At 50.6% G+C, this 70,633-nt stretch overlaps 7 protein-coding genes across 7 annotated transcripts; 6 read left to right on the forward strand and 1 right to left on the reverse strand.

The window, feature by feature from the left end:
* The first annotated feature begins 7,555 nt into the window (after positions 1-7,555).
* Positions 7,556-7,984, forward strand: LOC141264555 (histone H2A type 1-like). The gene has a single exon (XM_073676831.1). It carries the CDS (start codon positions 7,593-7,595, stop codon positions 7,977-7,979), a length of 387 nt encoding a protein of 128 aa, XP_073532932.1. The 5' UTR covers positions 7,556-7,592; the 3' UTR covers positions 7,980-7,984.
* A 2,966-nt stretch (positions 7,985-10,950) lies between these two features.
* On the forward strand, positions 10,951-11,262 carry LOC141264556 (histone H4). The gene has a single exon (XM_073676832.1). The coding sequence runs from the start codon at positions 10,951-10,953 to the stop codon at positions 11,260-11,262; it is 312 nt and encodes a 103-aa protein (XP_073532933.1).
* Positions 11,263-14,273: 3,011 nt separating this feature from the next.
* Positions 14,274-15,059, forward strand: LOC141264557 (histone H1.11R-like). The gene has a single exon (XM_073676833.1). It carries the CDS (start codon positions 14,314-14,316, stop codon positions 14,953-14,955), a length of 642 nt encoding a protein of 213 aa, XP_073532934.1. The 5' UTR covers positions 14,274-14,313; the 3' UTR covers positions 14,956-15,059.
* Positions 15,060-41,891: 26,832 nt separating this feature from the next.
* On the forward strand, positions 41,892-42,376 carry LOC141264558 (histone H3). The gene has a single exon (XM_073676835.1). The coding sequence runs from the start codon at positions 41,915-41,917 to the stop codon at positions 42,323-42,325; it is 411 nt and encodes a 136-aa protein (XP_073532936.1). The 5' UTR covers positions 41,892-41,914; the 3' UTR covers positions 42,326-42,376.
* A 1,539-nt stretch (positions 42,377-43,915) lies between these two features.
* On the forward strand, positions 43,916-44,296 carry LOC141264560 (histone H2B 1.1). The gene has a single exon (XM_073676836.1). It carries the CDS (start codon positions 43,916-43,918, stop codon positions 44,294-44,296), a length of 381 nt encoding a protein of 126 aa, XP_073532937.1.
* A 698-nt stretch (positions 44,297-44,994) lies between these two features.
* LOC141264735 (uncharacterized) lies at positions 44,995-45,658 on the forward strand. Its single transcript, XM_073676996.1, has 2 exons — positions 44,995-45,034; positions 45,087-45,658. The coding sequence occupies exons 1-2, from the start codon at positions 44,995-44,997 to the stop codon at positions 45,656-45,658; spliced, it is 612 nt and encodes a 203-aa protein (XP_073533097.1).
* Positions 45,659-52,501: 6,843 nt separating this feature from the next.
* Positions 52,502-52,831, reverse strand: LOC141264561 (histone H4-like). Its single transcript, XM_073676837.1, has one exon. It carries the CDS (start codon positions 52,814-52,816, stop codon positions 52,502-52,504), a length of 315 nt encoding a protein of 104 aa, XP_073532938.1. The 5' UTR covers positions 52,817-52,831.
* Positions 52,832-70,633: the final 17,802 nt, after the last annotated feature.

The following is a 70,633-nucleotide window of genomic DNA, read 5'->3' on the forward strand; positions in this document are numbered from 1 at the left end:
CAAAGGCAAGAAGTCAAAAGGGAACTTTTAGCTGGGCGTCGCCTCTCAGAGCAAATGGAGGCTAATGTCACTGAGTTCTCGGCTGGACAAGTTAAGCAGATCGAGCAACTTTTACAGCGTTACCAGGGGGTGTTGCATAACATGAAGATGATTTCGGGTGCACTCAAGATATTCCACAGGAAATACGGCTCCCATTCGGGAAAAGTATCGGCAGATCCCACCTCAAATCTACCAGGAGGTAAAAGAACTTTTAGCCCATATGCTGCGGAATGGTGTAATCCACGAAAGTCAGAGTCCTTGGGCAGCTCCTATTGTGCTAGTTCGAAAAAAAAGACGGTACTCTGAGATTTTGAGTAGATTATCAGAAATTGAATGCATGTGTGACGCCCAGCTGCGCTTGGTATCACAGATCCTGGAAGAGTGCATTGATGGATTCCTCCACAAGAGGCCCCCATAACCATTCACACATCTCCACCTTCCACCTCAGACCACCAGAGGGAGCCCGTTAGGGATAGATAAATAGGGAAGGTGGAGCCAGGCAGCAGTTGGTCTAGACTGGAGTCGACAGAGAGCAGAACCTGTTGAGAGAGTTCCTGCAGTAGAGAAGCCTGAGAGAGGTTAGTCTGCAGTGGAGCACAGTCCAGACTCGGTTGTAGCTCAGAGGAGTGAGCTTTAGGTGTGCCGGCGCCATAAGATCGGTGAAGCGCGGCAAGCTGCCGTTAGTGTGAGTAGCCTAGTGAGGGCCCGAGTAGGCCGAAGGCGAGTGGAGAGTTAGTACATAGGGGGCAGAGGAGCTTAACTAGCTCACCCCGAAGAATTTACCGGACACCGGGTCCGAAGCTTACCGGGATCTCCATGACCCAGTAAGATATAACCGGAATCCCTGGACAACTACAAGTCCCAGGATCGCTAAAGTGCTGATACAAAACAGAGTCAGGAGACATATAGGCCCCGCAAGCTGAGGAGCGTGTACTCCAAGGAAAGGCCCTACCACAAGGTCAGCCAGCGCAGGACAGAGACAAAGTTAAGCCTAGCTCCAGGCAGGTCAGAAACTTACTACGCAGAGGCAAGAAACAGGAGGCCCTACACCCGCTCATTGGGGAGGATCCTGATATGCACCCTTCACCCTACAGTGCTCCGGGACGTGCCTGAATTTCCATCAGTAAAAGGTACTGAAGTGACTATCGTGTCTGTCCCTGTTCTTGCTCTGACCCGACTGGATCTCGCCTGTTCTGCATTCCTCCTTCATACGCTGCCCTGAGGCCTAGCTCCACCTGTGGGGGGCTATACCATCGAGCTGCCTTATCATCGGCCTCAGTGGACTGCACAGCGCTGGTGATTCTCACCAGAAGCCCCAGGTGGCGTCACGAACTTTTATAAAATAAACCAAACATCCACGCTTTTAGAGAGAGACCCCAGGGTACGGGCCAGGGAGCCGAACACCGCGACATCCCTAAGGCCAGGCTAAAGGCCCGGGTACCGAGTCATTCCCATTCCCCTGGGCTAGTCACATGTACTGTGCGAGACTCTTAACCATTACCCCGAATATAAGAATCTCTATCCGCATTAAGAAGTGCTAAATTCTTCTCTTCTCTTGACCTGGCCAGTGGCTATTGGCAGGTCCCAGTAGCTGAGAAAGATAATCCGAAAACTACCTTTGTTCTTCCAATGGGTTTGTTGAGTTTAACCGGATGCCGTTCGGGCTGACAAATGCACCAGGAACATTCCAAAGAGTGATGGAGAGATGCTTGGGGGACCTCAACTTCGAAGCTACTTTAATTTATCTGTATGATATAATTATTTATTCAGCCACGTTTGAAGATCATCTCCGCCGACTGGAACAAGTGCTAGAATGACTTCAGAGGCATGGATTGAAAATCAAGCCTTGTAAGTGTCATCTCTTCAAACGGGAAATTGAATATTTGGGGAACACTGTGTCCAGTGCGGGAGTGTATCCCACTGCTGAGAAAGTAGCTGCAGTGCAGAAGTGGCCCACACCAGTCAACTTAAGGGAGTTGGGAGCATTTCTAGGACTCGCTGGATATTACCTCAGATTCATAAAAGATTTTGCTAAGATTGCGGCCCCGCTTAGTGAATTACTGAGGGGAACGGCTGGAGGAGCAAAGCGGCAACCTATTCCGTGGGGACCACGACAAGAAGAGGTGTTTCGAGCATTGAAAATGGCACTAAGGAATGCCCCAATACTGGCCTATGCTGATTTCTCACAGCCTTTTGTATTGTACACTGATGAAAGTCTATATGGACTGGGAGCAATGTTGGCTCAAGTGCAAGGACGCGACCAATCAGCGATCTTGCCGACACATTTAAACACTGCTGTGCTGATTGGTCGCGGACGCTGCCCGCGACCAATCAGCGATTTTGGACACAAATGTCCGGTCCTTAGTAACACCATGCGGCTACTGTCGGGAGATCAGCGGCTAGGGTGTCAAGGGAGGACCGGGGAGCGGCTCATCTCCCGGCTTCTCGCAGCGGAAGTAGCCGCACAGGCAGCGCCGCTCCCCGGTCCTCACTAATACAATTCGCTGACTGGTCGCGCCCTCCTGCCGCGACCAATTAGTGATCTTGAACGCAAAATTTAAACATGCTGTCCGGTCCTTAGTAACACGGCTCGCTGATTGGTCGCGGACTCCGGCCGCGACCAATCAGCGATATTTGCGCTAGATTTAAAACCTGCTTCCATGATTGGTCGTGGATGCCGCCCGCGAGCAATCACAGATTTTAGCCCCAAATTTAAACAGGCTCTCTGGCCAATTACCGCAGGATTTCAAATAAGTACGCCACCTTCGGGAGATAGCAGGGCTGACTCCGCCCATGTGGTCATGTGACTCACCAACTGCTCATAACGTACTGAGCATGTTTTCTCAGTCACACTGTGCGAGGGACTTCAGTCACACTGTGAGAGGGACTTCAGTCACACTGTGAGAGGGACTTCAGTCACACTGTGAGAGGGACTTCAGTCATACTGTGCGAGGGACTTATGTCAGGTTTACTGAACACGTTCTGCCAGTGACAGCGCGCTGAACAGATACTTATTTACGTTTCCTGTTTTATAATGGGTCGAAAGCGAAAATACGCCACGGAGGAAGACAGAAAAGCAGCAGAAGCAGCAAGAAAACGACGTTGAGAGCAACAGACACCACAACACACTGCCGCTAGACAAGCCCAGGATGCGGAAGCTCACAAAAAACGCCGGGAACAGGAGACACCGCAACACACTGCCGCCAGACAAGCCCAGGATGCCGAATCTCACCAAAAACGCCGGGAACAGGAGACACCGCAACGCACTGCCGCCAGACAAGCCCAGGATGCGGAATCTCACAAAAAACGCCGGGAACAGGAGATGATCCGGTCCGTGCCCAGGGAGTCAGACTAAGTGGCGCTGTATTAGCGGTAGATGTTGGACGACTACGCCACCCGTTGAGTACAGCTAAGGAGCTGCTGCTGCAGGGCAGACCGCTGAGGCCGGTGGTAGGATTGTGCAGCGTGATAGTATAACCCCCAACGGGAGGGGTATGGCCTCAGGGCAGCCGACGTGGATGATGGGGGTAGCAGGAACCACTCGGAGACGGTACGGTGTAGTTCAGGGTCTTTACTGGTGACAAAGATAGACCCTCCCGGAGTACTGGCTAGCGATTGGGGCCTGGTCAGTCCTTGAGCAGATGGGATCTCCCCTGGCCAGGCGGAGTTGTAGGCCTCCCAAACTAACGATACTCTTCCGGCTACCTTGCTAGAGGCGGGTATAAGTAGCCCACGTCCCTGAGTGTACCGTGTGGTGCTCACCCGTATGGCCGGTGACTCGGGGCCTTCTAGTAGCTTCCGCTCCACGACGGCGGTGCTGGTCCCACGCGTGTGACCGTGCCTTCGGGTTTCTGGGCCAGAGGACCTGCAATCCCCTGCCGGTCGGTTTCTGCTGCTGGATAGGAGTTAGTCCCCACAGCCTCGGACTCCGGGTCCGGTGATAACTTCTCAGTCAGGGCGAGCTCTGCAGCTGCCAGCCCCTGACTCCTTGTAGCACTGCTCCCACAGAGCTCCTGATGTTCTTTTCCTATATCTGCTTCTCTGTCTCTACTTCTTCTCTACTCCCTAACCCTGCCTCAGCCCTAAGTTTATATAGGGGAAGTTCTTCCCCTCCCAGGACTGGGCAGGAGGTGTGGCATGCATAGGATCCCTGACCAAGAGACCTCCCACCTGCTCTCAGACATAACATTGCTGTTACTGTGGAAACCAGACCCCTGGGGTGCCACAGAGACACGTCAACACACTGCCGCCAGACAAGCCCAGGATGCCGAATCTCACCAAAAACGCCGGGAACAGGAGACACCGCAACACACTGCCGCCAGACAAGCCCAGGATGCGGAATCTCAACAAAAATGCCGGGAACAGGAGACACCGCAACACACTGCCGCCAGACAAGCCCAGGATGCGGAATCTCACCAAAAACGCCGGGAACAGGAGACACCGCAACACACTGCCGCCAGACAAGCCCAGGATGCGGAAGCTCAGCAAAAACGCAGGAACAGGAGACACCGCAACACACTGCCGCCAGACAAGCTCACGATGCGGAATCTCACCAAAAACGCCAGGAACAGGAGACACCGCAACACACTGCCGCCAGACATGCCCAGGATGCGGAATCTGAACAAAAACTCTGGGAATAGGAGACACCGCAACACACTGCCGCCAGACAAGCCTGGGATGCGGAAGCTCACCAAAAACGCCGGGAATAAGACACAGCAACACACTGCCGCCAGACAAGCCCAGGATGCGGAATCTCACCAAAAACGCCGGAAAAAGGAGACACCGCAACACACTGCCGCCAGACAAGCCCACAATGTGGAATCTCACCAAAACGCCGGGAACAGGAGACACCGCAACACACTGCCGCCAGACAAGCCTGGGATGCGGAAGCTCACCAAAAACGCCGGGAACAAGAGACACAGCAACACACTGCCGCCAGACAAGCCCAGGATGCGGAATCTCACCAAAAACGCCGGAAAAAGGAGACACCGCAACACACTGCCGCCAGACAAGCCCACGATGCGGAATCTCACCAAAATGCCGGGAACAAGAGACACAGCAACACACTGCCGCCAGACAAGCCCAGGATGTGGAATCTCACCAAAAACGCCGGAAAAAGGAGACACCGCAACACACTGCCGCCAGACAAGCCCAGGATATGGAATCTCAACAAAAACGCCGGGAACAGGAGACACCGCAACACACTGCCGCCAGACAAGCCCAGGATGCGGAATCTCACCAAAAACGCCAGAAAAAGGAGACACCGCAACACACATACTATATCCGTATAATTATAGGGCATCTAGTAGTGAGTGAATTATATTGTGAAAAATGCAATAAGCAGAGGAATAACGTTACATCCATCACGTGATCAGTAATAGAAGCCGCACCTGTGTGACCAGAGCAGCGCGATGCGTTTTGTGCACTGCCGGGGTCTGGGGGAGAGAATGCGCCGGAGGAAATGTCTACATAAGGAGGAGCGCGGGCACTGAGGGCTTCCATGGAGGAGGAGACTTGTGGTCGGGGATTGGTCGGTTCCTGTGGGCGGAGCTTTACTCCGATGTTTCCTTCTCATTCACTGATCAGTTGGTGGTTGTGAATTTCCCGCTCAGTCGCTGCTCGCGCTCCGGAGGATCATTACCGGTCACTGCTGAGAGCGGAGATCACTGACGTCATTACGGAATTGTCCACACGATCAAATGTTGAAAAGCCGCACACCGTCCCCACGAGAGCTGGCCCCGCTAATTTCAGGGGAGAGAACACAGGGGAAGAAAGGTGTCAGGGGACAGCATGAACGGGATCAGGGATACAGGGGAGCTCTGTATGTGGGGACAGATTCTAGCTCTGCCGTCCTCTCCCGGAGCGCTGGGTCCTAGTGCCGCTGTCTCCATTGTTCTGCTGTAATGTGCGGAGATGAGCTGGTAACTCTTTCAGTGACATTTCCAGCAGTTTCTCTTTGTGATCGGATCTCTTCATTTTTCGCTGATTTACCGATGAAGTTACATTAACCATTTGCTCCCCAGATCGGTGGAGGCGTCTGATCGATGATGAACTCCCAGACTGATCTATTTCCAGTTATAAATCTCACATTGTCACAATGGTCGGATCCGGTGTCTCCGGTGGTTCTGCTTAGTGCTGATTGGCTGATCTCTGAATTTGAATCTCCCGCACATTGGCTGACAGTTTCTCTGCTCTTTGTCTCAGTCTGTGTAACACCCGGTCTCCGGTCGGGCGGCTCTCAGGAGATCTGCTCGTGTTTATTGATCGGCGGCCGATCTTCTCCCGCACAGGAGTCGGATCCCCGGGTTAATGGCGCAGTGTCCGCTCCTGTGATACCGGCTGCGGGGAGGGAGCGGGATGTGATCCGCTTTATCCTCCATCACACCGAGCACAGGAGATCGCTGCCGGCTGTAGCTCCGACCGAACATTACACTGATGCCGGGATCCTCCGGAATAATCTGTGTCCACGTGTGGATCATAGAGAAGGAGGACTCCAGCGAGTAGATGATGAGGGTAGTAGTGAGGAGCAGGGAGCAGCCGGCTACCAATAGGGGAACCTGTAAGTGATCGGTGCCGGCGCCTCCTCACTGTCTGCAGGCGGATTCCTGGGAGATAAGATTCCGTCCAGCACAGTTCTCCGCTTATAACGACGTCTTGTTGCTCCGCTGCTTCCATCCTTGTAATTTGGTGACATTTATTGTTTACGGTTGTTAGAAGACACGAATCCAACAGAACCAACCATTGCCTGACGATGCTGTGGCTGGTTTCTTATTCGTCCGATCCTACAGCATCTTCACTATGACCATATGCAGACCGATATTACAGGCTGTCACACACGGGATCTCAGACATCTGAACGATGTAAACCCGATCTGCAGAGGATCTGAGTCTGGAATCAGCCGCCGCCCGCACTCCTCTCTCCTCACTGCTCCTACAGTCAGCGATCCCACCAGATGTTCTGACCTCACAGCTCCCGCCTGACATTGGTCCACCGACCACCTACAATCCCCACACCCTCCGATCTGTGCAGCACCTGCGAGATAAAGCTGCTGCGGAGCTCGTCCTTTCTGCTCCCACCACTAAAGCCATTGTACGGGTATGGGGCCACCGCTGCTGGGAGCACAGAGCGAGGATTCCGGCCTCATCTTCTTCTCCGAGTCACATATCCTTTCTCTCCTTAATGGATTCCAGCATTGGGATTTATCGCAGCAGATCGGGGAGCGATGTATGTAACAATAATGGGCAGCTCCATCCCCGAGAAGAGGAAACCTGTCTGATCTACAAAGTGACATACAAAAATCCATAACTACATCAATCTGTTTAAGAACAAACGTTTTCTATTGGGTGACAAACCCATGTGACCATTGAAACTGTACTAAGCTCCGCCCCCTGCAGCTCATTGGTGTTTCCCCAAGTCTCTTCTCCATTGGCAGCTTCAGATTCATCCAATGACAGGAGAGGAGGGCGGGGCAAGCGACTTATAAAAAGCAGCGGAGCACGTTCTTGTGATCGCACTATTTTCTGCCTTTGGGTTTATTTGCATTGATCGTCACCATGTCTGGACGCGGCAAACAAGGAGGCAAAGCTCGGGCTAAGGCCAAGACCCGCTCATCCCGGGCAGGACTGCAGTTCCCGGTGGGCCGTGTGCACAGACTACTCCGCAAGGGCCACTATGCCCAGAGGGTGGGCGCCGGCGCTCCGGTCTATCTGGCCGCTGTGCTGGAGTATCTGACCGCTGAGATTCTGGAATTGGCCGGTAATGCCGCCCGGGACAACAAGAAGACCCGCATCATCCCCCGGCACCTGCAGCTGGCGGTGCGCAATGACGAGGAGCTGAACAGGCTGCTGGGTGGGGTGACCATCGCCCAGGGGGGCGTCCTGCCCAACATCCAGGCCGTGCTGCTGCCCAAGAAGAGCGAGAGCAGCAAGAAGAGCAAGTGAGCGCTGCAGCCGATCTCCTCAATCCACACAACCAAAGGCTCTTCTAAGAGCCACCCACACCGTCCCCACAAGAGCCGGCGCCGCTGATCTCAGGGGAGAGGATATGGGGGAAGGAAAAGGTGAGGACCTTATGAAAGGGGGAGGAATAGGGGGCGTTATTGGTGGAAGTGAGAAACAATATGGGGGGGAAGTGTATGAAGGCAACACAGGGGAAGAAGTGAGGGGAAAGCATTGGGGAGTGTAAAAGGACACTAATGTGTGAGAACTGTAGAAAGTCATACCCAAAAAATTATAGACCTCACTTTAGAGAGAATGTGAATAAAACTTGACTTATTTTTAGCAAGGATTAAAATAACCCAGGTGATATTGCTGTGCAGCATTTCTTGTGGATTCCTCTATGGGATCTCACTCTCCTAAAGCGAATATATCTCCTACCTAGATTGCTGTCTGCAGTCCACTAGCTAGGATAGCTTTTCTAACGACAATTATAGATGTCAGTTGCAAGAACATCACAGCTGATCAAGAGTTCACTCCAAGCCTCCCCGACATGTTTTGTCCAAGGCTGGCTTCATCAGAGGACTGAGGTGATGAGTGAGGAGTCGCTAATAGCAGGGGTTATACCCACTGCACCAAGCACTAATAGCAGGGGTTATACCCACTGCGCCAAGCACTGATAGCAGGGATTATACCCACTGCGCCAAGCACTAATAGCAGGGGTTATACCCACTGCGCCAAGCACTAATAGCAGGGGTTATACCCACTGTGCCAAGCACTAATAGCAGGGGTTATACCCACTGCGCCAAGCACTAATAGCAGGGGTTATACCCACTGCGCCAAGCACTAATAGCAGGGGTTATACCCACTGCGCCAAGCACTAATAGCAGGGGTTATACCCACTGCGCCAAGCACTAATAGCAGGGGTTATACCCACTGTGCCAAGCACTAATAGCAAGGATTATACCCACTGTGCCAAGCACTAATAGCAAGGATTATACCCACTGTGCCAAGCACTAATAGCAGGGATTATACCCACTGTGCCAAGCACTAATAGCAGGGATTATACCCACTGTGCCAAGCACTAATAGCAGGTGTTATACCCACTGTGCCAAGCACTAATAGCAGGGGTTATACCCACTGTGCCAAGCACTAATAGCAGGGATTATACCCACTGCGCCAAGCACTAATAGCAGGGGTTATACCCACTGTGCCAAGCACTAATAGCAGGGGTTATACCCACTGTGCCAAGCACTAATAGGGGTTATACCCACTGGGGCGAGCACTAATAGCAGGGGTTATACCCACTGTGCCAAGCACTAATAGCAGGGGTTATACCCACTGTGCCAAGCACTAATAGGGGTTATACCCACTGGGGCGAGCACTAATAGCAGGGATTATACCCACTGTGCCAAGCACTAATAGCAGGGATTATACCCACTGCGCCAAGCACTATTAGGGATTATACCCACTGTACCAAGCACTAATAGCAGGGGTTATACCCACTGTACCAAGCACTAATAGCAGGGATTATACCCACTGTGCCAAGCACTAATAACAGGGGTTATACCCACTGCGCCAAGCACTAATGGGGATTATACCCACTGTGCCAAGCACTAATAGCAGGGATTATACCCACTGTACCAAGCACTAATAGGGATTATACCCACTGTACCAAGCACTAATAGCAGGGGTTATACCCACTGTACCAAGCACTAATAGCAGGGATTATACACACTGTGCCAAGCACTAATAACAGGGGTTATACCCACTGTGCCAAGCACTAATGGGGATCATACCCACTGTGCCAAGCACTAATAGCAGGAATTATACCCACTGTGCCAAGCACTAATAGCAGGAATTATACCCACTGTGCCAAGCACTAATAGCAGGGATTATATCCACTGCGCCAAGCACTAATAGCAGGGATTATACCCACTGTACCAAGCAGTAATGGGGATTATACCCACTGTACCAAGCACTAATAGCAGGGGTTATACCCACTGTACCAAGCACTAATAGCAGGGATTATACCCACTGTGCCAAGCACTAATGGGGATTATACCCACTGTGCCAAGCACTAATAGCAGGAATTATACCCACTGTGCCAAGCACTAATAGGAATTATACCCACTGTGCCAAGCACTAATAGCAGGGATTATACCCACTGCGCCAAGCACTAATAGCAGGGATCATACCCACTGTACCAAGCAGTAATGGGGATTATACCCATTGTACCAAGCACTAATAGCAGGGGTTATACCCACTGTGCCAAGCACTAATAGCAGGGTTTATACCCACTGTGCCAAGCACTAATAGCAGGGATTATACCTACTGCGCCAAGCACTAATAGCAGGGATCATACCCACTGTACCAAGCAGTAATGGGGATTATACCCATTGTACCAAGCACTAATAGCAGGGATTATACCCACTGTGCCAAGCACTAATAGCAGGGATTATACCCACTGTGCCAAGCACTAATAGCAGGGATTATACCCACTGCGCCAAGCACTAATAGCAGAAATTATACCCACTGCGCCAAGCACTAATAGCAGGGATTATATCCACTTTCTCACTGATTTCCCTCTGATGTCACACACCCTTTGCTCTCCAGGCCGGTGGAGGCGTCTGATCGATGATGATCTCCCAGAGATTGATCTATTTCCAGCCTGGATCTCCCGCTGTCATTATTGGAGCAGGTAGGATCTCCAGTCTCCGAGCAGCAGCAGCGGCGCCGAGATGAGGAGAGAAGCGGGAAAATTACAGCATAATGAGCGGGAAATTCAAAATCACCAACTGTTCTGTGTGCAGCCAATCAGAGAGAAGGGGAGGGACTGAAAAAAATGCAAATTTTGTATCAAATTACTCCTCGGAAATGCGTCTTCTCTGCGGTTCTCGCTCCGGTCCGCTTCCCCTCTATATAAAGGAAGGGCTCGGCGCTGATCAGTCATTGTGTTCTGCTGATTACAGAGAAGATGTCTGGTCGCGGTAAAGGAGGGAAAGGTCTCGGGAAGGGCGGCGCCAAGCGGCACAGGAAGGTACTGCGTGATAACATCCAGGGCATCACCAAGCCTGCCATCCGCCGTCTCGCTCGCAGGGGAGGCGTCAAGCGCATCTCCGGCCTCATCTATGAGGAGACTCGCGGCGTCCTGAAAGTCTTCCTGGAGAACGTGATCCGTGACGCCGTCACCTACACCGAGCACGCCAAGAGGAAGACCGTCACCGCCATGGACGTGGTGTACGCGCTCAAGCGCCAGGGCCGCACTCTCTACGGCTTCGGAGGTTAATTGTGTTCTCCGCTCCATTCTCACCCCCCAAAGGCTCTTATCAGAGCCCCCCACATGTACAGTGGAGAAGCTGTGATTCCTGCTGCGGGGCCGGGGGTTGTGTCCTGTGCTCTGATGATTGCGGGAATGAGGGGAAATATCTGCAGGACAGAGAAACAGAAGCCCCCACCCTGAGCTCCCGGGATCCGTCACATCAGTGACCGGGGAGAGAAGGGGCGAGTGCTCGGTGATGAGCAGATCGGGGGATGTGTAAGTGATCGGTGACCGATGTCGCAGCTGTGAGAGCTGAGGATCCGACAGGATCACTGGCTGCAGAATGAGGCATGAAGTGCAGTGAGGGTCTGCGCTGTGATCAGGGGAGAATTCTGGATCTGGAGACATAAGACCCTGTACAGATTGGGGTCTGATCTCCCCTGTGTGGAGTGAGATCGGCCACTGATCACTATACACGAGCAGATCGCCCGAGATCCGCAGCACTGACTATGTGTGTTACATGGATGAGGACAAAGCGAGGAGGAGTGAGCGAGAAGTTCAAATTGTGGGCACAGCCAATCATCATTGAGCATCAGGTCACGGCTCCGCCTACATAATACGCCAGTGTTAACCATTTAGTGTCTGATAGTTCTTTGTCATTCTCCATAATCAGTGATTTCCTTATTCCTCAGTGACCGGAGCCTGACGTTTGCTCTGGGGAGAAATACACACCCGATCGTCCTACCGGGCGGAACATCCCCTGCAGTCACCGAGCACAGGACAGATGAGCACCCGGCTGTGCGGACCAGAGAGGGGACTGATGACGCGGACAGGGGCGTGTATGTTACCGGTTACACGTTCATCTCCTTCTCTCTGATTGGTCGGTCACAGAGCAATTAGTGATTTAGAATTTCCCGCTCATTGTAACATTTCTGTTTTGTTTTTTCCTAAAAGATAAAATATTGTTCAGGATAAGAAGCAGCAGCCGCTCATCCGCAAGACTCATCGCCTGTAGTAACTGCTCCTCTATACAGCAACTGGTCCAGGAGGAGCGAGGACCCTGCCCACCATCTACAAGGGATGGGTGAGGATACATTAGGTGAGGGTAGAGCAGCGGTATGGTGGAGCGAGGGTTACTGCAGGTTGTAGGCTTGTCGGAAGACACAAGGGAGGGATCGGTGCAGACACAATATGGGGAGCAGGAGAAATGTGAAGACTCAATATGGGAAGCAATGGGTGAGATTGGGGGATGTGTGAGGAGACAGTATGGGGTGAGAAAAGTGTGAGTGGTCACAGAATAGAGACTGAGTGGTGTGTGTGGAGGGGGGGGGGATTGTAAGGGCACAGTTCGGAAGGGACAGTAGACCAAGGAAGGGGGAGTGTAAAGAGACTGAGGAGCTGCTGGGAGCGGAGCCGCTTGTGTCCCCCATACACTGCACACACTGGATATATATAACAGGAGAGGAGCTGCAGGGAGAGGAGCCGCCTGTGTCCCCCATACACTGCACACACTTGATATATATATAACAGGAGAGGAGCTGCAGGGAGCGGAGCTGCCTGTGTCCCCCATACACTGCACACACTTGATATATATATAACAGGAGAGGAGCTGCAGGGAGCGGAGCCTGTGCCCCCCATACACTGCACACACTGGATATATATATAACAGGAGAGGAGCTGCAGGGAGAGGAGCCGCCTGTGTCCCCCATACACTGCACACACTGGATATATATATAACAGGAGAGGAGCTGCAGGGAGAGGAGCCGCCTGTGCCCCCCATACACTGCACACACTTGATATATATATAACAGGAGAGGAGCTGCAGGGAGCGGAGCCTGTGTCCCCCATACACTGCACACACTGGATATATATATAACAGGAGAGGAGCTGCAGGGAGCGGAGCTGCCTGTGTCCCCCATACACTGCACACACTTGATATATATATAAGAGGAGAGGAGCTGCAGGGAGCGGAGCCTGTGCCCCCCATACACTGCACACACTTGATATATATATATAAGAGGAGAGGAGCTGCAGGGAGAGGAGCCGCCTGTGCCCCCCATACACTGCACACACTTGATATATATATAAGAGGAGAGGAGCTGCAGGGAGAGGAGCCGCCTGTGTCCCCCATACACTGCACACACTTGATATATATATAAGAGGAGAGGAGCTGCAGGGAGAGGAGCCGCCTGTGCCCCCCATACACTGCACACACTTGATATATATATAACAGGAGAGGAGCTGCAGGGAGCGGAGCCTGTGCCCCCCATACACTGCACACACTTGATATATATATAAGAGGAGAGGAGCTGCAGGGAGAGGAGCCGCCTGTGCCCCCCATACACTGCACACACTTGATATATATATAACAGGAGAGGAGCTGCAGGGAGCGGAGCCGCCTGTGCCCCCCATACACTGCACACACTTGATATATATATAACAGGAGAGGAGCTGCAGGGAGCGGAGCCTGTGCCCCCCATACACTGCACACACTTGATATATATATAAGAGGAGAGGAGCTGCAGGGAGCGGAGCCGCCGTCTGTGTCTCCTTCCGGCCTCTCAGCAGATCCAGGTCGTCCTCACATCGTACAATCCGCTTCCTGCACGATACAGATCGGGGTACAGATCCCGGTGATGGTGACCGGTGCCGGGAATAGAAGGGACGAGCTCCCGCAGCGGTTTTATCTCCACAGATACACAGTGAGGTGCAGCCCGGGAGGACTATGGGGAGATCCCGGATCCTCCTCCGGCTCCTTCCTGCCTCCTGCTCCGCCAGTGACGGCTGTAGACATGTAGGGGAGATGTCAGGGAGAAGGAGGACACGGAGGAAGCGCGCTCTGCTGTCCGGTCCTGGCCGGTAATGGGCTCTTATCCCGGGCAGGGAAGCACAAGGGAGAGCGGAGCTTCACTCGGCTCAGACAGGAGGGGCGGGGCCTGTGTCCAGTGTCAGCCAATAGAAGCTCAGGAGGAGGCAGCCAATCAGTGCGCAGTGTGACTGTACATATAAGAGGCGCCTCCAGCTCCGTCCTCAGTGTTTTCCTTCCAGGAGATTCTTGTGTCTGTTCCTCATCACACGATGGCAGAGACCGCGCCAGCCGCCGCTCCTCCTCCCGCCGAACCGGCCGCCAAAGCCAAGAAGCAGCCGAAGAAATCCGCCGCAGGGGGCGCCAAGAAGAGCAAGAAATCCTCCGGTCCCAGCGTGTCCGAGCTGATCGTCAAAGCCGTGTCCGCCTCTAAGGAGCGCAGTGGGGTGTCTCTGGCCGCCCTGAAGAAGGCTCTGGCTGCCGGCGGGTACGATGTGGAGAAGAATAACAGCCGCCTGAAGCTGGCCGTCAGGTCTCTGGTCACCAAGGGTGCCCTGCTCCAGGTGAAGGGCAGCGGCGCCTCCGGCTCCTTCAAGCTGAACAAGAAGCAGGAGACTAAGGACAAACCGGCCAAGAAGAAGCCGGCGGCTGCGGCCAAGCCCAGGAAACCCGCAGCCAAGAAAGTGGCCAAATCCCCAAAGAAGCCCAAGAAGGCTCCGACCGCAGCTAAGAAAAGCACAAAAAAGGCCAAGAAGCCCGCAGCAGCCGCAACCAAGAGCCCCAAGAAGCCGAAGGCCGCTCCGAAGCCCAAGAAGGTGACTAAGAGCCCGGCTAAGAAGGCGGCCAAACCCAAAGCTGCCAAGAGTCCAGCTAAGAAGGGGACTAAAGCCAAGAAGCCCGCGGCCAAGAAATAAGCCAAAGCCGTCCTGTTATTACACCACAAAGGCTCTTATCAGAGCCACCACCTTGTCCCTGCAGAGCTGTATGATCAGTGCCATCACCTTGTCCCTGCAGAGCTGTATGATCAGTGCCACCACCTTGTCCCTGCAGAGCTGTATGATCAGTGCCACCACCTTGTCCCTACACAGCTGTATGATCAGTGCCACCACCTTGTCCCTACAGAGCTGTATGATCAGTGCCACCACCTTGTCCCTACAGAGCTGTATGATCAGTGCCACCACCTTGTCCCCGGCAGAGATTATAGTGTGTCCCGGTCTCTCCAGTGCAGATGACAGATGAGCAGTTATTGGAGGGAAGGGGCCGATGTCCTACAGAAATCAATCACCGCTTGTAACCCGCGTCTGTAATAGTGAAAGGGGAGAGTGAGGTTATTACTTCGATGTTAGAATTGAAACCCCAATGAATTTGTTCGAGGAGCTCCGTGTGCCGGGTATATAGACAGTGACATCGGCGGCTCCTGCTGTAGAAGCCGCATGTAGACATGGTGTGATCGTGTCTGTATCTTCAGCTAGAAAAAAAAAGTGTGAACAGAGACGTCGCCTCTCAGAGCAAATGGAGGCTAATCTCACTGAGTTCTCTGCTGGACAAGTTAAGCAGATCGAGCAACTTTTACAGCGTTACCAGGGGGTGTTTGCACAACTTGAAGAGGATTTCGGATGCACTCCAGATATTCCACAGGAAATACGGCTCCAATTCGGGAAAAGTATCAGCAGATTCCACATCAAATCTACCAGGAGTAGTGTTGAGCGATACCTTCCGATATCAGGAAATATTGGATCGGATTGGATCGGACCGATACTTTTTGGGTATCGGATATCGCCGATTCCGATACCGGAACCCAATGCAAGTCAATGGGACACAAGTATCGGAATAAAAATAAACCCATTCTTTCCTTGTAGGTTAATTCTACATGAAGGAAAACAACTAACAATATTGTAGAATGTATTGGGGGAGGTGGGGGAGACAATAAAGGCATAGAGGTTTAGCTCAATCAAATGGAATAGCAGGAATTAATATATTTTTTAAGACGTTCTGAGTTACGGAAATATTGACTATGTTAAGTTTTTTTATATTTTGTCAGATATTTATGTTTCACTACTTCCATGCTCTTCACCTTTTTTACTTCTCCCACACTTTCTCCTTCATCATCCTCAGCATCAGCATCTTTTTCATCAACTTCTTTTTCACCTTCTTCATCTTCTTCACCTTCTTCGTATTATTCTTTTTTTTTACATTCTTCATATTCTTCTTATTCAACTATTATTCTTCTTCATATTCTACATCTTTATCTTCATATATTTCTTCTTCATCATATTCTTATTTGTGACAGACATTCCTGTAGTTATCTATAAAACTTTGAACATTACACCTTTCTGCCCGTCACAAAAGATTTACAACAGGATTTGTCCGCGTTCAGTTTGGCCTGCAGCAGCAGGTCTTTTCCAGGGGCACCACGAGGAGGAACGGACTCACCCCCATACACTGCTTAGTCATCATCTGCTTATAATTTAGATAATATCTTTTGCTCTGATTTTTAGTCTTCAGCTTAGTGGTGTTCTGCTTTTTGCTCTGCAGCTTCTTGTTCTTCTGCTTCTTGGTCTTCTGCCTCTTGTTCTTCTGTATCTTGGTGGTTGTCTTCTTGTTCTTTGTCCTCTTGGTCATCTTCTTCAGGGTCATCTTCTTGGTCTTCTTCGGGGTGGTCTTCAGGGTCCTCGTCTTCAGTGTCGTCGTCTTCGGGGTCCTCGTCTTCTTCGGGGTCGTCTTCAGGGTCCTCGTCTTCGGGGTCCTCGTCTTCTTCGGGGTGGTCTTCAGGGTCGTCATCTTCGGAGTCCTCGTCTTCTTCGGGGTGGTCTTCGGTGTCCTCGTCTTCTTCGGGGTGGTCTTCAGGGTCGTCGTCTTCGGGGTCCTTGTCTTCTTCGGGGTGGTCTTCAGGGTCCTCGTCAGGGAGATCCAGAGTGATTACCAAGAACCATTTCAAAAAGCTTGAACTTGGAAATGTAGCAGAAGGTACAAGAAGGCTGAGGAACTGCCGGGAACCAGCTGACGGTACTGGAACCGGGATGGGTAGCAGAAGGTAGAAGAGCCAATGGAACTACCGAGGACCAGCTGACGGTACTGGAACCTGGTTACTAAGCAGGAGGTACCTGTGCCAGAAAGCACTACCAAGGACCAGCAGACGTTGCTGGAACTTGGATACCGAGAAGGAGGCACCTAAGCCAAAGGCACTGCCGAGAACCAGCTGACGGTACTGGAACTCGGATGGGTAGCAGAAGGTACAAGAGCAAATGGAAATACAGAGGACCAGCTGACGGTACTGGAACCTGGTTACTAAGCAGGAGGTACCTGTGCCAGAAAGCACTACCAAGGACCAGCAGACGTTGGTGGAACTTGGATACCGAGAAGGAGGCACCTAAGCCAAAGGCACTTCCGAGAACCAGCTGACGGTACTGGAAACCGGATGGGTAGCAGAAGGTACAAAAGCAAATGGATCTACCGAGGACCATCTGACGGTACTGGAACCCGGATGGGTAGCAGAAGGTACAAGAGCCAATGGAACTACCGAGGACCAGCTGACGGTACTGGAACTCGGTTACTAAGCAGGAGGAACCTGTGCCAGAAACCACTACCAAGGACCAGCAGACGTTGGTGGAACTTGGATACCGAGAAGGAGGCACCTAAGCCAAAGGCACTTCCGAGAACCAGCTGACGGTACTGGAACTCGGATGGGTAGCAGAAGGTACCCATGAAAAAAAAAGTTGCAAGGCTGCGAGCCGACCGCAGTTACCAAAACCCACAGTCCTACAGGGGGTGCTTGTCTTATTGGCACTATGGAACCAGCCTTCATTGCCAGATCCCGCAGCCCATATAGGAGTCACCTAAACTGCAGGCACCATAGAGTCGGCTAACCCGACCGCAACACGACAGGACAACGCATTGGAGGCAAAGTGACGTTGACACTACCCGGAAACAGCTGGCGTGCTGGAAACAGGCTGGGCAGGAGGGAGTACTCGTGCCAAAGACACTGCTGGGTAACAGCTGTCGGTGCTGGAACCCAGGGTAAATACTAAAAACAGAGTGGAGCCAGAGGCCTAATTGGAGCAAGTTTAAAATCTGTAGTAGTGTGAATGTGGACAGAGCAGGAGAAATTGCCATACACACAGCAGGGGAACAGCTGATGTTACTGAACTCCAATAACACCGCAGCAAGTGTTGACTGTGCAGACGGCATTTCTGAGCGCCAACTGGCGTTGTTGGAGCTCAGGGATAATACTGAAAACAGAGGGTGGGTGGAATTACACTGTGTCTCTGTACAACAGTGCCAGAAGTTCTTCCATGGCGATCCTGTGAGGAAGCCGAACCAGCTGTGTGTGAGCTGGAGGAAGAGGCTACAACACGAGCTGAAGAGGTGGCGCTGTAGGTTGGCCTAGGTCTTCAGTGTATTTTTGTAACTCCACCACGTGCTTGGTCCGCACATGTGTAGCATCGGCGTCTCTGCCCCTTGCTAGGCAGAGACGCTTTCCCTCTCACCTCCCCGCTTCTGGCGCGGCGTCCTCCAGCGCTTCTCTCCCCGCTGCTTCCGGCACGCGCTCCTTCCCCGGCAGTGTGCTTAGGGCGCGCGCGCTCTCCCCCTCTCTTAAAGGGACCGCACGCGCCGTCCTAAGGAGTCCCCGGCCAATTGCCGTTGGACCTCCCATATTTAAGGCACCTCCTCCAAAATGGAGGTGCCCGAGCAATGCTGTTTGCACTGTGTCTCACCTGTGCTTCAGCCCTCAGGTTCCGCTGCTAGCCTGACTTCTCGTCCTGCTTGCCAGCCTGTTACTTGCCTTGTCCGCCAGACCGCTCACCTGGGAGCGTCTACTAGTTACCTGCTTGTTACGTGCCTGTCACCTGCCTCGTCTGTCAGACCGCTCACCTGGGAGCGTCCTCCAGTTATCTGCCTGTTACCTGCCTGTCACCTGCCTCGTCTGTCTGACCGCTCACCTGGGAGCGTCCTCCAGTTATCTGCCTGTTACCTGCCTGTCACCTGCCTTGTCTGTCTGACCGCTCACCTGGGAGCGTCCACCAGTTACCCGCCTGTTACCTGCTGTCTCCATCAGCTCGCTCACCTGGGAGCGCCCGCCAGTTACCTGTCAGGTATCCGCCTCGCCTGTCTACCCAGAGACTGTCCCCGTCACTTGCTGTGACCACCTGCCTGTCTACCCAGAGACTGTCCCCATCACTTGCTGTGACCACCTGCCTGTCTACCCAGAGACTGTCCCGTCACTTGCTGTGACCACCTGCCTGTTTACCCAGAAACTGTCCCCGTCACTTGTTGTGGCTGCCTGCTTGCCTTCCCTGGGAGTCACCTGCTTCCTTACAAGGACTTCCCCCTTGTATTGCAGCTCAGAGGTTCCACCTCCCGGACCCGTAACAACATGTTTCCACATATTTGTGGTATTGAGGTTGCTGACACTTTTCCCTCTTTTCACTTTTTGATTACACAGCTTGCATTTGACAAAGCACATGTCATCTGCAACTGTGTCAAAAAAGGACCAGGCACTGCAAGTCTTGGGAGCGCCCGCTTTGGATTTTGGAAGAGCCATGCTCCTAATGGGTGCCGAAGTGGAGGCTACAGGCAACCAAATCAGCCCCCTCCCTCTCCCTCCTTTTTGGGCTGTTCGGGGAATCTCTTCCTCAGAGTTGCTCCCACCACCTTCCTGTCCCTCACGCCATGATGGGTCAAGGACCTCATCATCTACACCACCCTCTTCAAACAACTGCTTCTCCTGGGTAGTCTCGACAGCACAGTACGCAACAGAAAGTGGCACCTGAGTCTCATCATCAGATGCGTACTGAGGTGTGCTGCTGACCATAGGCACTGGCCCACCTGCCTCTTCAGATTCAGAGAGACAAAACGGTTGCGCATCACTGCATACTACCTCTTCTTCAAATTCTCGAATTCTGCTTGGCTGGTCCCCTCTTTCCAAGCCAAGAGATTCAGAGAACAGAAGTAGAGATGGCTCCTGTCCAGGGCTCTCTGACTGCCTGGGCAATTTGGCAGGTGGTGAAGAGACAGATGGGTGCTCTTCAGTGCTCAGGACCTGAGAGGATCTGGAACTAATTGAAGTCGATGCGTTAGCTGCCATCCATCCGACAACGGCTTCAATTTGGTCCTCCCGCAGCAGTGGGGTACGGCTAGCTCCTACAAAGCTGGGCATTAAGGACTGTTCCCTGGTAAAACTGGGGGATGCTGAGTCACTGGTGCCCGCAGCAGGCACAGAATCCCCACGTCCTCTCCCTGCAGGCACAGAATCCTCACGTCCTCTCCCTGCAGAAACTCCACGCCCACGACCACATGCCTTACTCCCTGCCTTCTTCATCTTGGTAGACTGATAAAGATAGGCAGAAAAGCACTAAGGGCTTAGTGTGCTTATTCCTGAACAGCTGCTAACAGGTATAAGAAACACTAATTTTATAAAGTGTGGACTAGACTTTAATATGAGCTAATGTGGCCTACACAACTGTAAAGTGGAGTGTTTGGTGAACTTTATTTAGATTTTTTTGTCACAAAAAGACACTGGATGTGCCCAAAGATGTAATACCGATAGTATCACAAACTTTTTGTAGCTATTACAATGTAGGAAGGTAACCTACAATGCAATAGATGAGGCTGCAAAAAATAGGCTAATACTAATCTGGCTGGGGCTGCAGGGCCCAATGCTGCAGAAAAGCTCCTCTATCTACTCCTATATAGTGTGTTTGGAACCAATGTAGCTGAATACGGATGGAACCACCACACTAATAGGAGGAATCAGGAAAAATGATCAATTAGCAAAAAAGGAAAATGTATGAGGCAGTGACGCACGCTGAGTGCACTACAACCAGACGTGGCTGAAGCACACACTACAGGGTGAGCTGCACTCACACACACAGACCTTGCAGACAGCGGTGAACAGCACAGAGAACTGTGTACTAGCACTGCAAGGCACAGCGATTTATAAAGTAGCTTGGGTAAAGCACAATAGAGCAAATAGGTAGCTAAAACTGTCCCTCAGAACAGCAGCGTCCTATCCCTAACTGAATTCACAGCAGAGGGAGCTCAAAATGGCGGCGGCGGCTTTTATAGTGCATCATGACATCATTTCAGCAGCCAATCACAGCCATGCCATTAGTTAAGATGCCTACATGCCTAACAGGATGTGCCCACACTTCTTAGGATCCTCATTGGCTGAATAAAATGAAACTGGCTCATTGAATTATGGGAACTTCCGATTCTGGTATACGATATTCTAAAAGTATTGTAATTAAGTATCGGAATTCCGATACCGCGAATATCGGCCGATACCTGATATTTCAGTATCGGAATGCTCAACACTAACCAGAAGGTAAAAGAACTTTTAGCCCATATGCTGCGGAATGGTGTAATCCACGAAAGTCAGAGTCCTTGGGCAGCTCCTATTGTGCTAGTTCGAAAAAAAGACGGTACTCTGAGATTTTGAGTAGATTATCAGAAATTGAATGCATGTACTGTGCGAGACTCTTAACCATTACCCTGAATAGAAGAATCTCTATCCGAGTTAGGAAGTGCTAAATTCTTCTCTTGACTTGGCCAGTGGCTATTGGCAGGTCCCAGTAGCTGAGAAAGATCATCCGAAAACTGCCTTTGTTCTTCCTATGGGTTTGTTTGAGTTTAACCGGATGCCGTTCGGGCTGACAAATGCACCAGGAACACTCCAAAGAGTGATGGAGAGATGCTTGGGGGACCTCAACTTTTTCTTCTATCCTTCCAGTAGACGGACATGGCGTCAAGAGATGGAACAGGATCCTTGATGTGAACAACTGGCTGAGACGATGGTGCAGACAACACGGATTTGGATTCCTGGACCACGGTGTGAATTACCTCTATGACGGACTCCTTGCCAGAGACGGACTACACCTCAACAAATCCGGGAAACACACATTCGCCAGGAGACTCGCAACACTCATCAGGAGGGCGTTAAACTAGAAGAAGAGGGGATGGGAAGAAAAACGCCGGACACGAACATGCAACCAGAGAACATACTAATGAAAGATATGAAGTGCGACAAAGAAGGTCCAAGACAAGATACTTGGAAGGGAGGTAAGAAAATTTCTAATACAATCCACAGGGAGAAGATTGGAACAATACAAAATCGTGTAAACTGCGTGCTAGCAAATGCCAGAAGCCTGACAAACAAGATGGATGAACTGGAAGCAGAAATATCTACAGGTAACTATGACATAGTGGGACTAACCGAGACATGGTTGGATGAAAGCTATGACTGGGCAGTTAACTTACAGGGTTACAGTCTGTTTAGAAGGGATCGAAGAAGTCGGAAAGGGGGTGGAGTCTGTCTATATGTAAAGACGTGTCTAAAGCCTACAATACGGGAGGATGTATGGGAGGGAAATGAGGAGGTCGAGTCCTTATGGGTGGAGATACATGGGGCAAAAAACAAGAATAAAATTATCATAGGAGTCTGTTATAAACCACCAAATATAGCAGAAGCCACGGAAAGTCTATTAACCCCTTAAGCCCCGCGGGTGGTTTGCACGTTAATGACCGGGCCAATTTTTACAATTCTGACCGCTGTCACTTTATGAGGTAATTACTCTGGAACGCTTCAACGGACCCCCCTGATTCTGAGACTGTTTTTTCGTGACATATTGTACTTCATGATTGTGGAAAAATTTCTTCGATATCACTTGAGTTTATTTGTGAAAAAAACGGAAATTTGGCGAAAATTTGGAAAATTTTGCGATTTTCAAAATTTGAATTTTTAAGCCCTGAAATCAGAGCGATATGTCACACAAAAGAGTTAATAAATAACATTTCCCACATGTCTACTTTACATCAGCACAATTTTGGAACCAAAATTTTTTTTTGTTAGGGAGCTATAAGGGTTAAAAGTTGACCAGCGATTTCTCATTTTTCCAACAAAATTTATAAAACCATTTTTTTAGGGACCACATCACATTTGAAGTCACTTTGAGAGGTCTTTATGACAGAAAATACCCAAAAGTGACACCATTCTAAAAACTGCACCCCTCAAGGTGCTCAAAACCACATTCAAGAACTTTATTAACCCTTCAGGTGCTTCACAGGAATTTTTTGAATGTGGAAGAAAAAAATAAACATTTAACTTTTTTCACAAAAATGTTATTTAGACCCAATTTTTTTTATTTTCACAGGGGTAACAAGAAAAAATGGACCCCAAAATTTGTTGTGCAATTTCCCCTGGGCACGCAGATACCCAATATTTGGGGAACAAACACTGTTTGGGCGCACGGCAGGGCTCGGAAGGGAAGGAGCGCCATTTGACTTTTTGATTGTAAAATTTGCTTGAATAATTAGCGGACACCATGTTCTGTTTGGAGAGCCCCTGTGTGCCCAAACTTTGGAGCTCCCCCACAAGTGACCCCATTATGGAAACTAGACCCCCCAAGGCACCTTTCTAGATGCACAGTGAGCACTTGGAACCCCCAGGTGCTTCACAAATTGATTCGTAAAAATGAAAAAAAAAACACTTTTTCATTTTTACGAATCAATTTGTGAAGCACCTAGGGGTTCCAAGTGCTCACTATGCATCTAGATAGGTGCCTTGGGGGGTCTAGTTTCCAAAATGGGGTCACTTGTGCGGGAGCTCCAATGTTTGGGCACACAGGGACTCTCTAAATGCAACATGGTATCCGCTAACAAATTGAATGGAAAATCGGCTCAAATTGTTAGCGGACACCACATTGCGTTTGGAGAGCCCCTCTGTGCCCAAACTTTGGAGCTCCCCCACAAGTGACCCCATTTTGGAAACTAGACCCCCCAAGGCACCTTTCTAGATGCATAGTGAGCACTTGGAACTCCCAGGTGCTTCACAAATTGATTCGTAAAAATGAAAAAGTGAAAAAAAAAACACTTTTTCATTTTTACGAATCAATTTGTGAAGCACCTAGGGGTTCCAAGTGCTCACTATGCATCTAGATAGGTGCCTTGGGGGGTCTAGTTTCCAAAATGGGGTCACTTGTGGGGGAGCTCCAATGTTTGGGCACACAGGGACTGTCTAAATGCAACATGGTATCCGCTAACAAATTGAATGGAAAATCGGCTCAAATTGTTAGCGGACACCACATTGCGTTTGGAGAGCCCCTCTGTGCCCAAACTTTGGAGCTCCCCCACAAGTGACCCCATTTTGGAAACTAGACCCCCCAAGGCACCTTTCTAGATGCATAGTGAGCACTTGGAACCCCCAGGTGCTTCACAAATTGATTCGTAATAATGAAAAAGTGAAAAAAAAAACACTTTTTCATTTTTATGAATCAATTTGTGAAGCACCTGGGGTTCCAAGTGCTCACTATGCATCTAGATAGGTGCCTTGGGGGGTCTAGTTTCCAAAATGGGGTCACTTGTGGGGGAGCTCCAATGTTTGGGCACACAGGGACTCTCCAAATGCAACATGATATCCGCTAACAATTTGAGCCGACAATTTGTTAGCGGATATCATGTTGCATTTGGAGAGTCCCTGTGTGCCCAAACATTGGAGCTCCCCCACAAGTGACCCCATTTTGGAAACTAGACCCCCCAAGGCACCTTTCTAGATGCATAGTGAGCACTTGGAACCCCAGGTGCTTCACAAATTGATTCATAAAAATGAAAAAGTGGTTTTATTTTCACTTTTTCATTTTTACGAATCAATTTGTGAAGCACCTGGGGGTTCCAAGTGCTTACTATGCATCTAGATAGGTGCCTTGGGGGGTCTAGTTTCCAAAATGGGGTCACTTGTGGGGGAGCTCCAAAGTTTGGGCACAGAGGGGCTCTCCAAATGCAATGTGGTGTCCGCTAACAATTTGAGCCGATTTTCCATTCAATTTGTTAGCGGATACCATGTTGCATTTAGAGAGTCCCTGTGTGCCCAAACATTGGAGCTCCCCCACAAGTGACCCCATTTTGGAAACTAGACCCCCCAAGGCACCTTTCTAGATGCATAGTGAGCACTTGGAACCCCAGGTGCTTCACAAATTGATTCATAAAAATGAAAAAGTGTTTTTTTTTTTCACTTTTTCATTTTTACGAATCAATTTGTGAAGCACCTGGGGGTTCCAAGTGCTTACTATGCATCTAGATAGGTGCCTTGGGGGGTCTAGTTTCCAAAATGGGGTCACTTGTGGGGGAGCTCCAATGTTTGGGCACACAGGGGCTCTCCAAACGCAACATGGCGTCCGCTAACAATTTGAGCCGATTTTCCATTCAATTTGTTAGCGGACACCATGTCGCGTTTGGAGAGCCCGTGATGTGCCTAAACAGTGGAGCTCCCCCACAAGTGTCCCCATTTTGGAAACTATACCCCTCAAGGATTTTATTAAGGTGTATAGTGAACATTTTGAACCCAGAGGTACGGCACAGAATTTGTTTACATTAGGTCATCATATTGAATAAGTTGTCATTATTCTTGAGCGCAAGTGCTCGCTACTTGAGTTTGCATCGGGTACTCAGGTATGCACCATGTACAGCGTGTGCTTGAGTGACATGCTCGAGTCCCTGCTCCGCATGTTTCACGGTTATTAGGCACCCAAAAAAAAACATGCGGGGATCGCTCGTGCATGGCAGGCAATCCCCGTAAAGTTTTTTGGCCGCGAAGCATATGGGGCAGAGACTCGAGCATGTCACTCAAATACCCACGATACTCAATGCATACCAGAGCACCCGATGCAAACTCAAGTAGCGAGCACTTGCTCTCAACACTAGTCACCATATCGTCATCTTTTTTTCTTACTTTTGAAAAAAATCCCAACCCCAGCCCTAGCCCTAGCACAACCCTAGCCCTAGCACAACCCTAGCCCTAGCACAACCCTAGCCCCAGCACAACCCTAGCCCCAGCACAACCCTAGCCCCAAACCCAGCCCTAACCCTAGCCCAATCCTAACCCAAGAGTTTATTTTTGACGCCGTTCCTTGTGCGGTATAAGTGATTAGACGACTTTATTCTTCGGGTCGGTGTGATTACAGCAATGCCAGAATCATATGGGGTTTTTATGACTGACAGCTGTCACACACTAAAAGACGCATTTTTTGTAAAATCTAGTTTTTGCATCGCCATATTTTGAGAGCTATAATTTTTCCAGATTTTGGCAGACAGTCATGTGACGGCTCGTTTTTTGCGGGATGACTTGACGTTGTTATTGGTGCCATTTTCAGGCACGTGACATTTTTTGATCGCTTTCTATTCCGATTTTTGGGAGGCAGAATAAACAAAAACCAACAATTCAGGAATTGTTTTTTTTTTTTTTTTTTTATTCTGTTCCGCGTGTGGTAAAATTGATGAGGTAGCTTTATTCTTCGGGTCAGTACGTTTACAGCGGTACCACATTTGTATAATTTTTCTATGTTTTGGCGCTTATACACAATAAAAGCTATTTTATAGAAAAAAATATTTTTTAGCATCGCTTTATTCTGAGAGCTGAAACTTTTTTATTTTTCGGCTGATGGAGCTGTATGGCGGCTTGTTTTTTGTGGGACGAGATGACGTTTTCAGCGGTATCATTTTTATTTATATGCGTCTTTTTGATCGCGTGTTATTCCACTTTTTGTTTGGCGGTATGGTGATAAAGCATTGTTTTTTGCTGCGTTTTTTTTTTTTTACCGTGTTCACTGAAGGGGTTAACTAGTGGGACAGTTTTATAGGTCAGGCTGTTCCGGACGCGGCGATACCAAATATGTGTACTTTTATTGTTTTTTTTTAATTTTTTTTATAATAATATTTATTGATGGGTACATTATATTTTTATTTTTGGTGTATTATTTTTTTTATTTTTTTATAATATTTTTGCACATTTTTTTTTTTCCACTTTCAGACAGTTTGTACACCTTATTACTTTGTCCCACTCTGGGACTTTCACTTTTTTTTTTCTGATCGCCTGCATGGCATAGGAATGGAGCACCATCCCTATGCCATGCAGGCTGTCAGAAGTGCACAGTGTTAAGATTGCTTGGAGATGCACTGCGCATGTCCAAGCAATCTTCCTGCTCTCTGGTGACCCGGATGTTGTCATGACGACATCGGGTCGTCATGGCAACACCCGGGAAGCAGCTGCAGTCTGCGCTGGAAGCCGGAAGAGGAGGTGAGTATCGCCGATCACCTCCCCTTGCCCCCGCAATGCCGCGATCGATTTCGATCGACTTCGATCGCAGCATAGCGGGGGTTAATGTGCTGGGAGCGGTGCAGGACCGCTCCCTGCACATAGTACTGGGTGTCAGCTGTGACAATCAGCTGACACCCGGCGGCGATCGCGCCCGCACAGCCTGTGTGCGCGCGCGATCGCCATGACGTACTAATACGGGTCTGGCTCTTAAGTCCCAGGGCACAGACGCGTATTAGTACGTCAAATGTTATTAAGGGGTTAATGAGACAAATAGACGAAGTAGCAAAAAATTACGAGGTGATTATTATGGGGGACTTCAACTACCCCGATATAGACTGGGAAACCGAAAGCTGTAGATCTCAGAAAGGAAACAGGTTTCTGTCAATTATCAAAGACAATTATTTGTCACAACTTGTGCAGGAACCAACTAGAGGGACGGCCCTTTTACACTTAATATTAACTAACAGGCCAGACAGAATAACTGAGGTGCAGGTCGGGGGGCACCTGGGAAATAGTGACCCCAACATTATACAATTCCACATGTGCTTCAGTAGGTGCCCAGCAAGGGAGTCACAAAAACACTGAACTTCAGCTAAGAGATGCCCTTCACCTTATAGACTGGGATAGTATCTTCAGTAATAGGAGCACGGATAAAAAATGGGAAATTTTCAAAACAGTCCTACATAGTCACTGTAGAAGGTACATACCTTATGGGAATAAAAGGGCTAGGAATAGGAGGAAGCCAATGTGGCTAAATAAGGAAGTCAAGAGGGCAATGAAAAACAAAAAAAGGGCTTTCGGTAAACTTAAACAAGAAGGCAGCGAGGAAGCACTAATATCTTATAGGGAAAAAAAACAAAATCTGTAAGAAACAAATAAGAATAGCAAAAGAGGAGACAGAGAGACTAATTGCCAAGGAAAGTAAAACCAATCCCAAACTGTTCTTTAACTCTATAAACAGTAAAAGGATTAAAACTGATGGCGTTGGCCCATTGAAAAATAACCTGGGTAAAATCCTAGAGGGCGATGAGGGTAAAGCAAACCTACTCAATAGCTTCTTCTCCACTGTTTTCACAAAAGAAAACAATTTATCGGAGGAAATGCAGAGTGATAAAGTAAACCCTCCGCTAAATATCACCCACCTAACCCAGGAGGAAGTTCAGAAACGCCTAAATAATATCAAAATAGACAAGTCACCAGGCCCAGATGACATACACCCCCAGGTACTAAAAGAATTAAGTAATGTGATAGACAGACCGCTGTATCTTATATTCAAGCACTCTTTATGGACAGGGACTGTCCCACTAGACTGGCGCCAAGCAAATGTGGTACCAATATTCAAAAAGGGGTCTAAAAGTGACCCTGGGAACTATAGAGCAGTCAGCTTAACGTCTATTGTGGGTAAATTGTTTGAAGGATTTCTTAGAGATGCTATTGTAGAATATCTTAATGATAATAACTGTCTAACTCCATATCAACATGGATTCATGAGGGATCGCTCCTGCCAAACAAACCTGATGGCCTTCTACGAGGAGGTGAGCTCACAGCTGGACCGGGGAGAGTCAGTGGATGTTGTAGACCTTGACTTCTCCAAAGCGTTTGATACCGTGCCACACAAAAGGTTGGTATATAAAATGAGAATGCTTGGTCTGGGGGATAATGTGTGCAAGTGGGTAAATAGCTGGCTGAGTGATAGAAAGCAGAGGGTGGTTATCAATGGAGTAAGCTCAGGGGGTGTCAGGGTTACTAGCGGGGGGCCTCAAGGGTCTGTCTTGGGCCCTATATTATTTAATATATTTATTAATGATCTAGTGGAAGGGTTGCATAGTAAAATAGCAATATTTGCAGATGATACTAAACTTTGTAAAGTAGTTAATACAGATGAGGATAGGGCACAGCTACAGAAGGATTTAGATAAATTGGGGAGTTGGGCCAAAAAATGGCAAATGCGGTTCAATGCCGATAAATGTAAGGTCATGCACATGGGAAAGAAAAACAGCAGTCACCCATACATATTAAATGGGAAACCGTTGGGGAAATCTGACATGGAGAAGGACCTGGGCGTCTTGGTTAATAGCAAATTAAATTGGAGTGCCCAGTGTCAGGCAGCAGCTGCGAAGGCAAATAGAGTCATGGTATGCATCAGAAGAGGAATAGGGGCATATGATGAGAACATTGTTCTTCCTCTGTATAAAGCGCTGGTAAGGCCGCACTTAGAATATTGTGCACAGTTCTGGGCTCCGGTGCTCAGGAAAGACATATTGGAGCTAGAGAGGGTACAAAGGAGGGCGACTAAGGTAATAAAGGGAATGGAGGGACTAGAATACCCAGAGAGGTTGTCAAATTTAGGCCTATTTACATTGGAAAAGAGAAGGCTTAAGGGAGACCTCATAAACATGTATAATTACATCAGGGGGCAGTACAGAGATCTCTCCCATGACCTGTTTATACCAAGGATGGTGACAAAGACGAGGGGGCACACTATGCGTCTGGAGGAAAGGAGGTTCCTGCACCAGCATAGAAGGGGATTCTTTACGGTCAGAGCCGTGAGACTCTGGAACTCTCTGGGAGAGGAAGTGGTGATGTCCAACTCACTTAATGATTTCAAGAGAGGCCTGGACACCTCTCTTGAGAACAATAAAATTACATCTTATGCTTAGTTAATTAATCCAGATTGGTGTCGGGAAGTGAATTTTTCCTCAATAATGTAAATTGGCCTATACCGCATGTTTTTTTTTTTGCCTTCCCCTGGATCAACGCTGCGGAATAGCTGCAGTGCACGAGAAATAGGCTGAACTGGATGGACGTTTGTCTTTTTTCGGCCTTATAAACTATGTAACTATGTAACTTCGAAGCTACTTTAATCTATCTGTATGATATAATTATTTATTCAGCCACGTTTGAAGATCATCTCCGCCGACTGGAACAAGTACTATAACGACTTCAGAGGCATGAATTGAAAATCAAGCCTTGTAAGTGTCATCTCTTCAAACGAGAAATTGAATATTTGGGGAACACTGTATCCAGTGCGGGAGTGTATCCCACTGCTGAGAAAGTAGCTGCAGTGCAGAAGTGGCCCACACCGGTCAACTTAAGGGAGTTGAGAGCATTTCTAGGACTCGCTAGATATTACCGCAGATTCATAAAAGATTTTGCTAAGATTGCGGCCCCGCTTAGTGAATTACTAAGGGGAATGGCTGGAGGAGCAAAGCGGCAACCTATTCCGTGGGGACCACGACAAGAAGAGGCGTTTCGAGCATTGAAAATGGCACTAAGGAATGCCCCAATACTGGCCTATGCTGATTTCTCACAGCCTTTTGTATTGTACACTGATGAAAGTCTATATGGACTGGGAGCAATGTTGGCTCAAGTGCAAGAAGGAAAAGAGCTAGTGATCGCGTATGCCAATTGGTCACTTCGGGACGCTGAGAAGAATCCAGATAACTACAGTTCGTTCAAACTGGAGCTCCTGGCACTGGTATGGGCCTTGACTGAGAAATTTGCGGAGTTCTTGTCAGGTTCAGAAATATAAGTGCGGACGGACAATAATCCTTTGGCTCATTTGGAAAACGCAAAGTTGGGCGCATTGGAACAGCGGTGGGTTGCAAGGATGTCTAAATATCAGTACAAAATCGCTTATCGGTCTAAGGCCCTAAACACAAAGGCAGATGCTCTGTCTTGGGTCACTCAGATGGGGCCGAAGAGAGATATAGATGAACAGCTGGAAGGTGACGAGACTCTGGATTTTCGTCAATTCGCTGCAGCTATAATCGATGCTCAGAACTCCAAAGAAAAGGCAAGGCCCACTCAAATCCTGGGTCGGTGAAGAGAAAAGTGGATGCAGAGTTGGCAAAGCTTAGGGAATGGGTCGCTATAGGTCAGAGACCCGACCAGGAGGCTAGAGCTGCTTCACTCCCAACTACCGTACAAATATTAGGTCAGTGGGAAAGACTCTTTTTGAAGGATGGCTTGCTATGCCGGAAAATCCAGCTGCCTCAAGAGTTTGACGTGACCTGGCAGGTATTAGTCCCAGGAACACTAGTAACACAATTAGCCCAGGAGGCTCATGGAAGAGGTGCCCATTTCGGCGTGGAGAAGACCTTCCGGTGATTATGTGACGCCCAGCTGTGCTTGGTATCACAGATCCTAGAAGGGTGTATTGACGGATTCCTCCACAAGAGGCCCCCATAACCATTCACACATCTCCACCTTCCACCTCAGACCACCAGAGGGAGCCCGTTAGGCATAGATAAATAGGGAAGATGAAGCCAGACAGCAGTTAGTCTGGTCTAGACAGGAGTCGAAAGAGAGCAAACCTGTTGAGAGAGTTCCTGCAGTAAAGAAGCCTGAGAGAGGTCAGTCCGCAGTGGAGCACAGTCCAGACTCAGTTGTAGCTCAGAATGGTGAGCTTTAGGTGTGCCGGCGCCATAAGATCGGTGATGCGCGGCGAGCTGCCGTTAGTGTGAGTAGCCTAGTGAGGGCCCGAGTAGGCCGAAGGCAAGAGGAGAGTTAGTACATAGGGGGCAGAGGAGCTTAACTAGCTCACCCCGAAACAGTTACCGTACACCGGGTCCGAAGTTTTCCGGGATCTCTATGACCCAGTAAGATATAACCGGAATCCCTGGGGAACTTCAAGTCCCAAGATCGCTAAAGTGCTGATACGTAACAGAGCCAGGAGACACATAGGCCCCGCAAGCTGAGGATTGTGTACTCCAAGAAAAGGCCCTACCACAAGGTCAGCCAGCGCAGGACAGAGACAAAGTTAGGCCTAGCTCCAGGCAGGTCAGAAACTTACTACGCAGAAGCAAGAAACAGGAGGCCCAAAGTCCGCTCATTGGGGAGGATCCTGACATGCACCCTTCACCCTACAGTGCTCTGGGACGTGCTTGAATTTCCATCAGTAAAAGGTACTGAAGTGACTATCGCGTCTGTCCCTGTTCTTGCTCTGACCCGGCTCGCTCTCGCCTGTCCTGCATTCCCCGTTATTCACTGCCTTGAGGCCTAGCTCCACCTGTAGAGAGCTATACCATGAAGCTGCCTTATCATCGGCCTCAGTGGACTGAGCAGCGCTGGTGATCCTCACCAGAAGCCACAGGTGGAGTCACAAACTCTTTTATAAACTTAACAAATTATCCACCCTTTTTAAGGAGAGACTCCAGGGTACGGGCCCGGGAGCCGACCACCGCGACATCCCTGAAGGCCAGGTTAAAGACCCGGGTACCGAGTCATCCCCCATTCCCCTGGACGAGTCATCTCCAACTGGCGTCACGAACAGGATCACGTGGCCGCTGCAACGACGCCGTGTTTTGCCCGTTGCCACCAGGTACTGTGCGCCTTTATTCTGAACTGTGTATGTAAAGTTGTGGTGAAGGTTGCCGCCATTGTTGGGCCGTTGAGCGAGAAGAAGGGCGTAACCGCGGGAAAATTAGGGGCGTACCTGCAAAAGAGCGCGAAGCTTTGGACACGCCCCCCGCCTCAACGTCAAATCGGGAAGCGCCAGGTCCTGTTAGGAGCGTCGCGAAACGCGCTGACGTATGACGCAAGCGACGCAAGGTCCTGAAGACAACCGTCACCTTCGGAGCTGCGGCCTACCGGAAGAAAAACCAGAAGGTAGGCCACGGTTAACTAGGGGGGCGCTAAGATGTCTGACGAGCAGCAGAACGCCGACCTGCCGGTCAACGTCCCTGAAGTTCAACCCGCGCTCGATGATGAGCAGGCCGAAGCCGCCGCCCCACCAGCAGCGCCTGTAACACCTGTAATTCCTATGACTTTACTGTACATTCCTGGAGTAAAGTGGCTCCCCCAGTACAACGGCAAACCAGATACCCTGTCCGGATTCAAACGGAAGATATGTGGTATCTTGGACATGTACTCCATGACAGGCAGGAGCAGCCGCCCCGTCAGCAGGACCCATATCGCCTATCATACCCATGGCCCTGAATGTCCACAAGGTGGGGGAGGAGAGCAAACCCCCGCCATCTACGGCTGATGACCCGGCTGGGCCAGCCTATCATGGACAGGTGCTTCCCCGGAAGGAGTACCATTATTGAACTGCTGAAAATGTTTTAAATGTTTTTGTTATGCAACGTTTAAGAAATGTGCCTCCCATAAAGGGAAGATTGTTCATGTTTCCTATTGTTATTGTTTTATAAAAATGTACTTCAGCCCGGGAGTGCTGAGTTTAACTAGGGGGGAATGTGACGCCCAGCTGCGCTTGGTATCACAGATCCTAGAAGGGTGTATTGACGGATTCCTCCACAAGAGGCCCCCATAACCATTCACACATCTCCACCTTCCACCTCAGACCACCAGAGGGAGCCCGTTAGGGATAGATAAATAGGGAAGGTGGAGCCAGACAGCAGTTAGTTTGGTCTAGACTGGAGTCGACAGAGAGCAAACCTGTTGAGAGAGTTCCTGCAGTAAAGAAGCCTGAGAGAGGTCAGTCTGCAGTGGAGCACAGTCCAGACTCAGTTGTAGCTCAGAGTGGTGAGCTTTAGGTGTGCCGGCGCCATAAGATAGGTGAAGCGTGGCGAGCTGCCGTTAGTGTAAGTAGCCTAGTGAGGGCCCGAGTAGGCCGAAGGCAAGAGGAGAGTTAGTACATAGGGGGCAGAGGAGCTTAACTAGCTCACCCCGAAGCAGTTACCGGACACCGGGTCCGAAGCTTACCGGGATCTCTATGACCCAGTAAGATATAACCGGAATCCCTGGGGAACTACAAGTCCCAGGATCACTAAAGAGCTGATACGTAACAGAGCCAGGAGACACTTAGGCCCCGCAAGCTGAGGAGCGTGTACTCCAAGAAAAGGCCCTACCACAAGGTCAGCCAGCGCAGGACAGAGACAAAGTTAGGCCTAGCTCCAGGCAGGTCAGAAACTTACTACGCAGAAGCAAGAAACAGGAGGCCCAAAGCCCGCTCATTGGGGAGGATCCTGACATGCACCCTTCACCCTACAGTGCTCTGGGACGTGCCTGAATTTCCATCAGTAAAAGGTACTGAAGTGACTATCGCGTCTGTCCCTGTTCTTGCTCTGACCCGGCTCGGTCTCGCCTGTCCTGCATTCCCTGTTATTCACTGCCCTGAGGCCTAGCTCCACCTGTGGGGAGTTATACCATCAAGCTGCCTTATCATCAGCCTCAGTGGACTGAGCAGCGCTGGTGATCCTCACCAGAAGCCACAGGTGGCGTCACAAACTCTTTTATAAACTTAACAAATTATCCACCCTTTTTAAGGAGAGACTCCAGGGTACGGGCCCGGGAGCCGACCACCGCGACATCCCTGAAGGCCAGGCTAAAGGCCCGGGTACCGAGTCATCCCCCATTCCCCTGGACGAGTCATCTCCAACTGGCATCACGAACAGGATCACGTGCCCGCTGCAACGACGCCGTGTTTTGCCCGTTGCCACAGGGTACTGTGCGCCTTTATTCTGAACTGTGTATGTAAAGTTGTGGTGAAGGTTGCCGCCATTGTTGGGCCGTTGAGCGAGAAGAAGGGCGTAACCGCGGGAAAATTAGAGGCGTACCTGCAAAAGAGCGCGAAGCTTCGGACACGCCCCCCGCCTCAACGTCAAATCGAGAAGCGCCAGATCCTGTAAGGAGCGTCGCGAAACGCGCTGACCTAGGACGCAAGCTATGCAAGGTCCTGAAGACAACCGTCACCTTCGGAGCTGCGGCCTACCGGAAGAAAAACCATTTAGGTTGGTTGTGTACCTTTCCACCTGGAAAGTGTTCGGCAGCAGCCCACCTGGCTGCATCACGGACCCCGGGGTCTGTTGCATTCCATTTAAATAAAGTTGTCTGCAATCGCCCCCCTAACAGTATCTGAGCGCCAGGGTCTTGCCGAACATGGCCGACAATAAACAACTGCAGCGGTACATACAGCAACTGGAGGCCAGACTTAAATCTCTGGAACAAACTGCTCCGGTCGCTGATATTACTGCAGTAGCTACTCAGGCGGCTACTCTAGCAGCCAATATTATTAACTCAGCTGTGGTGAATTCTACAACCACTGCAAGTGCCCCATTACCCCATTTTGCTCTCCTGGAAAAATTTTCTGGAGATAGTAAACTTTGCAGGGGTTTTATTAACGTATGCTCCATTCATTTGGAGATAATGGAGGCACGGTTCCCCTCCGAAAGAGCCAAAGTGGGTTATATCATTTCATTACTCTCACACAGGGTTCTGGAGTGGGCTACTCTTCTATGGGAGCGGAACGACCCGATTGTAGTAAATGCGGGTCGATTCCTTAAGACTCTAAAAAGTGTTTTTCTGGGTCCTCAGGTCACGCATGATACGGCTCTTAAGCTTCTTGCGTTGGTCCAGGGTTCAGCCACCGCCAGCCACTATGCCGTCCAGTTCAGAACCCTAGCGGCTGAACTGGATTGGTCTGAGCGGTCGCTTATCCTGGTATTCTGGAGGGGTCTGGCTGGGCATATTAAAGATGCTTTATCTACTAGAGAAATCCCAACCTCTCTGGAGGAGTTAATATCTCTTGCTGACCGTATTGACTTGCGTCATGCGGAACACAAGTTAGAGCTGGAGGTTGCCAGACCTCAGTATCTGTTTGCACCATCCGCCTTTAGACCCATTTTCAAACCCAAGACACTCGACCCGGAGCCTAAGGCTACGGATGTACCCCGGTCTAAGTCTAGTTCCTCTCGTTCCCGTTCTGCACATATCTCGGAGCTCCCCGTAAATAAGGGTTCCAAGCAGTCGGTAAAACGAGTAGGTCTTACCACCGTTGGAGGAGGGGTATTAAATTCCGGGACTTCTTCCTCCAAATTATTACATAATGTGACTTTGTCCTTTGATAAAGCTGCAGTCACTGCCAAGGCGTGGGTGGATTCTGGTGCTGATGGCAATTTTTTATCATCTACGCTTGCCCAGAGGCATGCCATCCCTATTGAGTTACTCTCAAGACCAATGAACATTAGTATTGTCAATGGTTCACTCCTGGATGTAGAAATCACCCACCAGTCGATTCCTCTCACCATGTCATTTCCCCAGGGCCACCGGGAGGTTATTTCATTTCTTATTATTCCCGGTGGATTAGACGAGGTGTTATTGGGGCTCCCCTGGTTACGTTGTCATACTCCACACATTGACTGGAATACGGGGAGAATATCTTCCTGGAGTGAGAATTGTGCATCTCAGTGTTTAGTCAAAGTCACCCGGAGGGTAGTCTCTGATCCTCCTATCATTGCGACATCCGGTACAGATTCCTTGTCTGTTTCCAGGACCCGGGCCTTGTCAGATAATGTCGCAAAGAACTCTCAGGAAGAGAGGGTGGCTGCAGTGTCCTCCAACCCGGTTTGGTCAGGGAGGACGTTTGTTTCCCCTAATCTACAGAGTAAGGTGCTCTCCTGGGCTCATGCTCCTAAGACCAGAGCTTACCTGGGGGTCAAACGTACCACTAAGTCCCTTCTACGGTCCTATTGGTGGCCCCAGTGGTGCCAGGAAGTCAAGGACTTTGTTCTCGCGTGTCCCGTCTGTGCGAGAGATAAATCTTTTCGCCAGAGACCGGCGGGTCCTTTCTCCCTGTCACCCATGAAGGATCCCACACATAGAGAACCAGTTGTCACTTCTTGCCATCCTGCTTCCCGTCCTAAAAGAGGGTACCCTGTACACCGGAGGGGTCACTGTTTCATGAATCCTCTCTGTGACCCGTTGGACCACATCACCAATGGCGCGTCGATGAGCAGGGCTTAGTCTTTAAAAGGCCCGCCCACAAACAAGGCGACGCGCTCAGATCATTTTTGCAAGTGTTGCTGTTGTGTGGACAAGTGTATTCCACGTGCTCCCTAGCTGCTCTCTCCGTGACCTGCCGATGCCAGAGTTCGCTCGGCTGATTATCACAGGTCACTCAGGCAGGCTTAGATTTGCTTAGGTAGGTAGCTACGTCTTGCAGCCTGGCTCAGCCAAAGGGGTCGCCTAACACCTCGAGCAGCCTGCAGACGCCCTGTCCACGGCTATCGCCTGTTAGCCACGTGGAGTAGTACCCTTCAGTCCGGTGGCACGCCGGCTGGAGGCTCGTGTACCCGTCGCGTAGTCACACACGCATCCTAGCGCCAATCCCTACAGCGTAGCGCCTGTATCGAAGACAGGGCTACTGCTTTTCCCCCGGTCGCACGTCTCCCTGCGGTTCTTGGCACTGAAACCCGCTCCGTGTGCATCAACACGGAGTGGTTCTTCAGTTAAGTAGGAGCTATCCAGGTCACTCTTCTCCCACGCAGTTAACGGAGATAGAGCGAACCGCTATACCCGTTCCTGTGTGCTGTAACACGGAAGGGTTTAACATTTAGGTTGGTTGTGTACCTTTCCACCCGGAAAGTGTTCGGCAGCAGCCCACATGGCCGCATCGCGGACCCCGGGGTCGGTTGCGTTCCATTTAAATAAAGTTGTCTGCAACCGCCCCCCTAACACTGATGATCGGATTATCTGACGATTGGAGCTTCATACAAAGGCTACGGGCATTGTTTGGTAATGACCGATCACTTCACCAAGTTTTCAGTGGTGATACCTACTAGGGATCAGACGGCAGAAACCGCAGCCAAGGCCATTTGTCAAGATTTCATTTGGATCTATGGGTGTCCGAAGCGGATACAGTCTGACAAAGGGGCCTGCTTCCAAGTGCGAGTCATGGATGAGTTATATCACATTTATGGGATCAACAGATCTCAAACAATGCCCTATTACCCCCAGGGAAATGGGGCATGTGAGCGATTCAACCGAACCTTGTTGCAGATGTTACGGACATTGGAAGAGGACAAGAAAATTAAATGGCCCGAGTTCGTGTCCGAGTTGGTGTGGGTGTATAATAATCGAGTTCATGCGACTACTGGTTACACACCCTATATGCTGCTGTTTGGAAGGAATGGACGAGAGATTACTGAGCTGGAGCTAGACTCAGAAGATTCAGGTCCGTACAACAGTCCGAGTACCTGGATTCGAGAACACAGACGGCGGCTTCATACAGTGAGAAAACTGGTTGAGCAGAAATTTCAGGAAATAGAGGATACAGGGCGGCCCCCGATTTCAGTGAGCCCACTCCAACCAGGAGATCGTGTGTTAGTAAGGGCCAAACCGGTTGGGAGTATGCTAGACCATCATTGGGAAGCGGCACCATATCGAGTGGTGAAGCAGATCCATCCAAAGTATTCAGTCTACGAGGTTAGGCCTGAAGTGGGTGATGCCACGACATCTAGGGTGTTGCACCGTAATATGCTACGACCCTGTTCGTCCGAAGCAGAGGACTGTAACAGAATTGAGCCTGCGGAAAAACTAACTGAAGTGCCACACATGGTGACCCTGGAAGACGAAGAAGGATGGGCTACAATGCAAATGAGCCCTTCAGTTCCGAGTGAGATACAAAATGGATCAGGAGGCGATTTACAATCTTCACTGCTTGATTTATCAGATACCCCGGAATCACCTTTGCAGGAGGAACCCCGCAGAACCGAACGGGCTAATGCCGCTATCCCTCCTAACCGATATGCTCAACAGGAGTTTATCTGGTCTCAGATTCAACAGAAAACTGTGCTCACCTCTTGTCTGAACTTACGCTGCCTTGAAGGAGGCATCGATCTCGCAAAGAATCCACTCGCCCGGGGACTGGCGATCACAAAGGAGGGAGGAATGTAATAGAAGGAAAAAAGTCTTTCAGAGAATCAGTGCGAGATGTATGTAATAAGGAGAAAGAGCGCCATCTGGTGAGCATTTCAAGTTTGCACGCTGGACCTGGTCAGGTGACCTCCAGCAGAGGATTTCAAAATGTAACGGAGGAGCGCGCAGTGCCTGAGGTGATTTCGGCGCCAGACACAGAGAGAGACGTGACGCAGGCCGGACGCGCTGAAGGAACCAGCGAGAGAGACCGGGGTGAGAGACCCGTAAGGCAAGACGGGTGGCTGCCGGTGAACGAGCGCGGGATTCAGCGAAGCGGTTCCTTGGGTGTCACTGCTAAGGAAGAGGACTGAGACTTGGATACGACATTAACCCGTTAAGGACCGAAGCATTTTCCATTTTTGCGTTTTCATTTTTTGCTCCCCTTGTTCCCAGAGTCATAGCGTTTTTATTTTTTGGTCAATATGGCCGTGTGAGGGCTTATTTTTTGCGGGACGAGTTGTACTTTTCAACGCCATTACTAGTTTTACCATATCGTGTACGGAAAAAAAATTCCAAGCGCCGTGAAATTGCAAAAAAAGTGCAATACCACAGATGTTTTTTTTTAGTTTTTTTACCACGTTCACTGAATGCTAAAACTGACCGGCCATCATTATTCTCCAGGTCATTACGAGTTCATAGACACCAAACATGTACAGGTTCCTTTTTATTTAAGTGGTGAAAAAAAATTCCAAAGTTTGGTAAAAAAAAAAAATGGTGCCATTTTCCGAAACCCGTAGCGTCTCCATTTTTTGGGATCTGGGGCTGGTGAGGGCTTACTTTTTGCACACCAAGCTGAAGTTTTTATTGATGCTATTTTGGGGTAGATCCGATGTTTTGATCACCCGTTATTGCATTTTATTGCAATGTTGCAGCGACCAAAAAACGTAATTCTGGCGTTTAGAATTTTTTTCTCGCTACGCTGTTTACCGATCGGATTAATTCTTTTTTTATATTGATAGATCGGGCGATTCTGAACGCGGCAATACCAAGTATGTGTTTTTTTTATTATTATTTTATTTTGAATGGGGCGAAAGGGGGGTGATTTAAACTTTTATATTTTTTAAAACATTTTTTTTCACTTTTTGCTTGCTTCTATAGTCTCCATAGGAGACTAGAAGCAGCACTCACTTGATCGGCTCTGCTGTATACAGGGGACGAGCAGATCCCCCGCATGGAGAAGAAATGGTCCTGTGCTATGAGCGCCGACCACTAGGTTGCGCTCATATTGACCAGCTCATGACAACCACTGGTGTCTGCTGCAGACCCAGGGTTGTCATGACCACCCATCGGCGACCCGCGATCATGTGACGGGGTTGCCGATGGGCGGGGCTTAGTACCCGCTTCCCGGAAGCGCGAGTTAAATGCCGCTGTCGGAGATTGACAGCGGCATTTAAGATGTTAACAGCCGCGGGTGGATCGCGATGGAGGGAGCAGGAAGGAGAGAGCAGGAAGGAGAGAGCAGGAAGGAGAGAGCAGGAAGGAGGGAGCAGGAAGGAGAGAGCAGGAAGGAGAGAGCAGGAAGGAGAGGAAGGAGGGAGCAGGAAGGAGGGAGCAGGAAGGAGAGAGCAGGAAGGAGAGAGCAGGGAGGAGAGAGCAGGGAGGAGAGAGCAGGGAGGAGAGAGCAGGAAGGAGAGAGCAGGAAGGAGAGAGCAGGAAGGAGAGAGGAGGAAGGAGAGAGGAGGAAGGAGGGAGCAGGAAGGAGGGAGCAGGAAGGAGGGAGCGGGAAGGAGAGAGCGGGAAGGAGAGAGCGGGAAGGAGGGAGCGGGAAGGAGAGAGCAGGAAGGAGGGAGCAGGAAGGAGAGAGGAGGAAGGAGGGAGCAGGAAGGAGGGAGCAGGAAGGAGAGAGGAGGAAGGAGGGAGCAGGAAGGAGAGAGCGGGATGGAGGGAGCAGGAAGGAGAGAGCAGGAAGGAGAGAGGAGGAAGGAGAGAGCAGGAAGGAGGGAGCACGAAGGAGAGAGCAGGAAGGAGGGAGCACGAAGGAGAGAGCAGGAAGGAGGGAGCAGGAAGGAGAGAGGAGGAAGGAGGGAGCAGGAAGGATAGAGGAGGAAGGAGAGAGCGGGAAGGAGGGAGCGGGAAGGAGAGAGCGGGAAGGAGAGAGCGGGATGGAGGGAGCAGGAAGGAGAGAGGAGGAAGGAGAGAGCAGGAAGGAGAGAGGAGGAAGGAGAGAGCAGGAAGGAGAGAGCACGAAGGATACAGCAGGAAGGAGGGAGCAGGAAGGAGAGAGCAGGAAGGAGAGAGGAGGAAGGAGAGAGGAGGAAGGAGGGAGCAGGAAGGAGAGAGCGGGAAGGAGGGAGCGGGAAGGAAAGAGCAGGGAGGAAGGAGAGAGCAGGGAGGAGGGAGCAGGGAGGAGAGGGCAGGAAGTAGAGGGCAGGATGGAGGGGGCAGGAAGGAGAGAGCAGGAAGGAGAGATCAGGACGGTCTCCAGTGTCTGCTCACCCTCCATCCCCCACTGCAGCAGCCAGTAATCTGCAGGAGAAGCGACAACCTGAGCAGCAGCAGAGGCTGACGGACCCGAGCTGAGATCGCAGGATGGAGCGGACGTCAATATATATTTACACTGGTCCTTTGTATCTCAGCTGCCGGTGATCGCTCTGAGAACAATGCGCCGATCTCTACATCACACACTTCCATGGTAGTTTCCGGGCTCATTGAACGTTCCCCAGGTGACGATTGTCCTGGTCAGAACAGATGTCCACGCTGCAGACGATCGCAGTTAGCAGAGCAGGTTGTTCTATACACATTCCTGCTGCTCTGTACAGGGGAGAGGGGGCGGCGCAGAGTTCCGGGGTCTGCTGCAGTCTGCACTGATATCAGGGGACGTCATGTCGCAGAGCTCTGCGGGGGGAGGGGTCGCTCCATGTGGGATCTATAGAAACCAGTGCAGCCCGGAGTGTAGAGCGATGATGGGGAGATCTGTACAGCGCCGTGTACGAGACATGGAGACTCAGGGAGCGGAAGTGTGTCATGTGGCCAGGTAGTCGGTCACTATTGGCGGCTCAATACTGTACGCAGAAGCCAATGGATGTAGGGGGTGTGGCTTACAGGAGCCAATGAGGATGCGCACACGAGCATAAATACCCTGCTCCCGCCGCTCCGCTCATCACTTCTGTATCCGTCTATACAGCGCTATGGCCAGAACCAAGCAGACCGCCCGTAAATCCACCGGAGGGAAAGCTCCCCGCAAGCAGCTGGCCACTAAAGCCGCAAGGAAGAGCGCTCCTGCCACTGGCGGAGTGAAGAAGCCGCATCGCTACCGGCCAGGAACAGTCGCTCTCCGGGAGATCCGCCGCTACCAGAAGTCCACCGAGCTGCTGATCCGTAAGCTTCCCTTCCAGCGCCTGGTGAGGGAGATCGCCCAGGACTTCAAGACCGATCTGCGCTTCCAGAGCTCGGCGGTGATGGCGCTGCAGGAGGCCAGCGAGGCTTATCTGGTGGGGCTGTTCGAGGACACCAACCTGTGCGCCATCCACGCCAAGAGGGTCACCATCATGCCCAAAGACATCCAGCTGGCCCGCAGGATCCGCGGGGAGAGAGCTTAGATCTGCCCGGGCCCCGAGGACAACACAAAGGCTCTTTTCAGAGCCACCAAATCCTCCAAGACGAGCTGAGAACTCTCATGATTAACCGCCATTCTGCTCCTCTGTCCGTATCCTCCGCGCAGTTACTATCTGTATAATTATAGGGGATCTAGTAGTGAGTGAACTATATTGTGAAAAATGCAATAAGCAGAGGAATAACGTTACATCCATCACGTGATCAGTAATAGAAGCCGCACCTGTGTGACCAGAGCAGCGCGATGCGTTTTGTGCACTGCCGGGGTCTGGGGGAGAGAAGGCGCCGGAGGAAATGTCTACATAAGGAGGAGCGCGGGCACTGAGGGCTTCCATGGAGGAGGAGACTTGTGGTCGGGGATTGGTCGGTTCCTGTGGGCGGAGCTTTACTCCGATGTTTCCTTCTCATTCACTGATCAGTTGGTGGTTGTGAATTTCCCGCTCAGTCGCTGCTCGCGCTCCGGAGGATCATTACCGGTCACTGCTGAGAGCGGAGATCACTGACGTCATTACGGATCGGTCACCACGTCCCTCACCCGCGCTGGGTCCTAGTGCCGCCTGAGCCCATGGTTTGCCGGTTGTGGACGGATGGGCTGTTAACTCTTTCACTGCTCCGCTGCTTTCAGTTGTGCTCTCATCCGCTCTGATCGACCTTTCTGCACTGGATAAATAATATTTCCTCCCCAGACCGGTGACGGCTGCTGCCGATCATTATACCCGGTTCTTATGGTAAGGATTTAGTTTCGGATCCGAATCTCACTTTGTTTTCTTGATGTCATTGATGAAGATAGATCCTTCTCGTGCTCTACAGATCACATGACCGATGTAATTATCTTTGAGTTGTGTCTCATCTGCTCCGGGGATGGATCCGCCCGGGGCCCCGTTACTTGCTGCTCCCCGCTCTGTAGTGACCGGTAATGGCCGCCCGTCCGGGCACCACGTGTAGCATGGACGAGGAGTGACTGCGGGGATGTGATCAGTGATGATGATGATGATCGGCCGCTGCCACTTTCCTGAAGATTTAATGTTTTCGTTTTCTAATATTTTACTTTGGCAGCTGGAGACAGCGACAGAAATTGTACAATGAGCGGGAAATTCACAATCACCCGCTGATCTGAGCTCAGCGAATCAGAGGGGAGGAGCTAATAATGCAAATTCATTAAAAACCATATCAACCGGGAAGCGCGTCTTCTATTTGGAAGGATACGTTATTACATGGAGGTATACAGCAGTAAGTGGGGAATACTGCATTACATGGGGGTAAAGTGTTGTGGAATATGTTGGCTCTATATAAATACAAATTATTATTACACTGAAGTATATGGAGCTATACAGCATATACACCGGGTTTGCAGCACTCTATGGAGATATACGGCCAATGGGAACAAGACTTGTGGAGCCACCAATGAGCTGCAGTGGGCGGTGCTTATTTCATTTTTGGTCACATGACTTTGTCAGCCATTAGAATAGCGATCTGACAGCGGGGCTCATTTGCATGGCTGGGCTATAAATACCGCCGCTCTGGAGGAGCAGGATCATTGTTCTTCTGACTTGTGACCAGACCTGTTGCCTCTCATCATGCCTGATCCCGCCAAGTCTGCTCCAGCGCCCAAGAAGGGCTCCAAGAAAGCCGTGACCAAGACTCAGAAGAAGGACGGCAAAAAGCGGAGGAAGAGCAGGAAGGAGAGCTACGCCATCTACGTGTACAAGGTGCTGAAGCAGGTCCATCCCGACACCGGCATCTCCTCCAAGGCCATGGGCATCATGAACTCCTTCGTCAATGACATCTTCGAGCGCATCGCAGGGGAAGCCTCCCGCCTGGCTCACTACAACAAGCGCTCCACCATCACCTCCCGGGAAATCCAGACCGCCGTGCGCCTGCTGCTGCCCGGAGAGCTGGCCAAGCACGCCGTGTCCGAGGGCACCAAGGCCGTCACCAAGTACACCAGCGCCAAGTGATCTGCTCCTCAGTGCTCTGCACCCGCAACCAAAGGCTCTTCTAAGAGCCACCACCCCGTCACTTCAAGAGCTGCTCCTCACCTGCCTCCTGTAGCTCCATGTCCCGTCACTGCAAGAGCTGCTCCTCACCTCCCTCCTGTAGCTCCATGTCCCGTCACTGCAAGAGCTGCTCCTCACCTGCCTCCTGTAGCTCCATGTCCCGTCACTGCAAGAGCTGCTCCTCACCTCCCTCCTGTAGCTCCATGTCCCGTCACTGCAAGAGCTGCTCCTCACCTGCCTCCTGTAGCTCCATGTCCCGTCACTACAAGAGCCGCTCCTCACCTTCCTCCTGTAGCTCCATGTCCCGTCACTACAAGAGCTGCTCCTCACCTGCCTCCTGCAGCTCCATGTTCAGTGACAAGAGCTGCTCCTCACCTGCCTCCTGTAGCTCCATGTCCAGTCACTACAAGAGCTGCTCCATGTCCCGTCACTACAAGAGCTACTCCTCACCAGCCTCCTGTAGCTCCATGTCCCGTCACTACAAGAGCTGCTCCTCACCAGCCTCCTGTAGCTCCATGTCCCGTCACTACAAGAGCTGCTCCTCACCTGCCTCCTGTAGCTCCATGTCCTGTCACTACAAGAGCCTCTCCTCACCTGCCTCCTGTAGCTCCATGTCCCGTCGCTACAAGAGCTGCTCCTCACCTGCCTCCTGTAGCTCCATGTCCCGTCACTACAAGAGCCGCTCCTCCCCTGCCTCCTGTAGCTCCATGTCCCGTCACTACAAGAGCTGCTCCTCACCTGCCTCCTGTAGCTCCATGTCCCGTCACTACAAGAGCTGCTCCTCACCTGCCTCCTGGCGGGTACGATGTGGAGAAGAATAACAGCCGCCTGAAGTTGGCCGTCAGGTCTCTGGTCACCAAGGGCGCCCTGCTGCAGGTGAAGGGCAGCGGCGCCTCCGGCTCCTTCAAGCTGAACAAGAAGCAGGAGACTAAGGACAAACCGGCCAAGAAGAAGCCGGCGGCTGCGGCCAAACCCAAGAAACCCGCAGCCAAGAAAGCGGCCAAATCCCCAAAGAAGCTCAAGAAGGCTCCGACCGCAGCTAAGAAAAGCCCGAAAAAAGCCAAGAAGCCCGCAGCAGCCGCGGCCAAGAAAGCGGCCAAATCCCCAAAGAAGCTCAAGAAGGCTCCGACCGCGGCCAAGAAAAGCCCGAAAAAGGTCAAGAAGCCCGCAGCAGCCGCAGCCAAGAGCCCCAAGAAGCCGAAGGCCGCTCCGAAGCCCAAGAAGATGACGAAGAGCACGGCTAAGAAGGCGGCCAAACCCAAAGCTGCCAAGAGTCCAGCTAAGAAGGCGACTAAAGCCAAGAAGCCCGCGGCTAAGAAATAAGCCAAAGCCGTCCTGTTATTACACCACAAAGGCTCTTATCAGAGCCACTACCTTGTCCCTGCAGAGCTGTATGATCAGTGCCACCACCTTGTTCCTGCAGAGCTGTATGATCAGTGTCATCACCTTCTCCCTGCAGAGCTGTATGATCATTGTCACCGCCTTCTCCCTGCAGAGCTGTATGATCAGTGCCACCACCTTCTCCCCGCAGAGCTGTATGATCAGTGCCACCACCTTGTCCCTGCAGAGCTGTATGATCAGTGTCACCGCCTTCTCCCTGCAGAGCTGTATGATCAGTGCCACCACCTTGTCCCTGCAGAGCTGTATGATCAGTGCCATCACCTTGTCCCTGCAGAGCTGTATGACCAGTGTCACCACCTTGTCCCCTCAGAGCTGTATGATCAGTGCCACCACCTTGTCTCCGCAGAGCTGTATGATCAGTGCCACCACCTTGTCTCCGCAGAGCTGTATGATCAGTGTCACCACCTTGTCTCCGCAGAGCTGTATGATCAGTGCCACCACCTTGTCCCTGCTGTACAGCGCTGTATCTGCTGTGCAATCTCATATAATCGCCTTCCAGATAACAATGGAATCATTCACATTTGGAGAAATAACTAAACCGAATCAATTTCTAAAACAGAAATGAGACCGAAGAATCAGATCTGAGGAGCAAAGGCTGAAATAAAAGTCACTGAGCTTCTATCAGAAATGAGCAGTACAGTATTAAAAGATCTGATCTGTGAAGAAGCCAGAAGCAGCCGAAGCTTTCTCACAACCTGCTATTTACCCTGTGAGAGACCCGGGCTGTGAACAAGACACAGGAGCAGCCACAGCTCTGATGTAGATGGGGTGGTGGCGGGAGCAGAAGCACTGAGGAGCAGATCACTTGGCGCTGCTCATCCTCCACACAACCAAAGGCTCTTAAACTAATAATTATCTAAATTTATTAGTAATGTAAAAAAAGTGGCATTAAAACAAAATAGTAAAAAGTTAACAGCGAAGACTCAGGTGATTGTGGCATATAGTCCACACAAATTAGGAGGGGGGCAAATAAAGTGTGAACACAAATCTATATATATATATATATATATATATATATATATATATATATATATATACTAGATGGTGGCCCGATTATAACGCATCGGGTATTCTAGAATATGTATGCAGCCGACCGGGCGCGACCAATCAGCGAACCGTGTTAGTGAGGACCGGGGAGCGGCGCTGCCTGTGCGGGTATTTCCGCTGCGAGCAGCCGGTCATCTCCCGGCTACATCGCCGCTGGCCTCCATGCGGCAGATGAGCCGCTAACGGCCGCCATCTTGTTCTGAAATCCTGCGTCGCTGATTGGCCGCGGCTGGACCAATCAGTGACGCGGGATTTCCTGGACAGACAGACGGGATAAGCCGATTATATAGTAGATATATACAGTACAGACCAAAAGTTTGGACACACCTTCTCATTTAAAGATTTTTCTGTATTTTCATGACTTTGAAAATTGTACATTCGCACTGAAGGCATCAAAACTATGAATTACCACATGTGGAATTATATACTTAACAAAAAAGTGTGAAACAACTGAAAATATGTCTTATATTCTAGGTTCTTCACAGTAGCCACCTTTTGCTTTGATGACTGCTTTGTACACTCTTGGCATTCTCTTGATGAGCTTCAAGAGGTAGTCACCGGAAATGGTCTTCCAACAATCTTGAAGGAGTTTCCAGAGATGCTTAGCACTTGTTGGCCCTTTTGCCTTCACTCTGCGGTCCAGCTCATCCCAAACCATCTCGATTGGGTTCAGGTCTGGTGACTGTGGAGGCCAGGTCACCTGGCGTAGCACCCCATTACTCTCCTTCTTGGTCAAATAGCCCTTACACAGCCTGGAGGTGTGTTTGGGGTTATTGTCCTGTTGAAAAATAAATGATGGTCCAACTAAACGCAAACCGGATGGAATAGCATGCCGCTGCAAGATGCTGTGGTAGCCATGCTGGTTCAGTATGCCTTCAATTTTGAATAAATCCCCAACAGTGTAACCAGCAAAGCACCCCCACACCATCACACCTCCTCCTCCATGCTTCACGGTGGGAACCAGGCATGTAGAGTCCATCCGTTCACCTTTTCTGCGTCGCACAAAGACACGGTGGTTGGAACCAAAGATCTCAAATTTGGACTCATCAGACCAAAGCACAGATTTCCACTGGTCTAATGTCCATTCCTTGTGTTCTTTAGCCCAAACAAGTCTCTTCTGCTTGTTGCCTGTCCTTAGCAGTGGTTTCCTAGCAGCTATTTTACCATGAAGGCCTGCTGCACAAAGTCTCCTCTTAACAGTTGTTGTAGAGATGTGTCTGCTGCTAGAACTCTGTGTGGCATTGACCTGGTCTCTAATCTGAGCTGCTGTTAACCTGTGATTTCTGAGGCTGGTGACTCGGATAAACTTATCCTCAGAAGCAGAGGTGACTCTTGGTCTTCCTTTACTGGGGCGGTCCTCATGTGAGCCAGTTTCTTTGTAGCGCTTGATGGTTTTTGCAACTGCACTTGGGGACACATTCAAAGTTTGCCCAATTTTTCGGACTGACCGACCTTCATTTCTTAAAGTAATGATGGCCACTCTTTTTTCTTTACTTAACTGCTTTTTTCTTGCCATAATACAAATTCTAACAGTCTATTCAGTAGGACTATCAGCTGTGTATCCACCAGACTTCTGCACAACACAACTGATGGTCCCAACCCCATTTATAAAGCAAGAAATCCCACTTATTAAACCTGACAGGGCACACCTGTGAAGTGAAAACCATTTCCGGTGACTACCTCTTGAAGCTCATCAATGCCAAGAGTGTGCAAAGCAGTCATCAAAGCAAAAGGTGGCTACTTTGAAGAACCTAGAATATAAGACATATTTTCAGTTGTTTCACACTTTTTTGTTAAGTATATAATTCCACATGTGTTAATTCATAGTTTTGATGCCTTCAGTGTGAATGTACAATTTTCAAAGTCATGAAAATACAGAAAAATCTTTAAATGAGAAGGTGTGTCCAAACTTTTGGTCTGTACTGTATATAATCATCTTTAGTGTACATGGCAAAAGCACTGAGGTGTCCACGGGGGCTAAGCGCCAGAACTGGAACATCTAATGGATCACCATTTCTGGGGCAGCTCGTATTTTTAGGCTGGAAGGGGGCCAATATCCAGGGATCTTTTCAGCCTATTTATACCAGCTCACAGTGGTCTGCTTTACCTTTGTAGGTTAACAAAAATGAGGGGGGCCGCATATAATTTTTTTAGGTTCGCTCCCACTTTTTATAACCAGCAAAGGTTAAGCAGACAGTTGGGGGACTATATTATCAGTCTGGGAAGGTCCATGGTTATCTTCCCATTCCCATCCTAAAAATACCAGCCCCCAGCTGTCTGCTTGACCCAATCCCATCCCACCTCATGCCTAACCTTACTATAGTCTTCATCTCAACCCTAATCCACCTCTTCAACCTGTCACTAACAACTGGTGTCTTCCCCTCATGCTTCAAACGTGCCTCAATCACACTTATCCTCAAAAAGCCCTCCCTTGACCCATCATCTCTGACTAGCTATTGCCCCATATCACTTCTCCCATATGCTTCAAAACTACTGGAACAACTGGACCTGTCAACTGTCTACAACACAGTAGACCATGCCCGCTTAATAGAGACTTGGCCCTATCTTGGATCTTCTCATACCTAACAGACAGGACATTCAGTGTCTTCCAATCACATACCATAGGGCCCCTTCTCTTCTCCATCTACACCTTTGACCTGAGACACTCTTAGAGTCTCGCGGTTTTCAGTATCACCTCTATGCTGATGACACACAGATCTACCTCTCTGGACCTGATATCTCCTCCCTACTAACCAAAATCCCACAATGTCTGTCTGCTATTTTATCCTTCTTCTCTGTGAGATTTCTAAAACTTAACATGGATAAAACTGAATTCATCACCTTTCCACCATCTCACTCAACCACCCCAACAGACCTATCCATCAACGACAATGGCTGCTCACTCTCCCCAGACCCATGAGATCGCTGCCTCGGGGTGACCCTGGACTCTGATCTCAAGTTCAAACCACATATCCAAGCCCTTTCCACTTCCTGCCGACTCCAACTCAAAAATATCTCCCGGATCCGCACATTCCTCAACCACGAATCTGCAAAAACACTAGTGCACGCCCTCATCATCTCCCGCCTTGACTACTGCAACCTCCTGCTCTGTGGCCTCCCATCCAACACTCTTGCACCCCTCCAATCTATCCTAAACTCTGCTGCTCGACTAATCAACCTGTCCCCCCGCTATTCCCCGGCCCCTCCTCTCTGTCAATCTCTTCACTGACTCCCCATTGCCCAAAGTCTCCAGCTCAAAATCTTAACCACAGCATACAAAGCCATCCACAACCTGTCTCCTCCATACATCTGTGACTTAGTCTCCCGATACTTACCTGCACGCAACCTCCGACCCTCACAAGATCTCCTTCTCTACTCCCCTCTAATCTCCTCCCACAATTACATACAAGATCTCTCCCGTGCATCCCCCCTCTACCCCAACATATCAGACCCTCACCTACCGTGGAAACCTATAAAAGGAACCTGAAGACCCTCCTCTTCCGACAAGCCTACAACCTGCAGTAACCACCGCTCCACCATACCGCTGCACGACCAGCTCTACCCTCACCTACTGTATCCTCACCCATCCCTTGTATATTGTGAGCCCTCGCGGGCAGGGTCCTCGCTCCACCATACCGCTGCACGACCAGCTCTACCCTCACCTACTGTATCCTCACCCATCCCTTGTAGACTGTGAGTCCTCGCGGGCAGGGTCCTCGCTCCACCATACCGCTGCACGACCAGCTCTACCCTCACCTACTGTATCCTCACCCATCCCCTGTAGACTGTGAGTCCTCGCGGGCAGGGTCCTCGCTCCACCATACCGCTGCACGACCAGCTCTACCCTCACCTACTGTATCCTCACCCATCCCCTGTAGACTGTGAGTCCTCGCGGGCAGGGTCCTCGCTCCACCATACCGCTGCACGACCAGCTCAGCCCTCACCTACTGTATCCTCACCCATCCCTTGTAGACTGTGAGTCCTCGCGGGCAGGGTCCTCGCTCCACCATACCGCTGCACAACCAGCTCTACCCTCACCTACTGTATCCTCACCCATCCCTTGTAGACTGTGAGTCCTCGCGGGCAGGGTCCTCGCTCCACCATACCGCTGCATGACCAGCTCTACCCTCACCTACTGTATCCTCACCCATCCCCTGTAGACTGTGAGTCCTCGCGGGCAGGGTCCTCGCTCCACTACACCGCTGCACGACCAGCTCTACCCTCACCTACTGTATCCTCACCCATCCCTTGTAGACTGTGAGTCCTCACGGGCAGGGTCCTCGCTCCACTACACCGCTGCACGACCAGCTCTACCCTCACCTACTGTATCCTCACCCATCCCTTGTAGACTGTGAGTCCTCACGGGCAGGGTCCTCTCTCCACCATACCGCTGCACGACCAGCTCTACCCTCACCTACTGTATCCTCACCCATCCCTTGTAGACTGTGAGTCCTCACGGGCAGGGTCCTCGCTCCACCATACCGCTGCACGACCAGCTGTACCCTCACCTACTGTATCCTCACCCATCCCCTGTAGACTGTGAGCCCTCGCGGGCAGGGTCCTCGCTCCTCCTGGACCAGTCGCTGACTCGTTTTTGTTCAAGATTATTGTAAATGTTTCTGCTATTTATACCCCCTTTTTTCACATGTAAAGCGCCATGGAATAAATGGCGCTATAATAATAAAATAGTGATGTGTATCCCGACACCCCCATATAGTGCTGTATAGTGGAGAAGTTACTACAGGCGAGGAGTCTTGTTGATGAGCGGCTGCTGCTTCTTATCCTGAAGGATTTTTTCTGTTCAACATACTTTTAAAAAAACAGAAATGTTACAATGAGCGGGAAATTCTAAATCACTAACTGCTCTGTGACCGACCAATCAGAGAGAAGGAGATGAAGGTGAAATCCGGTAACATACACGCCCTGATCCGCGTCATCAGTCTCCTCTCTGGTCCGCACAGCCGGGTGCTCATCTGTCCTCTGCTCGGTGACTGCAGGGGATGTTCCGCCCGGTAGGACGATCGGGTGTGTATTTATCCCCAGAGCAAACGTCAGGCTCCGGTCACTGAGGAATAAGGAAATCACCGATTATGGAGAACGGCGGCAAGAAATGGTTAACACTGGCGTCTCCTGTGGGCGGAGCCGTGACCTGATGCTCAATGATGATTGGCTGAACCCAGAATTTGAACTTCCCGTTCACTCCTCCTCGCTTTGTCCTCATCCATGTAACACGCGGCGTCAGTGCTGCGGATCTCGGGCGATCTGCTCGTGTATAGTGATCAGCGGCCGATCTCACTCCACACAGGGGAGATCAGACACCAATCTGTACAGGGTCTTATGTCTCCAGATCCAGAATTCTCCCCTGATCACAGCGCAGACCCTCACTGCACTTCATGCCTCATTCTGCAGCCAGTGATCCTGTCAGATCCTCAGCCCTCACAGCTGCGACATCGGTCACCGATCACTTACACATCCGCCGATCTGCTCATCACCGAGCACTCGCCCCTTCTCTCCCCGGTCACTGATGTGACGGATCCCGGGAGCTCAGGGTGGGGGCTTCTGTTTCTCTGTCCTGCAGATATTTCCCCTCATTCCCGCAATTATCAGAGCACAGGACACAACCCCCGGCCCCGCAGCAGGAATCACAGCTTCTCCACTGTACATGTGGGGGGCTCTGATAAGAGCCTTTGGGGGGTGAGAATGGAGCGGAGAACACAATTAACCTCCGAAGCCGTAGAGAGTGCGGCCCTGGCGCTTGAGCGCGTACACCACGTCCATGGCGGTGACGGTCTTCCTCTTGGCGTGCTCGGTGTAGGTGACGGCGTCACGGATCACGTTCTCCAGGAAGACTTTCAGGACGCCGCGAGTCTCCTCATAGATGAGGCCGGAGATGCGCTTGACGCCTCCCCTGCGAGCGAGACGGCGGATGGCAGGCTTGGTGATGCCCTGGATGTTATCACGCAGTACTTTCCTGTGCCGCTTGGCGCCGCCCTTCCCAAGACCTTTCCCTCCTTTACCGCGACCAGACATCATTCAAGAAATCTTCCACCGACTGAGAGATCAGCGCTAAGTCCTCCACTATATAGAGAGTGAACGGACCATAGAGAGAACCGTACAGTGATGACGCCTCTGTGGGGCGTGTCGCACTATAGGCTCCTCCCTCACTATCACTGATTGGCTGATCACACGTCTGTATTTCCCCTTCTTTCTTTCTACTCAGTTATGTGTGATGAGTTGTGTAGTGATAATAACACATCCGGGCCTTGTGTATGATATCCGGACGTAGAGACTAGAAGGCGGAAGTGACTATAACTCCTATCCGGCAGACAAAGCGGGATTCCTGTCCTGTTAGTTACCTGCATTGAGCCGTTCTCTGTAGTGACCACACGGGGGCGATATTACCACACATATTGACCGCACTGACTGACTCATTGCCCCCTAGTGGCAGATCTTAGTGCAGACACATGTATCATTATTGGTCCTTGTCTTATTTATGAGCAGTAATAATAATTACTAGTGTTGAGCGATACCTTCCGATATCGGGAAATATCGGATCGGATTGGATCGGACCGATACCGAAAAAGTATCGGATATCGCCGATTCCGATACCGGAAACCAATGCAAGTCAATGGGACATAAATATCGGAATTAAAATAAACCCTTTCTTTCCTTGTAGGTTATTTCTACATGAAGGAAAACAACTAAGAATAATGTAGAATGTATTGGGGGAGGTGGGGGAGACAATAAAGGCATAGAGGTTTAGCCCAATCAAATGGAATAGCAGGAATTAATATTTTTTTATTATGTTCTGAGTTACGGAAATATTAACTATGTTAAGTATTTTTATATTTTGTCAGATATTTATGTTTCACTACTTCCATGCTCTTCACCTTCTTTTTTACTTCTCCCACACTTTCTCCTTCATCATCCTCAGCATCTTTTTCATCCACTTCTTCTTCACCTTCTTCTTCTTCACCTTCTTCGTATTATTCTTTTTTTTACATTCTTCATATTCTACTTCTTCATCTTCTTCTTCTTCATCATATTCTTATTTGTGACAGGCATTCCTGTAGTTGTTATCTATAAAAGGTTGGACATTACACCTTTCGTTCTGCCCGTCACAAAAGATTTACAACAGGATTTGTCCGCGTTCAGTTTGGCCTGCAGCAGCAGGTCTTTTCCAGGGGCACCACGAGGAGGAACGGACTCACCCCCATACACTGCTTAGTCATCTTCTGCTTATAATTTAGATATTATCTTTTGCTCTGATTTTTAGTCTTATGCTTAATGTTCTTCCGCTTTTTGTTCTGCAGCTTCTTGTATTTCTGCTTCTTGGTTTTCTGTCTCTTGTTTTTCTGTATCTTGGTGCTTGTCTTCTCTTCTTTGTCTTCTTGGTCAACTTCTTCAGGGTCATCTTCTTGGTCTTCTTCGGGGTGGTCTTCAGGGTCGTCGTCTTCGGGGGTCCTCGTCTTCGGGGTCCTCGTCTTCTTCGGGTTGGTCTTCTGGGTCCTCGTCTTCGGGGTCCTCGTCTTCTTCGGGGTGGTCTTCAGGGTCCTCGTCTTCTTCGGGGTGGTCTTCAGGGTCCTCGTCTTCTTCGGGGTGGTCTTCAGGGTCCTCGTCTTCAGGGTCATTGTCTTCGGGGTCCTCGTCTTCTTAGGGTTGGTCTTCAGGGTCCTCGTCTTCAGGGTCCTCGTCAGGGAGATCCAGAGTGATTACCAAGAACCATTTCAAAAAGCTTGAACTTGGAAATGTAGCAGAAGGTACAAGAAAGCTGAGGAACTACCGAGGACCAGCTGACGGTACTGGAACCCGGATGGATAGCAGAAGGTACAAGAGCCAATGGAACTACCGAGGACCAGCTGATGTTACTGGAACTCGGTTACTAAGCAGGAGGTACCTGTGCCAGAAAGCACTACCAAGGACCAGCAGACGTTGGTGGAACTTGGATACCGAGAAGGAGGCACCTAATCCAAAGGCACTGCCGAGAACCAGCTGACGGTACTGGAACCCGGATGGGTAGCAGAAGGTACCCATGTAAAAAAAAAGTTCAAGGCCGCGAGCCGGCCGCAGTTACCAAAACCCACAGTCCTACAGAGGGTGCTTGTCCTATTGGCACTATGGAACCAGCCTTCATTGCCAGATCCCGCAGCCCACATAGGAGTCACCTAAACTGCAGGCACCATAGAGTCGGCTAACCCGACCGCAACACGACAGGACAACGCATTGGAGGCAAAGTGACGTTGACACTACCCGGAAACAGCTGGCGTGCTGGAACCAGGCTGGGCAGGAGGGAGTACCCGTGCCAAAGACACTGCCGAGAACCAGCTGACGGTACTGGAACCCGGATGGGTAGCAGAAGATACAAGAGCAAATGGAACTACCGAGGACCAGCTGACGGTACTGGAACCCGGATGGGTAGCAGAAGGTACAAGAGCCAATGGAACTACCGAGGACCAGCTGATGTTACTGGAACTCGGTTACTAAGCAGGAGGTACCTGTGCCAGAAAGCACTACCAAGGACCAGCAGACGTTGGTGGAACTTGGATACCGAGAAGGAGGCACCTAATCCAAAGGCACTGCCGAGAACCAGCTGACGGTACTGGAACCCGGATGGGTAGCAGAAGGTACCCATGTAAAAAAAAAGTTCAAGGCCGCGAGCCGGCCGCAGTTACCAAAACCCACAGTCCTACAGAGGGTGCTTGTCCTATTGGCACTATGGAACCAGCCTTCATTGCCAGATCCCGCAGCCCACATAGGAGTCACCTAAACTGCAGGCACCATAGAGTCGGCTAACCCGACCGCAACACGACAGGACAACGCATTGGAGGCAAAGTGACGTTGACACTACCCGGAAACAGCTGGCGTGCTGGAACCAGGCTGGGCAGGAGGGAGTACCCGTGCCAAAGACACTGCCGAGAACCAGCTGACGGTACTGGAACCCGGATGGGTAGCAGAAGATACAAGAGCAAATGGAACTACCGAGGACCAGCTGACGGTACTGGAACCCGGATGGGTAGCAGAAGGTACAAGAGCCAATGGAACTACCGAGGACCAGCTGATGTTACTGGAACTCGGTTACTAAGCAGGAGGTACCTGTGCCAGAAAGCACTACCAAGGACCAGCAGACGTTGGTGGAACTTGGATACCGAGAAGGAGGCACCTAATCCAAAGGCACTGCCGAGAACCAGCTGACGGTACTGGAACCCGGATGGGTAGCAGAAGGTACCCATGTAAAAAAAAAGTTCAAGGCCGCGAGCCGGCCGCAGTTACCAAAACCCACAGTCCTACAGAGGGTGCTTGTCCTATTGGCACTATGGAACCAGCCTTCATTGCCAGATCCCGCAGCCCACATAGGAGTCACCTAAACTGCAGGCACCATAGAGTCGGCTAACCCGACCGCAACACGACAGGACAACGCATTGGAGGCAAAGTGACGTTGACACTACCCGGAAACAGCTGGCGTGCTGGAACCAGGCTGGGCAGGAGGGAGTACCCGTGCCAAAGACACTGCCGAGAACCAGCTGACGGTACTGGAACCCGGATGGGTAGCAGAAGGTACAAGAGCCAATGGAACTGCCGAGAACCAGCTGGCGGTGCTGGAGCCCAGGGTAAATACTAAAAACAGAAGAGCCAGAGGTGTATTTGGAGGAGGTTTTAAATCCGTACTACAGTGGATGTGGACAAAGCAGGAGAATTTGCCGGACACACAGCTGGGGATCAGCTGACGTTACTGAATCCCAATAACACTGGAGCAAGCGTTGACTGTGCAGACGGCACTTCTGAGCAGCAACTAGCGGTATTGGAGCCCAGGGTAAATACTAAAAACGGAGGAGCCAGAGGTGTAATTGGAGCAAGTTTTAAATAAGTAGCACAGTGAATATGGACAGAGCAGGAGAAATTGCCGTGAACACAGCAGGGGAACAGCTGACGTTACCGAACCCCAATAACACCGCAGCAAGTGTTGACTGTGCAGACGGCACTTCTGAGCAGCAACTAGCGGTATTGGAGCCCAGGGTAAATACTAAAAACGGAGGAGCCAGAGGTGTAATTGGAGCAAGTTTTAAATAAGTAGCACAGTGAATATGGACAGAGCAGGAGAAATTGCCGTGAACACAGCAGGGGAACAGCTGACGTTACCGAACCCCAATAACACCGCAGCAAGTGTTGACTGTGCAGACGGCACTTCCGAGCGCCAACTGGCGGTGCTGGAGCCCAGGGATAAGAATGAAAACAGAGGAGCCAGAGGTGTAATTCGAGCAACTTTAAAATCTGTAGTAGTGAGAATGTGGACAGAGCAGGAGACATTGCCGTCCGCACAGCAGGGGAACAGCTGACGTTACTGAACCCCAATAACACGGCAGCAAGTGTTGACTGTGCAGACAGCACTTCCGAGCGCCAACTGGCGGTGTTGGAGCCCAGGGTAAATACTAAAAACGGAGGAGCCAGAGGTGTAATTGGAGCAAGTTTTAAATAAGTAGCACAGTGAATATGGACAGAGCAGGAGAAATTGCCGTGAACACAGCAGGGGAACAGCTGACGTTACTGAACCCCAATAACATGGTAGCAAGTGTTGACTGTGCAGACGGCACTTCCGAGCGCCAACTGGCGGTGCTGGAGCCCAGGGATAAGAATGAAAACAGAGGAGCCAGAGGTGTAATTCGAGCAACTTTAAAATCTGTAGTAGTGAGAATGTGGACAGAGCAGGAGAAATTGCCGTCCGCACAGCAGGGGAACAGCTGACGTTACTGAACCCCAATAACACGGCAGCAAGTGTTGACTGTGCAGACACACTTCCGAGCGCCAACTGGCGGTGTTGGAGCCCAGGGTAAATACTAAAAACGGAGGAGCCAGAGGTGTAATTGGAGCAAGTTTTAAATAAGTAGCACAGTGAATATGGACAGAGCAGGAGAAATTGCCGTGAACACAGCAGGGGAACAGCTGACGTTACTGAACCCCAATAACATGGTAGCAAGTGTTGACTGTGCAGACGGCACTTCCGAGCGCCAACTGGCGGTGCTGGAGCCCAGGGATAAGAATGAAAACAGAGGAGCCAGAGGTGTAATTCGAGCAACTTTAAAATGTGTAGTACAGTGGATGTGGACAAAGCAGGAGAAATTGCCGTCCGCACAGCAGGAGAACAGCTGACGTTACTGAACCCCAATAACACGGCAGCAAGTGTTGACTGTGCAGACGGCACTTCCGTGCGCCAACTGGCGGTGTTGGAGCTCAGGGATAATACTGAAAACAGAGGAGCCAGAGGTGTAATTGGAGCAACTTTAAAATCTGTAGTAGTGAGAATGTGGACAGAGCAGGAGAAATTGCCGTCCGCACAGCAGGGGAACAGCTGACGTTACTGAACCCCAATAACATGGTAGCAAGTGTTGACTGTGCAGACAGCACTTCCGAGCGCCAACTGGCGGTGCTGGAGCCCAGGGATAAGAATGAAAACAGAGGAGCCAGAGGAGTAATTGGAGCAACTTTAAAATGTGTAGTACAGTGGATGTGGACAAATCAGGAGAAATTGCCGTCCGCACAGCAGGAGAACAGCTGACGTTACTGAACCCCAATAACACGGCAGCAAGTGTTGACTGTGCAGACGGCACTTCCGAGCGCCAACTGGCGGTGCTGGAGCCCAGGGATAAGAATGAAAACAGAGGAGCCAGAGGTGTAATTGGAGCAACTTTAAAATCTGTAGTAGTGAGAATGTGGACAGAGCAGGAGAAATTGCCGTCCGCACAGCAGGGGAACAGCTGACGTTACTGAACCCCAATAACACGGCAGCAAGTGTTGACTGTGCAGACAGCACTTCCGAGCGCCAACTGGCGGTGTTGGAGCCCAGGGTAAATACTAAAAACGGAGGAGCCAGAGGTGTAATTGGAGCAAGTTTTAAATAAGTAGCACAGTGAATATGGACAGAGCAGGAGAAATTGCCGTGAACACAGCAGGGGAACAGCTGACGTTACTGAACCCCAATAACATGGTAGCAAGTGTTGACTGTGCAGACGGCACTTCCGAGCGCCAACTGGCGGTGCTGGAGCCCAGGGATAAGAATGAAAACAGAGGAGCCAGAGGTGTAATTCGAGCAACTTTAAAATGTGTAGTACAGTGGATGTGGACAAAGCAGGAGAAATTGCCGTCCGCACAGCAGGAGAACAGCTGACGTTACTGAACCCCAATAACACGGCAGCAAGTGTTGACTGTGCAGACGGCACTTCCGAGCGCCAACTGGCGGTGCTGGAGCCCAGGGATAAGAATGAAAACAGAGGAGCCAGAGGTGTAATTCGAGCAACTTTAAAATGTGTAGTAGTGAGAATGTGGACAGAGCAGGAGAAATTGCCGTCCGCACAGCAGGGGAACAGCTGACGTTACTGAACCCCAATAACATGGTAGCAAGTGTTGACTGTGCAGACAGCACTTCCGAGCGCCAACTGGCGGTGCTGGAGCCCAGGGATAAGAATGAAAACAGAGGAGCCAGAGGAGTAATTGGAGCAACTTTAAAATGTGTAGTACAGTGGATGTGGACAAATCAGGAGAAATTGCCGTCCGCACAGCAGGAGAACAGCTGACGTTACTGAACCCCAATAACACGGCAGCAAGTGTTGACTGTGCAGACGGCACTTCCGAGCGCCAACTGGCGGTGTTGGAGCTCAGGGATTACAGTTCAGGTGGTAGAAACATGAACAGAACAGGAGACCTGGATACTGTTGCCAACCAATTATTTATTCTGGAAGAGGACTGGCAAATTCATGAGAGATCCAGGCCTTGTTCATTTTGAGAAAAGTAAGCCGGTCAACGTTATCGGAGGATAGTCGCATGCGACGGTCTGTTAGTACACCACCTGCGGCACTAAAGACGCGTTCCGATAATACACTAGCAGCAGGGCAAGCTAGCACCTCCAGTGCATACTGACTAAGCTCTGGCCATGTATCCAGCTTACAGACCCAAAACTTGAAGGGAGAAGAGCCGTCTGGGAGTACACTAAGAGGGCAAGACATGTAGTCTGTCACCATCTGACGGAAACGTTGCCTCCTGCTGACTGGAGCTGTCTGTGATGGTGTAGACATTTGTGGCGGCGGGGACACAAAACTTTGCCACATTTCGGCCATACTGGTCTTGCCTTGTGCTGAGGTGCTGCTTCTGCTCCCTCTTTGTGCAGAGCTTCCTCCACTGCCTCGACGCACTGAGCTGCTTTGTAAAGCACTAGCAGCACTGCTCTCGGTTGGAATGGAGAACATGATGGAATGCACCAGTGCGTCTTGGTACTCCCGCATTTTACGCTCCCGGTTCAATGGTGTTATGAGGCTTTGTAAGTTGTCCCGGTAGCGAGGATCTAGGAGGGTGGACACCCAATAATCAGCCGTGTTGAGAATGTGGGCGATGCGGCGGTCGTTTCTGAGGCACTGCAGCATGAAATCAACCATGTGCTGCAGACTGCCAACTGGCCAAGAAACGCTGTCCCCTGCTTGAGGCGTGATCTCTGCCTGCTCTGCATCACCCCACCCTCGCTCTAGATACTGACTACTAGAGCATTGTGTACCTCCCTCCTCTGGACAGATGTCTTCCTCATCCATTGACTCCTCCTCATCCTCCTCACAAAGTGTCCCCTGCCTAGGCCTTTGTGAGGAACCACGTTGCGCAGACTGTAGAGAAGCAGATGGCATTTGTGACTCCTCATCCTCCACCTCTTCCAAAACCTCGTCCCTTAGTGCTTGCAGTGTTTTTTCAAGCAGGCAGATAAGGGGGATAGTCATGCTGACTAGTGCATCATCTGCACTCGCCATCCGCGTGGAATAATCGAAGGCACGCAAAACGTGGCAAATGTCCTTCATAGAGGCCCACTCAGTGGTGGTGAAGTGTGAACGGCGCGCACTGCGACTTGTTTGCGCCTGCTGCAGCTGGTACTCCATTACTGCTGCCTGCTGCTCACACAACCTCTCCAACATATGTAACGTTGAATTCCACCTGGTGGGTAGGTCACATATGATGCGATGTTCCGGAAGACATAATCGGCGCTGCAGAGCTGCAATGTGTGATCTTGCATTGCTGGAACGCCGCAAGTGAGCGCACTCTATGCGGACCTTGTGAAGCAGTGCATCAAGATCCGGATAGTCCCTCAAAAAACTCTGCACGACCAAGTTGAGCACATGTGCCAGACATGGGATGTGAGTGAGGTTGCCTAGGCCCAGAGCTGCCACCAGATTTCGGCCATTGTCACACACTACCATGCCTGGCTGGAGATTCGCTGGCACAAACCACACGTCACTCTGCTGCTTGATGGCATTCCAGAGCTCCTGCGCTGTGTGGCTTCGATTCCCCAAAGAAATTAATTTTAATACGGCCTGTTGACGTTTGGCCACGGCTGTGCTCATATCGGTCATCATAACAGGTAACCGTTCACGGGTCGATGTGGAGGTAGACCGTGACGGCTCCTGCAGCGCTGATTCAGAGGAACTGGAGTATGAGGAGGAGTCAATGTGTACAGACTGGATTCCTGCAATCCTTGGAGTTGGCAGAACACGTACAGCGCCACTCTCAAGATCTGTACCCGGCTCCACAACATTTACCCAATGGGCAGTGAGGGAAAGGTATCGTCCCTGTCCATGCTTACTGGTCCACGCATCAGTGGTCAGGTGGACCTTGCTACTGACGGCGTTTTGTAGCGCATGTTTAATTTTTCCCTCCACATGATGTTGCAGGGCAGGGACGGCTTGCCTGCTGAAATAAAAGCGGCTGGGCACGTTGTATTGTGGGACTGCCAATGCCATAAAGTTACGGAATGTGTCAGTCTCCACCAGCCTGAATGATAGCATTTCAAGGGCCAGTAGTTTAGCAATGCCAGCATTCAGAGCCTGTGCTCGGGGGTGGTTTGCCGAGTATGGGCGCCTTTTCTCCCATGCCTGTGCTAACGATGGCTGTAGACTGGCCTGGGAGTGTGAGGATGACTGGGAAAGTGGTGCTGTGGGTGGAATTACACTGTGTCTCTGTACAACAGTGCCAGAGATTCTTCCATGGCGATCCTGTGAGGAAGCCGAACCAGCTGTGTGTGAGCTGGAGGAAGAGGCTACAACACGAGCTGAAGAGGTGGTAGGTGGCGCTGTAGGTTGGCCTAGGTCTTCAGTGTGTTTGTGTAACTCCACCACGTGCTTGGTCCGCACATGTTTCCACATATTTGTGGTATTGAGGTTGCTGACACTTTTCCCTCTTTTCACCTTCTGATTACACAGCTTGCATTTGACAAAGCAAATGTCATCTGCAACTGTGTCAAAAAAGGACCAGGCACTGCAAGTCTTGGGAGCGCCCGCTTTGGATTTTGGAAGAGCCATGCTCCTAATGGGTGCCGAAGTGGAGGCTACAGGCAACCAAGTCTGCCCCCTCCCTCTCCCTCCTTTTTGGGCCGTTCGGGGAATCTCTTCCTCAGAGCTGCTCCCACCACCTTCCTGTCCCTCACGCCATGATGGGTCAAGGACCTCATCATCTACACCACCCTCTTCAAACAACTGCTTCTCCTGGGTAGTCTCGACAGCACAGTACGCACCAGAAAGTGGCACCTGAGTCTCATCATCAGATGCGTACTGAGGTGTGCTGCTGACCATAGGCACTGGCCCACCCGCCTCTTCAGATTCAGAGAGACAAAACGGTTGCGCATCACTGCATACTACCTCTTCTTCAAATTCTCGAATTCTGCTTGGCTGGCCCCCTCTTTCCAAGCCAAGAGATTCAGAGAACAGAAGTAGAGATGGCTCCTGTCCAGGGCTCTCTGACTGCCTGGGCAATTTGGCAGGTGGTGAAGAGACAGATGGGTGCTCTTCAGTGCTCAGGACCTGAGAGGATCTGGAACTAATTGAAGTCGATGCGTTAGCTGCCATCCATCCGACAACGGCTTCAATTTGGTCCTCGCGCAGCAGTGGGGTACGGCTAGCTCCTACAAAGCTGCGCATAAAGGACTGTTCCCTGGTAAAACTGGGGGATGCTGAGTCACTGGTGCCCGCAGCAGGCACAGAATCCCCACGTCCTCTCCCTGCAGGCACAGAATCCTCACGTCCTCTCCCTGTAGAAACTCCACGCCCACGCCCACGACCACGACCACATGCCTTACTCCCTGCCTTCTTCATCTTGGTAGACTGATAAAGATAGGCAGAAAAGTACTAAGGGCTTAGTGTGCTTATTCCTGAACAGCTGCTAACAGGTATAAGAAACACTAATTTTATAAAGTGTGGACTAGACTTTAATATGAGCTAATGTGGCCTACACAACTGTAAAGTGGAGTGTTTGGTGAACTTTATTTAGGTTTTTTTTGTCACAAAAAGACACTGGATGTGCCTAAAGATGTAATAACGATAGTATCACAAACTTTTTGTAGCTATTACAATGTAGGAAGGTAACCTACAATGCAATAGATGAGGCTGCAAAAAATAGGCTAATACTAATCTGGCTGGGGCTGCAGGGCCCAATGCTGCAGAAAGGCTCCTCTATCTACTCCTATATAGTGTGTTTGGAATCAATTTAGCTGAATATGGATGGAACCACCACACTAATAGGAGATATCAGGAAAAATTATGAATTGGCAATAAAGGACAATGTATGAGGCAGTGACACACACTGAGTGCACTACAACCAGACGGGGTTGAAGCACACACTACAGGGTGAGCTGCACTCACACACCAGACCTTGCAGACAGCGGTGAACAGTACAGATGCAGAGCACTGTGCACTAGTGCTGCAAGACGGAAAAAAATTTCTCTATCTACTCCTATATAGTGTGTTTGGAACCAATTTAGCTGAATACAGATGGAACCACCACACTAATAGGAGATATCAGGAAAAATTATGAATTGGCAAAAAAGGACAATGTATGAGGCAGTGACACACACTGAGTGCACTACAACCAGACTTGGCTGAAGCACACACTACAGGGTGAGCTGCACTCACACACACAGACCTTGCAGATAGCGGTGAACAGCACAGGGAACTGTGCACTAGCACTGCAAGGCACAGTGATTTAGAAAGTAGCTTGGGTAAAGCAGTATAGAGCAAATAGGTAGCTAAAACTGTCCCTCAGAACAACAGCGTCCTATCCCTAACTGAATTCACAGCAGAGTGAGCTCAAAATGGCGGCGGTGGCTTTTATAGTGCATCATGACATCATTTCAGCAGCCAATCACAGCCATGCCATTAGTTAAGATGCCTACATGCCTAACAGGATGTGCCCACACTTCTTAGGATCCTCATTGGCTGAATAAAATGAAAATGTCTCATTGCATTATGGGAACTTCCGATTCCGGTATACGATATTGCAATAGTATCGGAATTAAGTATCGGAATTCCGATACCGCGAATATCGGCCGATACCCGATATTTCAGTATCGGAATGCTCAACACTAATAATTACACATCAGAACAAACAGTCGCACGATTCTGGTAAATCGTGAAAGAGCAGCAATATCAGCAGAGAAGGAATGATCTGAACTTACTCTGAAATTACACCTCATCCTTTAACCCCCTCCTGCAGTAGTTACATTTTTCCTTTTTCTATGTATTTCATCACCTTCATCATCCAAGTGTTGTGATCAGCGGATCAGTAAGATTCCAGTTTAGCAGGAAATTTGATTTGTCTTTGTCCCTGGGAGGTCGTGACGACAAGTCATGTGGGAAAAGTCCTGCAACAAAGGGCATCACCAGCCTCTCATGTGCAGCCCCTCCCCCGCAAGCCAGATCTTCCATCTGACTGGTAACTGACTCTTAAGTTCTGCTTATATCTTTTGTACCACTACTGTTGTGTTTGCATCTCTGACCATTATGTATGACCCTTATGTATATAGTGTAATGCAGTGTTTCCCAAACTCCAGTCCTCACGGCCCCCACAGATCATGTTTTCAGGATCTCCTTAGTATTACACAGGTGAGAGAATTCCTGATGCCTTGATAGTATTTCCATCACATGTGTAATACTAAGAAAATCCTGAAAACATGACCTGTGGGGGCCGGGAGGTCTGGAGTTTGGGAAACACTGGTGTAATGTCTAGTGTGCCCATAAGGGGATTAAATATATAATTTAACCTTGAGCCGCTCTATTATCTCGATCCACGAACCCACATGTCTGTTGTTTGGCCTAATCCTCATGCTACCGTGGAGGGTTTCTGGCCCGATATAATTCCTGTTAACGGACCGGGGACTTATATCTAATAGAAACTGGTGGCAGCTCTACCAGGCCGACAAGGTTCTACTTCACTGGAGTTAGTGAAGGGGCCTCTCAGCCTTTCAGGGGTGTGAACAGGGGCGGAATTAACCGCCCATGCAGCCCGTTCATTGAACGGGGGCCCCGAGGGAGAGGGGGCCCCTTCAGCCTCCGGCAGGGCCGCCATCAGGGCATGACTACCCTGACTCCAGTATGGGGCCCCTAAAGTCGGGGCCCCTTCGGAGCCCCATTAAGGCCCCCCTCTTGTGCGTCTCCTCATGGGGCCCCCGGCCCCATGTTGAGCGTTAAGCTCCGGGACATCTCAGCGCTGCTTTCCTCTGCGGCAGCACCTTCATGATTACCCTGACTTCCGGTCATGTGACGGGGTGAGATGCATATGGGGGGGTGAGAGATGCACGGGGGGGTGAGATGCACATGGGGGGGTGTGAGATGCACGGGGGTGTGAGATGCACATGGGGGGTGAGAGATGCACATGGGCGGATGAGAGATGCACGGGGGGGGGATGAGAGATGCACATGGGCGGATGAGAGCTGCACGGGGGGGGATGAGAGATGCACAGGGGGGGATGAGAGCTGCACATGGGCGGATGAGAGCTGCACATGGGGGGATGAGAGATGCACGGGGGGGGGATGAGAGATGCACATGGGGGGGTGAGAGATGCACATGGGAGGATGAGAGATGCACATGGGGGGGGATGAGAGGTGCACATGGGGGGGATGAGAGATGCACATGGGGGGGGTGAGAGATGCACATGGGGGGGGTGAGAGATGCACATGGGGGGATGAGAGATGCACATGGGCGGATGAGAGCTGCACATGGGCGGATGAGAGCTGCACATGGGGGGTGAGAGATGCACATGGGGGGGATGAGAGCTGCACATGGGGGGGATGAGAGATGCACATGGGGGGATGAGAGATGCACATGGGGGGGATGAGAGATGCACATGCATTTTTTGCCCTATGAAGTGTGGGGGCAAAAATTTCTTGCACAGGGGCCCACTACAGTCTGTGTCCGCCCCTGGGTGTGAGCGAGTGTGGTGCGATGTCAATGACTGAGTGGGCCACGTGGTCTCACTCCTGGTGCCTTCCTGTATCCGTGTGGAAAGGGGGTGTCTGTATAGAATTGTACCAATCTGATCTTACGCATCCTCGAGGGGGTGCGGAACGTCACATTGGTGCAAACGGCAGATTCATATCACATGTTCCATCTTACGTAACTGCGACGTCGGGTGGGTGGCGAGGTGTGGATCCTTCACAAGTGGTGGCAGCGGTGGGATTCTGCGGGATCTCTCTGCTGCCATTCTTCACAGGGTGCATTATATTAAATGGAGGGCTATGGGGGTTGCATTATATTGTATGGAGGGCTATGGGGGGTGCATTATACTGTATGGAGGACTATGGGGAAGCATTATACTACATGGAGGACTATGGGGGGTGCATTATACTGTATGGAGGACTATGGGGAGCGCATTATACTATATGGAGGACTATGAGGAGTGCATTATACTATATGGAGGGCTATGGGGAAGCATTATACTACATGGAGGGCTATGGGGAGCGCATTATACTATATGGAGGGCTATGGGGAGCGCGTTATACTATATGGAGGACTATGGGGAGCGCATTATACTATATGGAGGGCTATGGGGAGCGCATTATACTATATGGAGGGCTATGGGGAGCGCGTTATACTATATGGAGGACTATGGGGAGTGCATTATACTATATGGAGGACTATGGGGAGCGCATTATACTATATGGAGGACTATGGGGAGCGCATTATACTATATGGAGGGCTATGGGGGGTGCATTATACTGTATGGAGGACTATGGGGAGCGCATTATACTATATGGAGGACTATGGGGAGCGCATTATACTATATGGAGGGCTATGGGGGGTGCATTATACTGTATGGAGGACTATGGGGAGCGCATTATACTACATGGAGGGCTATGGGGAGCGCATTATACTATATGGAGGGCTATGGGGAGTGCATTATACTATATGGAGGACTATGGGGAGCGCATTATACTATATGGAGGACTATGGGGAGCGCATTATACTATATGGAGGACTATGGGGAAGCATTATACTATATGGAGGACTATGGGGAGTGCATTGTATTGTACAGAGGACCATGGCAGTACATTATACTGTATGGGAGACCATGGGGTGTACATTATACTATATGCAAGGCTATATGGGGCCATTATACTGTATGCAAACAATTATACAGTGTGACGGTCTGTCTGTGGTCTATTATTTTGTGTGGCTAGTGCGGGCCATTATACAGTGTTGGGTCATTATATTGTATGTAGGTCCATTCTACTGCATGGATGGTTGTAAGGGCTGTTGGGGGAGGGGGTACAGTAGGGTCATTATGTGGCGCCCCTGAGGGTTCAGTCGCCACAGGGGTACTGCACCTCAGATAGAGGTGTGGTATCTCCTCTTCCAGGTAAGGATGGATCATCACCCTGGACCCCACTTCACACTCAACGCTACACCACTCCTGTCCTGCAGGGGGCCTAAATGCACCAGGGTGCTGCCCCGTTCCGGGATAGAGGAGATGGGGGGGAACCAAAGATAGTGGGAACAAAGTAGTGGGTGAGGGTGGAGGAAACACTTACAGGAAGCACTTATAGAATCATATATAATATATGGCCATCTTAGTTCAAGGTCTTTTGATTGTGGTCTTCTGTCAGGGTCCAGCAAGGGTTTGTAGCTGGCTGAAGATTCACGGTCCTCGTTCTCAGGCCTTGAGACGAGGAGCGGGTCAGAGTTAACCACTGTCTCTGCCCGGTCAGGGTCCTGTTCTAAGAAGGCCTGGAGGGGAGCGGAGGAGATAGGCTCCACAGGCAAAAGGATCCCAGGGGGATACGGACGGAGCGGAGTCGCCACCTGTATTCTTCACTCTGGCCTAGCCAGAGGGATTCCTGCTACAAGAGGGGTGACCGGCCCCCGATATCTGACTGTGTACTTCACGTCACTGTTGGAAAAGCCCGGCGGCTTAGTGGATCCCAGGGAGGGACACAAGCGGGAGGAGAAGGAGAGGAACACACCAACGGGGTCTTTACACGTGCTCCTGATCTACCTGGGAAGTGCTAAACCCCCTTCCTGGTGGCCGCAGCGCGCCACGAGAAGCAGAGAGAAGCTTTGCAGCTGCTACTTCACTAAAGTGAGTAAAACCTGGATGACTTCATTTACCGTCTCCGCTTGGTTATTCCCGCGCGGCACTGCACCCACCATCCCTCCACACAGTTCATCTAACACTGCCCTGAGGCCTACTCTGCCTGTGGGGAGTAGTACCAACCGAGCCAGAACATCAGACTCAGAGGACGGTGGCAGCGCTGGTGGCCTTCACCAGAAACCACAGGTGGCGTAGTCGATCAACCACTCATCCAAAAAGCCCATTTTTCATGTGGCAGCCCTGGGCACTGACCGGGTCACGGCCACGACGACATCCCACACCGCCACCCTACATTGGCCCGGCACCGAGTACCCCACCGCTCAGGGAGGGCATCACAATTATACTGTGCATGTGTAGGAATTCACCATGGGGGCATCATACAGTGTTTGGTGTATCTTACTTTATGGAGGCAATAAAAGAGGAATCTAGGACTTCAGCAGGAGGAAAATGTCTATGTAAAGGCTGGAAAGTTGTGAGACTTTCCAGCCTTTATGCAATTATTGGGGGGACCCAATTAGAACTTCTGCTATGAGGCCCCATGATTACTATGTATGCCCCTGAGTGGAGGGTGTATGAACAGATGATATGAGGAGCCTAATTTGGAAGAAAGTTTTTGTGTGGGCAAAACAGGGATAGTTTGATAAGTGAGGTGAGGCGATAGGTTGGTCTAAAGAAATGCATTTTTAGGCCACGCTTAAAACTGTGGGTATTGAGGATTAATTGAATTGTCCTAGGTAGTGCATTCCAAAGAAGTGGTGAAGCATGAGAGAAAACTTGTAGACGGGAATGGGAGGTTCGGATTATTGAGGATGTTAGTCTTAGGTCATTGGCAGAACGGAGGGCGCGGGTAGGGTGGTAGAATGAGACGAGGGAGGAGATGTAGAGTGGTGCTGAAGCATGGACGCTTTGTGGGTGAGAGTGATATGTTTATATTGAACTCTGTATTGGATGGGTAACCAGTGCAATGACTGGCACAGGGAAGATGCATCGGTGTAGCGGTTGGATGGGGGGGTGAGAGATGCACGGGGGGGTGAGATGCACATGGGGGGTGAGAGATGCACGGGGGTGTGAGATGCACATGGGGGGTGAGAGATGCACGGGGGGGATGAGATGCACGGGGGATGAGAGCTGCACATGGGGGGGATGAGAGCTGCACATGGGGGGATGAGAGATGCACATGGGCGGATGAGAGATGCACATGGGGGGGGATGAGAGATGCACATGGGGGGATGAGAGATGCACATGCATTTTTTGCCCTATGAAGTGTGGGGGCAAAAATTTCTTGCACAGGGGCCCACTACAGTCTGTGTCCGCCCCTGGGTGTGAGCGAGTGTGGTGCGATGTCAATGACTGAGTGGGCCATGTGGTCTCACTCCTGGTGCCTTCCTGTATCCGTGTGGAAAGGGGGTGTCTGTATAGAATTGTACCAATCTGATCTTACGCATCCTCGAGGGGGTGCGGAACGTCACGTTGGTGCAAACGGCAGATTCATATCACATGTTCCATCTTACGTAACTGCGACGTCGGGTGGGTGGCGAGGTGTGGATCCTTCACAAGTGGTGGCAGCGGTGGGATTCTGCGGGATTTCTCTGCTGCCATTCTTCACAGGGTGCATTATATTAAATGGAGGGTTATGGGGGTTGCATTATATTGTATGGAGGGCTATGGGGGGTGCATTATACTCTATGGAGGACTATGGGGAAGCATTATATTGTACGGAGAACCATGGGGGTGCATTATAGTGTATGGAGGACTATGGGGAAGCATTATACTACATGGAGGACTATGGGGAGCGCATTATACTATATGGAGGACTATGGGGAAGCATTATACTACATGGAGGACTATGGGGAGTGCATTGTATTGTACAGAGGACCATGGCAGTACATTATACTGTATGGGAGACCATGGGGTGTACATTATACTATATGCAAGGCTATATGGGGCCATTATACTGTATGCAAACAATTATACAGTGTGACGATCTGTCTGTGGTCTATTATTTTGTGTGGCTAGTGCGGGCCATTATACAGTGTTGGGTCATTATATTGTATGTAGGTCCATTCTACTGCATGGATGGTTGTAAGGGCTGTTGGGGAGGGGGTACAGTAGGGTCATTATGTGGCGCCCCTGAGGGTTCAGTCGCCACAGGGGTACTGCACCTCAGATAGAGGTGTGGTATCTCCTCTTCCAGGTAAGGATGGATCATCACCCTGGACCCCACTTCACACTCAACACTACACCACTCCTGTCCTGCAGGGGGCCTAAATGCACCAGGGTGCTGCCCCGTTCCGGGATAGAGGAGATGGGGGGGAACCAAAGATAGTGGGAACAAAGTAGTGGGTGAGGGTGGAGGAAACACTTACAGGAAGCACTTATAGAATCATATATAATATATGGCCATCTTAGTTCAAGGTCTTTTGATTGTGGTCTTCTGTCAGGGTCCAGCAAGGGTTTGTAGCTGGCTGA

Source organism: Phyllobates terribilis, unplaced genomic scaffold, assembly GCF_046119375.1.
Source record: "Phyllobates terribilis strain yellow unplaced genomic scaffold, ASM4611937v1 Scaffold_4__5_contigs__length_816908805, whole genome shotgun sequence".
NCBI classification, from domain to species: domain Eukaryota; kingdom Metazoa; phylum Chordata; class Amphibia; order Anura; family Dendrobatidae; genus Phyllobates; species Phyllobates terribilis.

What these genes read in the sequence shown, in the direction of transcription:
- LOC141264558 (XM_073676835.1), top strand. Translation starts at nt 41,915, where the DNA reads ATGGCCAGAACCAAGCAGACCGCCCGTAAATCCACCGGAGGGAAAGCT.
- LOC141264555 (XM_073676831.1), top strand. Translation starts at nt 7,593, where the DNA reads ATGTCTGGACGCGGCAAACAAGGAGGCAAAGCTCGGGCTAAGGCCAAG.
- LOC141264735 (XM_073676996.1), top strand. Translation starts at nt 44,995, where the DNA reads ATGTCCCGTCACTACAAGAGCCGCTCCTCCCCTGCCTCCT. An exon ending in CCGCTCCTCCCCTGCCTCCT is followed by an intron (nt 45,035 to 45,086) that starts GTAGCTCCATGT and finishes TGCCTCCTGTAG; the next exon opens with CTCCATGTCCCGTCACTACA.
- LOC141264560 (XM_073676836.1), top strand. Translation starts at nt 43,916, where the DNA reads ATGCCTGATCCCGCCAAGTCTGCTCCAGCGCCCAAGAAGGGCTCCAAG.
- LOC141264556 (XM_073676832.1), top strand. Translation starts at nt 10,951, where the DNA reads ATGTCTGGTCGCGGTAAAGGAGGGAAAGGTCTCGGGAAGGGCGGCGCC.
- LOC141264561 (XM_073676837.1), bottom strand. Translation starts at nt 52,816, where the DNA reads ATGATGTCTGGTCGCGGTAAAGGAGGGAAAGGTCTTGGGAAGGGCGGC.
- LOC141264557 (XM_073676833.1), top strand. Translation starts at nt 14,314, where the DNA reads ATGGCAGAGACCGCGCCAGCCGCCGCTCCTCCTCCCGCCGAACCGGCC.